The sequence below is a fragment of the Procambarus clarkii genome, chromosome 71, assembly GCF_040958095.1.
Source record: "Procambarus clarkii isolate CNS0578487 chromosome 71, FALCON_Pclarkii_2.0, whole genome shotgun sequence".
Lineage (NCBI taxonomy): Eukaryota > Metazoa > Arthropoda > Malacostraca > Decapoda > Cambaridae > Procambarus > Procambarus clarkii.
The window spans coordinates 30071845-30143933 of record NC_091220.1 but is presented as its reverse complement, the minus strand read 5'-3'; the positions used below and the strand labels follow the sequence as shown (position 1 = coordinate 30143933).

Sequence of the window (72089 nt, the reverse complement as noted above, 5' to 3'; positions counted from 1 at the left end):
CCTACTATTCAGGGCCCGATTTGCCTAATAAGCCAAGTTTTCCTGAATTAATATATTTACTATAATTTTTTTCTTATGAAATGATAAAGCAACCCTTTTCTCTATGTATGAGGTCAATTTTTTTTTATTGGAGTTAAAATTAACGTAGATATGTGACCGAACCTAACCAACCCTACCTAACCTAACCTAACCTATATTTATAGGTAAGGTTAGGTTAGGTAGCCAAAAAAAGCTAGGTTAGGTTAGGTTAGGTAGGTTAGGTAGACGAAAAAACATTATTTCATGAAAACTTGGCTTATTAGGCAAATCGGGCCTTGAATAGTAGGCTGAGAAGTGCGTTCTGGCTATTAGGTACGACATATATATATATATATATATATATATATATATATATATATATATATATATATATATATATATGTCGTACCTAGTAGCAAGAACGCACTTCTCAGCCTACTATGCAAGGCCCGATTTGCCTAATAAGCCAAGTTTTCCTGAATTAATATATTTTCTCTAATTTTTTTCTTATGAAATGATAAAACTGTTCATTTCATTATGTATGAGTTAAGTTCTTTTCATTTGAGTTAAAACTAATGTAGATATATAACCGAACCTAACCAACCCTAAAATGGTTAACATAAATTGATAGGAATATGTATGTAGACGCTCAGTTAGTGTTACTGTAATTTATATGGTTAACGTTTGAATGACATAGTTTCCCCTCATTGTCACATTTTTTGTTACTATTTCGCTGTTCATTCTCACTCTCTCTGAATCCCGTGGACTAATTGTGCTCACGAGTGTTTGTTTAAGGTACGGTAACCATAGGCTTTTCACACAATAATTTGCAACTATTTAAGAAGAAACATTTCTAAAGATTATCTAAGTTTCTAATAAATATTCTTTTTCCTAACATACAAGTCAATCACACAGTACCTAACTTCAGTCAGAAACACTTTTCTTACTATATACCGCAACGTCTTTTGCATATATATCCTATCTTAAAAAATAACAATTTTAATTCATAACTGGCAACCCCCCTCCCCTCCAGAGCTTTCAAGGCCACCAAACGTCATTCCTTTCCCTTAACTCCTCCCAAATTATCTTTTGCACCAATACACAAACTAGGGGGCTTTATTGCTGAGTGGACGTCGCTCCCGACTCGTAATCCTAGCTCATTCGATCCCCCGGTGATGGCACAAACGGAAATCAGCAGAGTTTCTATCATTCTGATGCTCTCTGTTACTTAGCAGTAAATATGTAAATGAGCGTTAGACAGCTGTTGCGGGCTGCTTCCTGGGTGTGTGTGTGTATGTCGAATTTTTTTTTATTAGTTATTAATAATTGATTGATTGGCAGTTGAGAGGCGGGCCGAAAGAGCAGAGCTCAACCCTCGCAAGCACAACTAGGTGAACACAACTAGATAAATACTAACAAACCACGATCTCGTACAATCCACTACACACACAACCCGACCTCCCCCCCAACTCCCTAAATCACTCTACTTAAGTCATTAAAAAATTAAAACAAATCAATTAATACACCAAAAATACTAACTATAAATAAAGGAACCAAATTTGAGACATACAGCGACTCCAGTGTGGTCTAGTCGGAAGAGAACGTGTTCTCATCTGGATAGATTGCGATCGAGCCTGTCGGAATGGGTGTGTAACTGCAGGGCACAAATATTTGTGTGTCCCCTCCTGTAGCTGCCTCTGTTTCGACAGGTTTCCTGGATAGCTAGAATTGACCTGGCCCTTGGAAAGTGGGGAAGGGGTGAAATCCGTTGGGCCCACGGATGGATACCTTGGATCCATGGACTTAGGGCAGGTCTAATCACCTGGGATTCGAACCCACGGTGGGAATAAGGGAGGAGATATGGGGAGGGGAAGGGGAAGGATGTTTCCTAGAACCAAACCTCACATAAACCCGGACACTCACACACACACACACACCCTCACCCGAACACTCACAGGGGCACTCACACTCACCCATAGACTGTGATAAGGGAGACCATCTGAGGGGACACAGATGGCCTCGTGGACCCACAGGCATAACCGGACACACACGCAACCGGACTCTCACACACTCACACGGACACTCACAGGGATAAACACACACACAGACACACATCCATAGACACAAACTGTGATAAGGGAGACCATCTGAGGGGACACAGATGGCCTCCTGAACCCACAGGTATATATCAATATTTAAATATACATACATATTTATAAATATAACATTTTTAAAAAATAAATAAATAAAATAAAAAAATATATATATATATATATATATATATATATATATATATATATATATATATATATATATATATATATGTCGTACCTAGTAGCCAGAACTCACTTCTCAGCCTACTATTCAAGGCCCGATTTGCCTAATAAGCCAAGTTTTCCTGAATTAATATATTTACTATAATTTTTTTCTTATGAAATGATAAAGCAACCCTTTTCTCTATGTATGAGGTCAATTTTTTTTTATTGGAGTTAAAATTAACGTAGATATGTGACCGAACCTAACCAACCCTACCTAACCTAACCTAACCTATATTTATAGGTAAGGTTAGGTTAGGTAGCCAAAAAAAGCTAGGTTAGGTTAGGTTAGGTAGGTTAGGTAGACGAAAAAACATTATTTCATGAAAACTTGGCTTATTAGGCAAATCGGGCCTTGAATAGTAGGCTGAGAAGTGCGTTCTGGCTATTAGGTACGACATATATATATATATATATATATATATATATATATATATATATATATATATATATATATATGTCGTACCTAGTAGCAAGAACGCACTTCTCAGCCTACTATGCAAGGCCCGATTTGCCTAATAAGCCAAGTTTTCCTGAATTAATATATTTTCTCTAATTTTTTTCTTATGAAATGATAAAACTGTTCATTTCATTATGTATGAGTTAAGTTCTTTTCATTTGAGTTAAAACTAATGTAGATATATAACCGAACCTAACCAACCCTAAAATGGTTAACATAAATTGATAGGAATATGTATGTAGACGCTCAGTTAGTGTTACTGTAATTTATATGGTTAACGTTTGAATGACATAGTTTCCCCTCATTGTCACATTTTTTGTTACTATTTTGCTGTTCATTCTCACTCTCTCTGAATCCCGTGGACTAATTGTGCTCACGAGTGTTTGTTTAAGGTACGGTAACCATAGGCTTTTCACACAATAATTTGCAACTATTTAAGAAGAAACATTTCTAAAGATTATCTAAGTTTCTAATAAATATTCTTTTTCCTAACATACAAGTCAATCACACAGTACCTAACTTCAGTCAGAAACACTTTTCTTACTATATACCGCAACGTCTTTTGCATATATATCCTATCTTAAAAAATAACAATTTTAATTCATAACTGGCAACCCCCCTCCCCTCCAGAGCTTTCAAGGCCACCAAACGTCATTCCTTTCCCTTAACTCCTCCCAAATTATCTTTTGCACCAATACACAAACTAGGGGGCTTTATTGCTGAGTGGACGTCGCTCCCGACTCGTAATCCTAGCTCATTCGATCCCCCGGAGATGGCACAAACGGAAATCAGCAGAGTTTCTATCATTCTGATGCCCTCTGTTACTTAGCAGTAAATATGTAAATGAGCGTTAGACAGCTGTTGCGGGCTGCTTCCTGGGTGTGTGTGTGTATGTCGAATTTTTTTTTATTAGTTATTAATAATTGATTGATTGGCAGTTGAGAGGCGGGCCGAAAGAGCAGAGCTCAACCCTCGCAAGCACAACTAGGTGAACACAACTAGATAAATACTAACAAACCACGATCTCGTACAATCCACTACACACACAACCCGACCTCCCCCCCAACTCCCTAAATCACTCTACTTAAGTCATTAAAAAATTAAAACAAATCAATTAATACACCAAAAATACTAACTATAAATAAAGGAACCAAATTTGAGACATACAGCGACTCCAGTGTGGTCTAGTCGGAAGAGAACGTGTTCTCATCTGGATAGATTGCGATCGAGCCTGTCGGAATGGGTGTGTAACTGCAGGGCACAAATATTTGTGTGTCCCCTCCTGTAGCTGCCTCTGTTTCGACAGGTTTCCTGGATAGCTAGAATTGACCTGGCCCTTGGAAAGTGGGGAAGGGGTGAAATCCGTTGGGCCCACGGATGGATACCTTGGATCCATGGACTTAGGGCAGGTCTAATCACCTGGGATTCGAACCCACGGTGGGAATAAGGGAGGAGATATGGGGAGGGGAAGGGGAAGGATGTTTCCTAGAACCAAACCTCACATAAACCCGGACACTCACACACACACACACACCCTCACCCGAACACTCACAGGGGCACTCACACTCACCCATAGACTGTGATAAGGGAGACCATCTGAGGGGACACAGATGGCCTCGTGGACCCACAGGCATAACCGGACACACACGCAACCGGACTCTCACACACTCACACGGACACTCACAGGGATAAACACACACACAGACACACATCCATAGACACAAACTGTGATAAGGGAGACCATCTGAGGGGACACAGATGGCCTCCTGAACCCACAGGTATATATCAATATTTAAATATACATACATATTTATAAATATAACATTTTTAAAAAATAAAAAAATAAAATAAAAAAATATATATATATATATATCGTACCTAGTAGCAAGAACGCACTTCTCAGCCTACTATGCAAGGCCCGATTTGCCTAATAAGCCAAGTTTTCCTGAATTAATATATTTTCTCTAATTTTTTTCTTATGAAATGATAAAATTGTTCATTTCATTATGTATGAGTTAAGTTCTTTTCATTTGAGTTAAAACTAATGTAGATATATAACCGAACCTAACCAACCCTAAAATGGTTAACATAAATTGATAGGAATATGTATGTAGACGCTCAGTTAGTGTTACTGTAATTTATATGGTTAACGTTTGAATGACATAGTTTCCCCTCATTGTCACATTTTTTGTTACTATTTCGCTGTTCATTCTCACTCTCTCTGAATCCCGTGGACTAATTGTGCTCACGAGTGTTTGTTTAAGGTACGGTAACCATAGGCTTTTCACACAATAATTTGCAACTACTTAAGAAGAAACATTTCTAAAGATTATCTAAGTTTCTAATAAATATTCTTTTTCCTAACATACAAGTCAATCACACAGTACCTAACTTCAGTCAGAAACACTTTTCTTACTATATACCGCAACGTCTTTTGCATATATATCCTATCTTAAAAAATAACAATTTTAATTCATAACTGGCAACCCCCCTCCCCTCCAGAGCTTTCAAGGCCACCAAACGTCATTCCTTTCCCTTAACTCCTCCCAAATTATCTTTTGCACCAATACACAAACTAGGGGGCTTTATTGCTGAGTGGACGTCGCTCCCGACTCGTAATCCTAGCTCATTCGATCCCCCGGTGATGGCACAAACGGAAATCAGCAGAGTTTCTATCATTCTGATGCCCTCTGTTACTTAGCAGTAAATATGTAAATGAGCGTTAGACAGCTGTTGCGGGCTGCTTCCTGGGTGTGTGTGTGTATGTCGAATTTTTTTTTATTAGTTATTAATAATTGATTGATTGGCAGTTGAGAGGCGGGCCGAAAGAGCAGAGCTCAACCCTCGCAAGCACAACTAGGTGAACACAACTAAATAAATACTAACAAACCACGATCTCGTACAATCCACTACACACACAACCCGACCTCCCCCCCAACTCCCTAAATCACTCTACCTAAGTCATTAAAAAATTAAAACAAATCAATTAATACACCAAAAATACTAACTATAAATAAAGGAACCAAATTTGAGACATACAGCGACTCCAGTGTGGTCTAGTCGGAAGAGAACGTGTTCTCATCTGGATAGATTGCGATCGAGCCTGTCGGAATGGGTGTGTAACTGCAGGGCACAAATATTTGTGTGTCCCCTCCTGTAGCTGCCTCTGTTTCGACAGGTTTCCTGGATAGCTAGAATTGACCTGGCCCTTGGAAAGTGGGGAAGGGGTGAAATCCGTTGGGCCCACGGATGGATACCTTGGATCCATGGACTTAGGGCAGGTCTAATCACCTGGGATTCGAACCCACGGTGGGAATAAGGGAGGAGATATGGGGAGGGGAAGGGGAAGGATGTTTCCTAGAACCAAACCTCACATAAACCCGGACACTCACACACACACACACACCCTCACCCGAACACTCACAGGGGCACTCACACTCACACACACCCATAGACTGTGATAAGGGAGACCATCTGAGGGGACACAGATGGCCTCGTGGACCCACAGGCATAACCGGACACACACGCAACCGGACTCTCACACACTCACACGGACACTCACAGGGATAAACACACACACAGATACACATCCATAGACACAAACTGTGATAAGGGAGACCATCTGAGGGGACACAGATGGCCTCCTGAACCCACAGGTATATATCAATATTTAAATATACATACATATTTATTAATATAACATTTTTAAAAAATAAATAAATAAAATAAAAATATATATATATATATATATATATATATATATATATATATATATATATATATATATATATATATATATATATATATATATATATATATATATATATATATGTCGTACCTAGTAGCAAGAACGCACTTCTCAGCCTACTATGCAAGGCCCGATTTGCCTAATAAGCCAAGTTTTCCTGAATTAATATATTTTCTCTAATTTTTTTCTTATGAAATGATAAAACTGTTCATTTCATTATGTATGAGTTAAGTTCTTTTCATTTGAGTTAAAACTAATGTAGATATATAACCGAACCTAACCAACCCTAAAATGGTTAACATAAATTGATAGGAATATGTATGTAGACGCTCAGTTAGTGTTACTGTAATTTATATGGTTAACGTTTGAATGACATAGTTTCCCCTCATTGTCACATTTTTTGTTACTATTTCGCTGTTCATTCTCACTCTCTCTGAATCCCGTGGACTAATTGTGCTCACTAGTGTTTGTTTAAGGTACGGTAACCATAGGCTTTTCACACAATAATTTGCAACTATTTAAGAAGAAACATTTCTAAAGATTATCTAAGTTTCTAATAAATATTCTTTTTCCTAACATACAAGTCAATCACACAGTACCTAACTTCAGTCAGAAACACTTTTCTTACTATATACCGCAACGTCTTTTGCATATATATCCTATCTTAAAAAATAACAATTTTAATTCATAACTGGCAACCCCCCTCCCCTCCAGAGCTTTCAAGGCCACCAAACGTCATTCCTTTCCCTTAACTCCTCCCAAATTATCTTTTGCACCAATACACAAACTAGGGGGCTTTATTGCTGAGTGGACGTCGCTCCCGACTCGTAATCCTAGCTCATTCGATCCCCCGGTGATGGCACAAACGGAAATCAGCAGAGTTTCTATCATTCTGATGCCCTCTGTTACTTAGCAGTAAATATGTAAATGAGCGTTAGACAGCTGTTGCGGGCTGCTTCCTGGGTGTGTGTGTGTATGTCGAATTTTTTTTTATTAGTTATTAATAATTGATTGATTGGCAGTTGAGAGGCGGGCCGAAAGAGCAGAGCTCAACCCTCGCAAGCACAACTAGGTGAACACAACTAAATAAATACTAACAAACCACGATCTCGTACAATCCACTACACACACAACCCGACCTCCCCCCCAACTCCCTAAATCACTCTACCTAAGTCATTAAAAAATTAAAACAAATCAATTAATACACCAAAAATACTAACTATAAATAAAGGAACCAAATTTGAGACATACAGCGACTCCAGTGTGGTCTAGTCGGAAGAGAACGTGTTCTCATCTGGATAGATTGCGATCGAGCCTGTCGGAATGGGTGTGTAACTGCAGGGCACAAATATTTGTGTGTCCCCTCCTGTAGCTGCCTCTGTTTCGACAGGTTTCCTGGATAGCTAGAATTGACCTGGCCCTTGGAAAGTGGGGAAGGGGTGAAATCCGTTGGGCCCACGGATGGATACCTTGGATCCATGGACTTAGGGCAGGTCTAATCACCGGGGATTCGAACCCACGGTGGGAATAAGGGAGGAGATATGGGGAGGGGAAGGGGAAGGATGTTTCCTAGAACCAAACCTCACATAAACCCGGACACTCACACACACACACACACCCTCACCCGAACACTCACAGGGGCACTCACACTCACACACACCCATAGACTGTGATAAGGGAGACCATCTGAGGGGACACAGATGGCCTCGTGGACCCACAGGCATAACCGGACACACACGCAACCGGACTCTCACACACTCACACGGACACTCACAGGGATAAACACACACACAGATACACATCCATAGACACAAACTGTGATAAGGGAGACCATCTGAGGGGACACAGATGGCCTCCTGAACCCACAGGTATATATCAATATTTAAATATACATACATATTTATTAATATAACATTTTTAAAAAATAAATAAATAAAATAAAAATATATATATATATATATATATATATATATATATATATATATATATATATATATATATATATATATATATATATATATATATATATATGTCGTACCTAGTAGCAAGAACGCACTTCTCAGCCTACTATGCAAGGCCCGATTTGCCTAATAAGCCAAGTTTTCCTGAATTAATATATTTTCTCTAAATTTTTTCTTATGAAATGATAAAACTGTTCATTTCATTATGTATGAGTTAAGTTCTTTTCATTTGAGTTAAAACTAATGTAGATATATAACCGAACCTAACCAACCCTAAAATGGTTAACATAAATTGATAGGAATATGTATGTAGACGCTCAGTTAGTGTTACTGTAATTTATATGGTTAACGTTTGAATGACATAGTTTCCCCTCATTGTCACATTTTTTGTTACTATTTCGCTGTTCATTCTCACTCTCTCTGAATCCCGTGGACTAATTGTGCTCACTAGTGTTTGTTTAAGGTACGGTAACCATAGGCTTTTCACACAATAATTTGCAACTATTTAAGAAGAAACATTTCTAAAGATTATCTAAGTTTCTAATAAATATTCTTTTTCCTAACATACAAGTCAATCACACAGTACCTAACTTCATTCAGAAACACTTTTCTTACTATATACCGCAACGTCTTTTGCATATATATCCTATCTTAAAAAATAACAATTTTAATTCATAACTGGCAACCCCCCTCCCCTCCAGAGCTTTCAAGGCCACCAAACGTCATTCCTTTCCCTTAACTCCTCCCAAATTATCTTTTGCACCAATACACAAACTAGGGGGCTTTATTGCTGAGTGGACGTCGCTCCCGACTCGTAATCCTAGCTCATTCGATTCCCCGGTGATGGCACAAACGGAAATCAGCAGAGTTTCTATCATTCTGATGCCCTCTGTTACTTAGCAGTAAATATGTAAATGAGCGTTAGACAGCTGTTGCGGGCTGCTTCCTGGGTGTGTGTGTGTATGTCGAATTTTTTTTTATTAGTTATTAATAATTGATTGATTGGCAGTTGAGAGGCGGGCCGAAAGAGCAGAGCTCAACCCTCGCAAGCACAACTAGGTGAACACAACTAGATAAATACTAACAAACCACGATCTCGTACAATCCACTACACACACAACCCGACCTCCCCCCCAACTCCCTAAATCACTCTACCTAAGTCATTAAAAAATTAAAACAAATCAATTAATACACCAAAAATACTAACTATAAATAAAGGAACCAAATTTGAGACATACAGCGACTCCAGTGTGGTCTAGTCGGAAGAGAACGTGTTCTCATCTGGATAGATTGCGATCGAGCCTGTCGGAACGGGTGTGTAACTGCAGGGCACAAATATTTGTGTGTCCCCTCCTGTAGCTGCCTCTGTTTCGACAGGTTTCCTGGATAGCTAGAATTGACCTGGCCCTTGGAAAGTGGGGAAGGGGTGAAATCCGTTGGGCCCACGGATGGATACCTTGGATCCATGGACTTAGGGCAGGTCTAATCACCTGGGATTCGAACCCACGGTGGGAATAAGGGAGGAGATATGGGGAGGGGAAGGGGAAGGATGTTTCCTAGAACCAAACCTCACATAAACCCGGACACTCACACACACACACACACCCTCACCCGAACACTCACAGGGGCACTCACACTCACACACACCCATAGACTGTGATAAGGGAGACCATCTGAGGGGACACAGATGGCCTCGTGGACCCACAGGCATAACCGGACACACACGCAACCGGACTCTCACACACTCACACGGACACTCACAGGGATAAACACACACACAGACACACATCCATAGACACAAACTGTGATAAGGGAGACCATCTGAGGGGACACAGATGGCCTCCTGAACCCACAGGTATATATCAATATTTAAATATACATACATATTTATAAATATAACATTTTTAAAAAATAAAAAAATAAAATAAAAATATATATATATATATATGTCGTACCTAGTAGCAAGAACGCACTTCTCAGCCTACTATGCAAGGCCCGATTTGCCTAATAAGCCAAGTTTTCCTGAATTAATATATTTTCTCTAATTTTTTTCTTATGAAATGATAAAACTGTTCATTTCATTATGTATGAGTTAAGTTCTTTTCATTTGAGTTAAAACTAATGTAGATATATAACCGAACCTAACCAACCCTAAAATGGTTAACATAAATTGATAGGAATATGTATGTAGACGCTCAGTTAGTGTTACTGTAATTTATATGGTTAACGTTTGAATGACATAGTTTCCCCTCATTGTCACATTTTTTGTTACTATTTCGCTGTTCATTCTCACTCTCTCTGAATCCCGTGGACTAATTGTGCTCACTAGTGTTTGTTTAAGGTACGGTAACCATAGGCTTTTCACACAATAATTTGCAACTATTTAAGAAGAAACATTTCTAAAGATTATCTAAGTTTCTAATAAATATTCTTTTTCCTAACATACAAGTCAATCACACAGTACCTAACTTCAGTCAGAAACACTTTTCTTACTATATACCGCAACGTCTTTTGCATATATATCCTATCTTAAAAAATAACAATTTTAATTCATAACTGGCAACCCCCCTCCCCTCCAGAGCTTTCAAGGCCACCAAACGTCATTCCTTTCCCTTAACTCCTCCCAAATTATCTTTTGCACCAATACACAAACTAGGGGGCTTTATTGCTGAGTGGACGTCGCTCCCGACTCGTAATCCTAGCTCATTCGATTCCCCGGTGATGGCACAAACGGAAATCAGCAGAGTTTCTATCATTCTGATGCCCTCTGTTACTTAGCAGTAAATATGTAAATGAGCGTTAGACAGCTGTTGCGGGCTGCTTCCTGGGTGTGTGTGTGTATGTCGAATTTTTTTTTATTAGTTATTAATAATTGATTGATTGGCAGTTGAGAGGCGGGCCGAAAGAGCAGAGCTCAACCCTCGCAAGCACAACTAGGTGAACACAACTAGATAAATACTAACAAACCACGATCTCGTACAATCCACTACACACACAACCCGACCTCCCCCCCAACTCCCTAAATCACTCTACCTAAGTCATTAAAAAATTAAAACAAATCAATTAATACACCAAAAATACTAACTATAAATAAAGGAACCAAATTTGAGACATACAGCGACTCCAGTGTGGTCTAGTCGGAAGAGAACGTGTTCTCATCTGGATAGATTGCGATCGAGCCTGTCGGAACGGGTGTGTAACTGCAGGGCACAAATATTTGTGTGTCCCCTCCTGTAGCTGCCTCTGTTTCGACAGGTTTCCTGGATAGCTAGAATTGACCTGGCCCTTGGAAAGTGGGGAAGGGGTGAAATCCGTTGGGCCCACGGATGGATACCTTGGATCCATGGACTTAGGGCAGGTCTAATCACCTGGGATTCGAACCCACGGTGGGAATAAGGGAGGAGATATGGGGAGGGGAAGGGGAAGGATGTTTCCTAGAACCAAACCTCACATAAACCCGGACACTCACACACACACACACACCCTCACCCGAACACTCACAGGGGCACTCACACTCACACACACCCATAGACTGTGATAAGGGAGACCATCTGAGGGGACACAGATGGCCTCGTGGACCCACAGGCATAACCGGACACACACGCAACCGGACTCTCACACACTCACACGGACACTCACAGGGATAAACACACACACAGACACACATCCATAGACACAAACTGTGATAAGGGAGACCATCTGAGGGGACACAGATGGCCTCCTGAACCCACAGGTATATATCAATATTTAAATATACATACATATTTATAAATATAACATTTTTAAAAAATAAAAAAATAAAATAAAAATATATATATATATATATGTCGTACCTAGTAGCAAGAACGCACTTCTCAGCCTACTATGCAAGGCCCGATTTGCCTAATAAGCCAAGTTTTCCTGAATTAATATATTTTCTCTAATTTTTTTCTTATGAAATGATAAAACTGTTCATTTCATTATGTATGAGTTAAGTTCTTTTCATTTGAGTTAAAACTAATGTAGATATATAACCGAACCTAACCAACCCTAAAATGGTTAACATAAATTGATAGGAATATGTATGTAGACGCTCAGTTAGTGTTACTGTAATTTATATGGTTAACGTTTGAATGACATAGTTTCCCCTCATTGTCACATTTTTTGTTACTATTTCGCTGTTCATTCTCACTCTCTCTGAATCCCGTGGACTAATTGTGCTCACTAGTGTTTGTTTAAGGTACGGTAACCATAGGCTTTTCACACAATAATTTGCAACTATTTAAGAAGAAACATTTCTAAAGATTATCTAAGTTTCTAATAAATATTCTTTTTCCTAACATACAAGTCAATCACACAGTACCTAACTTCAGTCAGAAACACTTTTCTTACTATATACCGCAACGTCTTTTGCATATATATCCTATCTTAAAAAATAACAATTTTAATTCATAACTGGCAACCCCCCTCCCCTCCAGAGCTTTCAAGGCCACCAAACGTCATTCCTTTCCCTTAACTCCTCCCAAATTATCTTTTGCACCAATACACAAACTAGGGGGCTTTATTGCTGAGTGGACGTCGCTCCCGACTCGTAATCCTAGCTCATTCGATTCCCCGGTGATGGCACAAACGGAAATCAGCAGAGTTTCTATCATTCTGATGCCCTCTGTTACTTAGCAGTAAATATGTAAATGAGCGTTAGACAGCTGTTGCGGGCTGCTTCCTGGGTGTGTGTGTGTATGTCGAATTTTTTTTTATTAGTTATTAATAATTGATTGATTGGCAGTTGAGAGGCGGGCCGAAAGAGCAGAGCTCAACCCTCGCAAGCACAACTAGGTGAACACAACTAGATAAATACTAACAAACCACGATCTCGTACAATCCACTACACACACAACCCGACCTCCCCCCCAACTCCCTAAATCACTCTACCTAAGTCATTAAAAAATTAAAACAAATCAATTAATACACCAAAAATACTAACTATAAATAAAGGAACCAAATTTGAGACATACAGCGACTCCAGTGTGGTCTAGTCGGAAGAGAACGTGTTCTCATCTGGATAGATTGCGATCGAGCCTGTCGGAACGGGTGTGTAACTGCAGGGCACAAATATTTGTGTGTCCCCTCCTGTAGCTGCCTCTGTTTCGACAGGTTTCCTGGATAGCTAGAATTGACCTGGCCCTTGGAAAGTGGGGAAGGGGTGAAATCCGTTGGGCCCACGGATGGATACCTTGGATCCATGGACTTAGGGCAGGTCTAATCACCTGGGATTCGAACCCACGGTGGGAATAAGGGAGGAGATATGGGGAGGGGAAGGGGAAGGATGTTTCCTAGAACCAAACCTCACATAAACCCGGACACTCACACACACACACACACCCTCACCCGAACACTCACAGGGGCACTCACACTCACACACACCCATAGACTGTGATAAGGGAGACCATCTGAGGGGACACAGATGGCCTCGTGGACCCACAGGCATAACCGGACACACACGCAACCGGACTCTCACACACTCACACGGACACTCACAGGGATAAACACACACACAGACACACATCCATAGACACAAACTGTGATAAGGGAGACCATCTGAGGGGACACAGATGGCCTCCTGAACCCACAGGTATATATCAATATTTAAATATACATACATATTTATAAATATAACATTTTTAAAAAATAAAAAAATAAAATAAAAATATATATATATATATATGTCGTACCTAGTAGCAAGAACGCACTTCTCAGCCTACTATGCAAGGCCCGATTTGCCTAATAAGCCAAGTTTTCCTGAATTAATATATTTTCTCTAATTTTTTTCTTATGAAATGATAAAACTGTTCATTTCATTATGTATGAGTTAAGTTCTTTTCATTTGAGTTAAAACTAATGTAGATATATAACCGAACCTAACCAACCCTAAAATGGTTAACATAAATTGATAGGAATATGTATGTAGACGCTCAGTTAGTGTTACTGTAATTTATATGGTTAACGTTTGAATGACATAGTTTCCCCTCATTGTCACATTTTTTGTTACTATTTCGCTGTTCATTCTCACTCTCTCTGAATCCCGTGGACTAATTGTGCTCACTAGTGTTTGTTTAAGGTACGGTAACCATAGGCTTTTCACACAATAATTTGCAACTATTTAAGAAGAAACATTTCTAAAGATTATCTAAGTTTCTAATAAATATTCTTTTTCCTAACATACAAGTCAATCACACAGTACCTAACTTCAGTCAGAAACACTTTTCTTACTATATACCGCAACGTCTTTTGCATATATATCCTATCTTAAAAAATAACAATTTTAATTCATAACTGGCAACCCCCCTCCCCTCCAGAGCTTTCAAGGCCACCAAACGTCATTCCTTTCCCTTAACTCCTCCCAAATTATCTTTTGCACCAATACACAAACTAGGGGGCTTTATTGCTGAGTGGACGTCGCTCCCGACTCGTAATCCTAGCTCATTCGATTCCCCGGTGATGGCACAAACGGAAATCAGCAGAGTTTCTATCATTCTGATGCCCTCTGTTACTTAGCAGTAAATATGTAAATGAGCGTTAGACAGCTGTTGCGGGCTGCTTCCTGGGTGTGTGTGTGTATGTCGAATTTTTTTTTATTAGTTATTAATAATTGATTGATTGGCAGTTGAGAGGCGGGCCGAAAGAGCAGAGCTCAACCCTCGCAAGCACAACTAGGTGAACACAACTAGATAAATACTAACAAACCACGATCTCGTACAATCCACTACACACACAACCCGACCTCCCCCCCAACTCCCTAAATCACTCTACCTAAGTCATTAAAAAATTAAAACAAATCAATTAATACACCAAAAATACTAACTATAAATAAAGGAACCAAATTTGAGACATACAGCGACTCCAGTGTGGTCTAGTCGGAAGAGAACGTGTTCTCATCTGGATAGATTGCGATCGAGCCTGTCGGAACGGGTGTGTAACTGCAGGGCACAAATATTTGTGTGTCCCCTCCTGTAGCTGCCTCTGTTTCGACAGGTTTCCTGGATAGCTAGAATTGACCTGGCCCTTGGAAAGTGGGGAAGGGGTGAAATCCGTTGGGCCCACGGATGGATACCTTGGATCCATGGACTTAGGGCAGGTCTAATCACCTGGGATTCGAACCCACGGTGGGAATAAGGGAGGAGATATGGGGAGGGGAAGGGGAAGGATGTTTCCTAGAACCAAACCTCACATAAACCCGGACACTCACACACACACACACACCCTCACCCGAACACTCACAGGGGCACTCACACTCACACACACCCATAGACTGTGATAAGGGAGACCATCTGAGGGGACACAGATGGCCTCGTGGACCCACAGGCATAACCGGACACACACGCAACCGGACTCTCACACACTCACACGGACACTCACAGGGATAAACACACACACAGACACACATCCATAGACACAAACTGTGATAAGGGAGACCATCTGAGGGGACACAGATGGCCTCCTGAACCCACAGGTATATATCAATATTTAAATATACATACATATTTATAAATATAACATTTTTAAAAAATAAATAAATAAAATAAAAATATATATATATATATATGTCGTACCTAGTAGCAAGAACGCACTTCTCAGCCTACTATGCAAGGCCCGATTTGCCTAATAAGCCAAGTTTTCCTGAATTAATATATTTTCTCTAATTTTTTTCTTATGAAATGATAAAACTGTTCATTTCATTATGTATGAGTTAAGTTCTTTTCATTTGAGTTAAAACTAATGTAGATATATAACCGAACCTAACCAACCCTAAAATGGTTAACATAAATTGATAGGAATATGTATGTAGACGCTCAGTTAGTGTTACTGTAATTTATATGGTTAACGTTTGAATGACATAGTTTCCCCTCATTGTCACATTTTTTGTTACTATTTCGCTGTTCATTCTCACTCTCTCTGAATCCCGTGGACTAATTGTGCTCACGAGTGTTTGTTTAAGGTACGGTAACCATAGGCTTTTCACACAATAATTTGCAACTATTTAAGAAGAAACATTTCTAAAGATTATCTAAGTTTCTAATAAATATTCTTTTTCCTAACATACAAGTCAATCACACAGTACCTAACTTCAGTCAGAAACACTTTTCTTACTATATACCGCAACGTCTTTTGCATATATATCCTATCTTAAAAAATAACAATTTTAATTCATAACTGGCAACCCCCCTCCCCTCCAGAGCTTTCAAGGCCACCAAACGTCATTCCTTTCCCATAACTCCTCCCAAATTATCTTTTGCACCAATACACAAGTAGTGAATAAGGAGACAGATTGAGGTAAAAAAATTTCAGACACGGTTGGGCACTTCCATGCCGACTTGACCCTGTTGGGCCAGAACGTCCATTCCTCTTGTTTAGGTGGTTAGGTTAGGGCACAGTCAGCGCGCTCCTGGCTGGCTGGCGGTGGTCGGGTGGTGGTCCCCCCTGGGGTCCCGGGGGGACCACCACCCATGGTGTACCTGAGGAACTGGTGCCCTATCCTAACCTGTTTTTTTGAACGATTCGTCTCGAGCTTTTAAGATGAGTCTAGGGCCTCAATGAGGGGGTTTCTACTTATGAGAGGTACCGAGGATGAATGTACAATAGTTGGAAACCAAAAAAATGCACTGGTGAAAGGCATATAAACGTTTTTTGGAGTATTTAATGGCGCTAGTATATGTGTGCGTGTTTTTTTTTTTATGTAAATACAATATATCTGGGTTTTTTAATTCCTGCTGAGAAGTGTATCTGAAATAAAGGGTTTTGTCTTTACATTTGGTAAGGTTTCAATAATCAGGTAAAAAATAAAAATGAGAAAGACTCGAGTTATATTTTTTCATTTACTCCAGATTATTGTCCCCATTTTCTCTATATTCCGTTTCACAGAAAACATCTTCACGGGCGGTCGAGTCCCGTTTTCGTCTATGGGGAAACTCAGATAATTGACAGAAAAAAATATATGCAAGTTCCATTTTTATTTCCAAACACTGGATAGTTTAATTATTAAGATCGGGAGTTTGCTTATTATTCAGATCTGGGAAACAACAACGTATTATTATTTCATGTTTTTTTTTCATCCAAACATATAGAAACAAGTATTTATGTTTTAATTTTAGAGGAAAGAATATTATCAAATATTTGTTTTGTTTTTGTTTTTTCATAGGAAAGAGCAAACATCAGAAAAGACATAATTCATTCATTCATTCAGTATTATAGATATTCCCCCCACCGGTAAATTAAAAACATTATTTATTTTCATCGTTAGTTCTTTTTTATTGAACAAATAAAAAACCTACAATACACATAACTACAATATATATATATATATATATACATGACACTGCAATACATTCATTTAATTAAGTTTTCGCATGACGCCCGAGGACAATAAAGCTGCTTCGTGCATGGTCGGCGTGAACAAGTCCATGGTCGGAGTGGGCTCTACATAGTCTGGCTCATAGAATTTTCTCTGGCCACACTCGAAGAGGTCCGAGACCTCTTCATCGAATCCCTCCACCGGCTCGAACTGTGAAGTGAACATGTCAATCGTAGCCAGGCCCAACTCTTCCATGGCTAACGATTGATTTTCACTAAACAGTTCGACCGCGGCGTTTAAGGTCTGCGAAGACAATATGTCCCCCGTGTTCAGCTCTTGTGTCTTAGGTGCCATAGGGGTTACGCGGCACACCGTCGCTAATTTCTGGGGGGTCTGTCGGGCTTCCTCGTCTTCACTCTCGCTAATGTGGGTAACTGCCTCCCGCTGGCGGGTCGCTGGGGGAGGCGGGTTAGGGCGTCTTGTTGGAGGTACATATCCCGAGGTGGATGGTTGGGGGGAAGCCTCGCGGTTGCTCGACTTCTTATCATATGGTGTCGTCGTCGTCGTCCTCTTGCGTTGGCCTCGCGTAGATAGCCTAGCCCGACAAGGCCCCGGTGCGGGCCCCTGTGCAGGCTGTTCCCAGGTTATTTGACAATCTTGTACAGGGCGACTTGTTGGCTTTGCAATGTCCTTCATCAAAGGCGCTGTCGAAGCTTTCGTTTTTAGAGCTATCTCTCCACTCTTCGCCGCCTTCTTAGCTTTGGACTCTGTTGTTGTTGTTGTTGTTGCCTTCGTTTTCAGAGCCATCTCTCCACTCTTCGCCTTCTTAGCTATGGGCTCTGTTGTTGTTGTTGTTGTTGTTGTTGGGAATGGTCCTGGCCCCGCCTGGGTCGGCACCCGTGAATCCATAGAGTCAACAACAAGGCGGGCCGCGGGGCGGGGCTCTGGCACCGGCCGCGTCTCAGGCGGGGGCATGGGCACCGTCGGCTTGGGGTGCATAGTGGCCACAACGACATCTGGCACTGGCCCTGGCATCTCCGTAGTCTCAGGCGAGGTCGTAGGCGAGGTCGTAGGCGAAGTTGATGAAGTTTTGGGGGCTTGACACATCGGCAGAACATTGGCACCACCACTACTCTTCAATATATCCGCTACATCATGGGGCGTCACCCCAGCTGGCAGGATGAGAGCAGTCCCAAAGTTGAAATTGATCCCACCAGTCACCTCAATTTTTGAGCAACCGTTCAACAATTCTGCAAAAAAAAAAAAAAAAAAAAAAAAAAAAACATTAATAAAAATTTTATATTCACAAACAAGAAACATAAAAAAACACACACACACACACACACACACACACACACACACACACACACACACACACACACACACACACGTTCTCACCTATATCAGAGTTATGTTAAAAAAAATAAATAAAAATAAAAATAATAAAAAAAAATAAAATAATAATAATAATAATAATAATAAAAAAAAACTCACCACGGGCAAATTCCATTTTCAAAAAACTTCGCTTGTGGGCTTCTAATGATGACCAGAACCAAGGGCGTTCGTCGGTGGACAAGTTAAGTCAATGGGCCTCAATGGGCTTATATATACCCCTAAAACCTCTACCCCCTCCCTCACCCCCCGCCACACCCCATCCCCTCAGGCAAGCTAGGTCACCTGCTCACACAGGTTATAGCACGCATCCTGGGAATCATCTCCCAGGCAAAATGTTGTTTGACAGAGTGGCATATTCAGGTTATCATACGTAAATTTCACAATCAAAGCATCATTTTTTGCTGTGTTGTTCATATTTAAAATCCTGCGCAAATTTCCGAAGCGCTTTTCCCACCCCTAGATGGGATAAATAGTAGGTGAAGTATAAGGCATAGTTCCCGCAGAAATAAGTTTCCAACTGCTGTATTCTGTCATTGAATATGTGCAAATCATATTTTTCAAAGCTATTCAATATAACCTTAAAATATTTCGAATACGTTTCAATTCTCGGGTTTCCAAAACTATCAAGAATGACAATTTCTGTCTTAGTCATTGCTTTGGCTATAAAAAATGTAACCCAATGACCCATTGTATCTGCAGATTCTGCATCTAGTGTATTAATTATAAATACCACAGGATGGTTATAGATCTTTTTCAAAATTTTTCTTGCATCATTGGCGAGATAACATCCCAGATATTGCACCTCCCGACCCAACACCCCATTCAGCGCTTCGTTAATTTCAAGACAATTCATAGCTTTTTTTACGCTCTCGTATCACAAACTATTCTACGTTCCGCATTAATTTTCAGGATGCCAGTGGTGCCGCCATAAAGCAAAATGACTTTATTTCCCACCACAGGCATTTTAAATTCTAGACTAATTCTCAGGTTACCAGACACTTCCAGGGGCATTGCGTCCTTTATAGTTTCGGGCTGTAAATTGAAAGCCAGTATAGTGCCACCGTTAACAAATGCGCCATAGGATAGCGTGTGGGCATTATCGAAACCTAAAGCTTGTAGCGTCGTATAATATAATTTTGCGCAGTTGTGTGGAAAAGCGCAAGCAATATTAAATAAAGTAGTGCTATTCAGAGTTATAAATACACTCGTGAGCTGACAATTCTCAAAATATAATGGGTTCTGGGTATAGCCTCCTGACATTGCCTCCATATCTACGATAATCATGTATAAACGCTCGGGAACTACAGTTCCCCAGGGCTGATCCATTGTAATTGTCCGCTGTCCTGTGCCCAGTATATGAGTCTTTAATAGGGTTTTGTTAAACGTATATGTTATCGGGGTGTTATTTTGTATCAATGCCTTATTAATGGCAGTTAAGCCGGCCGGGTATGGCATTATGCGATCTATCCACAACCTCGCCATCTTAATATGGTATTTAAAGTTTGCATTATCCCTTTCGCTATGAATAATCCATTTATCCGGGTTCAGTTCTAGGCGAATGCGCACATCCACATTATCCAGAACGTATTCGCTAATTGTAGTAACATCCGCCAATAATTTAAAGCATGTGTGCACACCCATAGTTTTCATCTCAGTCATTTGCTGCTCCTTTTCCTCAGTCATTGCAGCAAAATAGTCGTTGGAAAATCTGCTGGGGTCATTACCTTTAAAGAAATGCGCTAGTTTCCGATATCTCTCAGCTTCGCACCCCGAAATAGTAGTCAGCAGCTTTATATAACTCCAGTATGAGAATAGAGAGTTAGTTTCGACCACAGTCTCATTGAAATACACTACTATAGATTTGAATAAAGTCTGTGATAGACCATTACTAATTGTTACATTTTCTGTATCCCCTATCGCACTAGCTCCATCTTCGCCCGTTACTGCTAGCGATAGTTCCAAAGCCAATGACGACATATCTAGAAAGTGGCCATTCACGCCTTTAATGTTAAATTCAAGATACGCATCTCTAAATTTATTGCCCCCAGTATTTACTGGCAAAACATCAATAGTTTGACGCGAGGCTATAGTGGCCTCTACCATCCTAGCGGAGAACGGCTTGGGAAAGGCGTCAGTTATCGCAGCGGCATAATTCCCCAGTGGTACTTGTAGCCCCGCCATGCTATCTTGTCAATAGTTGTTTCGAGAGTGATTCAATTTTTAAGCAAACACGTCATTATATTTCCCTCCGTCGATTTTCCTGAACAAATTTCTTGTTTTGCTTTGTTTTTGTTTTTTGTTTTTTGTCTTAATCCTTCTGTTCCTTTTTTTTTTTTTCTTAACGACCCGCCCACCCGCAATTTGCTTCCCAACATGTTTTAATGTTTCTAGGCCTCTGTGTTTGAGCGACTGTTTCAATGTGCGTTCGCCACTGTTTATGTCTTGCACGACATCCTGGCCCATACTCAATGCAGCAGGGGCCAAGGTTCTCATCAAGAATGGTGCCGCTCGCTTCGCCAGTCCAGTTATGAAACTAAAAATCCCACCCCCTCGCACATGACGCCTAGTACTGTTAAAAATGCGGACGTCCCCTAAACCGCCCCCTCTCCCGGAAACGGGGGGCGTTAGGAGTATTAATAACTCCTCCACCGACGGCGGGGTAAAATCGACGCGCATTTTGCAACTAGATGCAAGGTAATGAAGATTATAGGCTTCAACGCTCAATTATATAACCCCCAAAGTCGGCCTTATATGCAAAACTGCAATCGTGCAGCCTCGCGCATCGAAATAAACAGGATTGCCTTCTTGATCGGTCATTGTAATGCTCACACTGTCGACAATTGAAGTGTTCAGAGGTTTATATAACTTCTTATTACCACCGTCACTCCCATTTAAAGAGACAACGTCCAGTATATTGACTAACTGATCACCATAACTCGTAGGCATAATTTTGTCGCAATAAATACACAAATTATCCATCATTCCTCTCGGCTGTGGTGGGTAGACACATAAATCAGTTTCCTTGCCTGTCTCATATTTTATACCCCTGATTAAATATATGACATAATCCTCACCTGTCTCGGTGCCTATTACCTTCCCGATCGCACGCCCGAACGATAGCGAAATTCGGCAAACCATATTATATATCTCTTCACCTGGTCTTTGGAACTGCGACATTATGGCGTCGCTGTATACGGCACTAAATTTATTGCGATTATGGCTTGAATCGTATTTTATATACGTTGTTCCATATTTTGGATACAGCTTTTTATAAGCTTTATCTATAAAACTCAATTCCTTGCTTGACAATATATTGGCTATTTCATTGTTAATTGCATTATTAATTTCCTTTATGCTTCCTGCCAAAATGTTGTTTTTCAGTAAAAACTTCGAATAGGTGTGTTTAAAGCCCGTCATTTGTACATTGGTGCATATTAAACCAACCCTCACATAACTCTCTAGATCGTCTTTCATAATCACGTAATGAGATGTGGGGAGCAATAATTTCTGTAAACACATTTCATAGGCGCGCTTGGGATTCAAATTTAATTCCTTATACAAGCGATTTGAAAAAGAGCTGGGAATGTTATCAGGATACAAATCTGCATTGGCAACGTTGGTCGCGTATATAATGTGAGTGTCCATTCTGGCATCAGTACCGGGTCACAGGTGGGCAATGAATAAATGCTCAAATCGCCGTAATTTGTTTTTAATAAGCCAACCACGAGGGGGCGACCCGATCCCCGCGACCACCGACCTTGATCCGCTTAGGAGGGAGGTCAGAGGTCGAAACAGCCATGCCCCGTCTCCTGTTAATTCCCTCATCGTTAACCTGTCTGCGAGCCGCAGTGTTTCTAAATAGATCCATAGGAATTGAAGCCACATTAAAAAATAATTTTGCAAGAGGTAGTTTAGTAGGGGCAAATAAAGCATTGTGGACCGTCATCCCATATATAATATCATTAATTATATGCAAGCCAGTCACAGGACTCATTATATTGCCATTAACGTCCCATTTAACAAGCCCGCTCTCGTCGAAATATTTTAAAAGTGCCCTTGCATATTCGTGATGTATCGCTTTTAATCTCAGATTTATCAGATGTGCTACAGTAGGATTAGATCTTTCGGGCTGGGCGTTCTCAGTTGTCTGTTGCGGGGGCGTTGGCATCGATATCTCTGGCACTGTCGGCAAAGTGGCCGGCACTCGCTCGTCCATTATTTTCCGCGGGACTAAATAATACTCTCTCATTTGGTAAATAAACGCGACAACAGATTAACGGCAATGGGAAGGAGAATAGATAGGATATTACCACCCCGTTTGCTAGTTAATATTTTTTTTTTAATTGCCGTGGAAGGTTTCTTGCAAGCTACAACACGAATTAATGAACTATATTTTTTCAGTTTTTTTAAAACCTCGCTAGGCACGGGCAATTTATTTCTTAAAAGATTTTTAAATATTTCCGATAGGCAATTTATGTGTGGCTTTTTGAATTTTTCAATTAATTTCTTTCTGCTGGAGTACTTAAGACCGGCTAATAGTCTTATCAGATCCCAGTATTTCTGAACTAAAGGCTCCTTCATAGTTTCAGTACGTCATCGGCGTCGACCCATTGGTCGAATGATTGATCATAACCCTCGTATCTGACTTTATATTGCAACTGACCGTCGACTTCTCTCTTGCTCAAAACCTTTTCAATATTGAAGGCGGCGGGCAAATGGGTGAGGGTTAGTTCCTGTCTATAAAACCCTCCGTCAATATTGCCACCGTTCAAATCTTTCAAATAGTATAAAGGGACCCTCTGGCTATTGTCCACTCGCGCGATTGTGAAGATTTCTCGCGTATTCTGCTGTTTGAAACCTTTTTTAAATTTCGAAACGCGATCAGATAAAGTAATGCGTACTGTTTCGCCAACCTTCAGCTGTGGAATGATGCCCCGCGATGTTTTGCCTGGGTTTTTATACATTAAGTTAAATAGATTAACAATCTCTCTTGGTTTTGTTAAAGCATGCGCCTCTCTGGGGGTTCTGCCCCCCAACCCTCGGTGTGGCGAGACATTATATGTTTTTACAACGTCAGGCAGCACCCCTATATATTTCAATGTGTTGTGCGAAGTCATATACTTGTAAAGCTTAGTTTTCAAAGTGCGTATGAATCTTTCGGCTATGGATGCTTTTGTTTCCTGTGAAAATACACTATACAGCACAATTTTCTTACAGGCCAACATCTTTTTCACACGCGCGTTGTAAAATTCGCCCCCTCGATCTGAATTAATTTTCCGCACCCCGCGCGAGTGAGGTGTCTCTAGTATAGATTTTAGTGCCCTACACACAATGTTCGCGTCTTTACTAGTTAGCGGCACTACTTGAGCAAACCTGGAGTATATGTCCACACAAACGAGCAGATATTTGATGCCATTATTCATCCCTGCCAACTTCCCCATTTCTGCTAGATCAACAGACACATAAACCCGTGGTTTAGGACTCAAAACTCGTCGACGCGCGAATTTTTTAGGTTGTAAATAATGCAGCGTATATGCGTCTGAGGATTTTAAGTAATCTTTCACATCGGCCAGTGTTATGTCAGAATTAAGTAATTTAGCTGCTTTATATAATCTCTGCACGCCTCCAAATCCCCCAGTGGAAGTAGGATCATTATAAACTCGATCGAGTATTTGCTGTTTCTTGCTCACCATTGATAAACTATTTCAAATGGTTTCTCTTCCACAATATTCCCGCGCAAAGTTATGCTGGCGGGTGTGCTTGACCCGAGATCTACAAATAAATAACCATAGGGTTTGGCTATGACCTTTTTATATATTTCTAGAAATTTCTTTGAATCCTGTTTCCCAAATATTTGACGTCCCAAAGTCTCAATTTGAGAAAGATCTCTTGATTTGACTAATAAGAAATGCGAGGCGTTTAGGCTTATGTTCCTAGAATATTTTCCAGGGAAAAATATATTTTGCGTGATCAATATGGCAGAGATGTTATGATGACGCCCCCTGATGAAAATATCAGAAACAATTTTTGAATTTGCGCTTTCAGTAAAGAGATCGTCGATTATTATCAGCATTGGGGAATTACCCATTTGCTCATCCAAAGGATCAATAATGCTCGAATGAGCAACAATTTTTCTATTAATTCGTGGATTGTTCATCAACTCGGGATATCCCCCACCACATATAATTATTCGAGCGAATGTTTCATGGTACTTGTGCACGAGTTTGTTGCATAAAAATGATTTCCCTGCATTTGAATAACCCGCTATTATCATCCGACATGGTTCCCTGAAGATGTTAAGATGGGCTTGAGATATTATCTCATCAGGTCTTTCCATGTTGGGGGCTGAGTCTCTACTGTTTAATATGCACACTGTGGAATGTTATATATATATATATATATATATATATATATATATATATATATATATATATATATATATATATATATATATATATATATATATATATATATATATATATATATATATATATATATATATGGGGGATATAAAAAAAAACATGCATTTCTTTCTTTTATAGAAACATAATATATATATATATATATATATATATATATATATATATATATATATATATATATATATATATATATATATATATATATATATATATATATTTATATAGATAGATAGATAGATATACAAGCTTAGGGCGTGACAAAGAAAACATTAAAAATACGTACTTTTTTTTGTTTGTTTATTGAAACAAAAACATAATATATACATATTTACAAGCTTAAATCTATAGGCATAATAATAATATTAATATTAATATTAATAACAATAACATCCCTTATAACATTATAAAATAATAACAACAATAAAAACAATAACACGCACTAATGTGAGAATGCAAACAGTTTTTTTTTTTTTTTTAAATGCAGAGGAGCGAGCATATTTCACAGCAAGTTTGGGAATAGGTTTTGGGCCAATGAATCTCTCTTGGCCCACATATTGAAAATTGGGTAATGACGCCGTCCTGCAGGGCGTATATTTTGTTCCACATTTTCCTGCGCGTCCACATCCATCTCTAAGTCACTAATGACTGCCTCCTCATCCTCTGGATCGTGTGGAATATCGGGGTGACCATAAGCGAGTGAAACAGTGGGGCTTATTACGTATCGCTTATCATCAAACGCGGATAAGCCTCTCTTGACAGTAACGCATGTGCACATTTGCCCGCCAACATTTCTAATAGTCCTAGTCACAAACCTCCGACTTGTGTTTGTTTCAAGGGCGTCTATGAAAGATGAGTGTTCTAGCCCAGCTTGCTGACGTCGTGTGATCCCCTTGCATCTGCAAATGTGCTGTTTATCCAGCGTCACTAGCGAGTACATTTTGGGCTTAAGGGCAACGAGCTGGGTTATAATTTTAGACCCTACTTCAGACTTTAAAAGACCCAGTTTGCCTTTTCGCGCGATTGAATATAGAGAATGATCTTCGGGGAAATTGCTAAAATCAATGTGGCGTATGAGCGGGGCCTTATTAAGCTCTTCAAAAGCATCTCTGCAAGTAAGCTGAATAATGTACGAGTCAGTGTCGGTGTAGAGCAGTTTTGCCTTGTCACCATATTTTGCTTTGACCGTGTCGTACCAAAAGGAATATAGCCGCCTTTTAGCTATTTGAAGAATTTGAAAGCCTAGATATGTGGGCGTATCAATAGTGAGCGAATCTTTGCGGGTTGTGCAAAGGACACGGTCCTCACTCAGCAAAGTCGCTCGTTTGAAAAACGGGCTGCGAGCGTGTTTGAGGAACTGTTTGCGAGTTGTGGTTAAATAGTATTTATTGGCATAACGCTCCAAATTCGTTAAAGATTTGCCATATATAGCGTTATTTACAAGTTTAAATGCCTTAGACTTAATTGCACAGGTCGAGTTTGTGCGCTCGCGAATATTACTATCTACGAAGGACTTGAGGTGTGCCCTCTGCTCAAATTCAAAGATAGTGTGCACGCGCGAAACTTCCACCCCTAGTCGCATTAAAAGCTGAAGGAAATCTAGACTAATTAAATAGTCGCGTTGTGCTTCGTGGGTGGCAATGAGTTTTCGATTATTGCGCGGCAGCTTGCGATTTTCTGCAACTAGGATCGACTTACTGTATTCTGACAGTTGTTCCGTCACGATGTCGGCGTGTGCTAAAATTAATGGCAGGTCGTCAGTGTATCTAGCTACGTCGGGGGAAACTTGTTTAGTGTCGCACAAAATCCAATAACCGCGCTCTTGATCGCAGTCAATATTTCTCAAACCCTGCAATAGCATTTCATCGCGTTCGGCGTCAGTTAGGCAACGGAAACCGCCAGTGGGGAGCTTTTCACTCATGCACGTAGCATAGAGTGAATTGAAGTCTAGATAGAGGATGTGGGTTCCATCCTCGCTAGACCCCGCCCCGGTGTAATGGTTCTCGGCGGTAGACAATTGCTTTACAACTGAGGTGAAGCCTCCTCTTAAATTCCTTCGAATGAGGTCATACATTCTAGGGTCTGATATTGGATCTAGCACCACCTTACTTTTGAACAGGAAGGCGTCCCACGCGAAACTAGATAAAGAGAGGTAATATGCAATATCTAATCTATAAAGATCTAACATAGTGCGTCGCCACACCGTGAAAATGTCTGCTAAAATGCCAGTATCAACTTTTAAATACAAGACGAGATATTCGCCAATATTGCGGCACTTGGCTAATTTAAATACCTCCAACGCTTGTTTGTATTCTTTTTCAGGGAGCTCTTCCTGCGTCAAGGTATTGAAAAATGCATCTCTGGGGGGGAGCTGCGGTTCATTTAATACATCCCAATTTGACACGTAATCATAACAAAAGGACTGTTTGCCAGTTAACAATAAATTATGGGCCTCAGCAGGGACCTTATCTAACATGGCGAGAGTGAACGTCGTAGGTTTGCCACTGTCGATGTGTTCCTTGGCTAATTTGGCCAACGACCCATTGAGCAAGGCTAAGCTGTCCATAAATCTAAGAAAGTCAATGTCAACTTTCATAAATTTATACCCGTCTTTGGACATAATGTCTACGTTGCGTTTGGGCACGTTTCCTAACTCGTTTAACAAAACCCCTAAATCATACGCCGCATTATGTGAAAATGCGTGCAAGTATTTGTAGCCATCTTTGCACTGGAGATTGCAGCGAGAGCATAGGGCGGCTAAGTAATTATGTTCGCTCAGTGAATGGTCGTGGTGTCTATTTTTGACGATTTTGGGCCCGAAAGGTTCGTCGCATATCTCGCACATGGTCTGACTCTTGTAACTTTCCATTTGCTCATTGGACATGTGCAGATGGTAATATGGCTGTTCTCGCGTTATTCTGGCCCACGAGGAGGATAGTTTATTAACAAAATGGGTTGCAGAATTAGGCCCGAGGTAGAAATCTTTTTCTACGATATTATAGCGACGGTCTATGATTATGTACGCATATGCAATGGCCCTGTGACGTGCTTCGATTATGCCCTGTGGCCTATCCTTTTGCAGGGCACACTCGAAATCATAGTAACAAGTGTGGCTTGGCCCGTACGCTCGCCCGAAATGTTTAAACTCTATTTTCTTTTCAGGGGGAGGAAAATGCAACGTTTGTTTGACCTCGCAAGTTGATTCATGCTCGAGCATTTGATGGGGTGGGAGGGCGATGAGGCAGCTGTGACAAAAGTCATAATCAGCTGGGATGTTTTCCGAATGAGACCTCATATTACGCACATATTTGGTAAAGTTCTTGATGAGGACCAAATGTTGGCCTTCCAGCATAAGTAAAGATATGACATCCTTAAAATTCCCACGGCCTTTTCTAGCCAAACTAATGTAATGACGACCATTATCTCCTTTTACCAGAACATAAATAAATATAGAAGACCTGTTTAAATCTTCGACTTTGGCGATGTCGTCAAAAGATACTGGGGTGCCTATATTATTACTCCATCTTACTTGTCGGCGACACCATCGCCCAGATTTGGCCCGAGTTTTGATGTCGTTATAAAGGAGCCCGCGGGCCAAACATTTGTGCACGGCGATGCACTGCATAAGGCAAATATTGGCTTCCCCTCGGGGGTTGAATACGTGGCCTTTGCCCCGTAACTTGGCCGGGTAATCTACGAATGAACCCAGTCGAATTGGGTGTTCGATAAGCAACCCGTTCTCACACAAGACAGTACATATATGACTAGTGCTTAAAGTCAATATGTGGAATGTGATTTAGTACATATGCGATATATTCCCAGTTAACTTTTTTACCAAGGCTCAAACTCTTCCTCACGTACCAATTTACGTCTCACAGTACTCGTCCATCAACGTAGATAGCTGAATAGTCGTGATTGGTTCAATTATAACGAAAATTGTAGTTTTCAGGTCCCACATGGGTTGTGAAATTCACCTACTATTGTCCATGCTCTTATAATATTACAGATCAGCTACATCCTATTGAAGGCTCGTAGTTTTGTTTTGAGAAATATTAGTTGTTCTTAGTAAATTATAATAAGCACAATAAATTATTACATAAAATAAGTGCTTCACCAATCAATATTATATACCATAGTTTGTGCTTTAGAAATCTTTAAAGAATGTTTTGTAGGAACGCTAACAGAAAACGATGTTATGTTGGAATGTATATAGGGTAAACTACTGCAAACAGGATGGTATGGTGTGGAATATTGGAAACTATAGGATTAGTATAGGGTCCACTACCACCTGTTAGGTGGGTAAGGGGTCCAATAACACCCGCAGGATGAGTATGGGGGTCACATCCACCCACAGGAATGGTATGGGGATCACTTCCACCCACAGGAAGGGTATGGGATCCAATACCATCCACTGGATGTGTATTGCGTCCACTACCACCGACAGGATGGGTATGGGCTCACAACCACCCACAGGATAGGTATGGGGTCCAATACCACCCACAGGATGAGTATGGGGTCCACTATAACCCACAGGATGGGTATGGGGCTCCAACCACCCACAGAATAAGTATGGGGTACAATAACACCCACTGGATATGTATGGCATCCATTGCCCCCACAGGATGACTATAGGGTACAGTATCGCCCACAGGATTAGTATATAGGGTTCACTGCCGCCCACAGAGTCGGTATGGGGTCCACCGCCACCCACAGGGTCGGTATGGGGTCCACTACCGCCCACAGGGTCGCTATGAAGTCAACTACCGTCCACAGGGTCGGTAGGGGTCCACTACCGCCCACAGGGTCGGCAGGGGGTCCACTGCCACCCACTGGGTCGGTAGGGGGTCCACTGCCGCCCACAGGATCGATAGGGGGTCCACTGCCGCCCACAGGGTCGATATGGGGGGGGTCCACTACCGCCCACAGGATCGATAGGGGGTCCACTGCCGCCCAGAGGGTCGGTAGGGGGTCCACTGCCGCCCACACGTTCGGTAGGGGTCCACTGCCGCCCACAGGGTCGGTAGGGGGTCCACTGCCGCCCACAGGATCGATAGGGGGTCCACTGCCGCCCACAGGGTCGATAGGGGGTCCCTTACCGCCCACAGGGTCTCTATGAAGTCAACTACCGCCCATAGTGTTTGTATAGTGTCCACTATCGCCCATAGTGTTATTATGGGGTCCACTACCCCTCATAGGGTCGGTATGGGGGTCCATTACTACCCACAGGGTGTGTCTGGGGTCTATTTTGGCAATACTGCTTTTCCAATCTCATTTGTTGTTCAATGTAAAATATTTGTTGCTCGACTTGCAACAATTTATATATATATATATATAGTATAGTGCCTTTGCAATAATGTACCAATGTGTGTATTTTCATAACTCGTTTTAAATTGTTGAAAAATAAATAACTACATTGTGAATGCAAGTCAATGTTTACATGCTAAATCAGAGTTGCCAGATTCCGCTTAAAATAGCAAATTGTGCTTATTTTCAAAGCTTGAGAATTTAGCTTTAAAGTAGTTAAAAAACTACGAATTTCGCAATTTGCTATGTACTTTAGCGTACTATTTTAAAATAAGGTTGGTTTTTAAGCTGCAAGTCATATGAATCTCAAAAAAAGTATATTATTAACAATCTTATCTCCATAGTTCACTAGTTTCTGTAAATCAGATCTGGTAACTGTAGGCCAAGTACTGGTAGACTCAAGACACAATGTGTGTTGAAGCTATTCTCTTTGAAGAAGTCATCTCGACAGGATCTTCCAGCTCCAGCTATAAAACTTCACCAAACATGGATCTACCCAGTACATCAAATGGTAAGGAATTACTAAACTGTACAAAGTTTTATGCTAGAACATTTGTTACAGAATTGTCCCTGTCAGGGACAATTCAGTCCCTATTCTATGTGTACTCCATCACATAGTGACGGAGTATGTGGGAATAATTTTGTTGACACTGTCCATTTTGTCAATTCTACAACAGCAGATAATATGAATTCCCAGAGATATTTGTAACTTGAGATACTTGGTTTGGTTTGGTTAAGTTAGGTTAGGTTAGCCTAACCCAGTAAATCCTCCCCGGCTAGAATATAAACCCCGGACAAAGTGCTCGTGAAATGCCAGGCATTTGCAAATATGAGGATGTGGTTGATTAGATTATATTCTTTTCTATATCATAGATGTTCAATATATGAAAAATATTTTAGACTTATAAATGGACCCCTGAGGTACTCAACTTAACACATTTCTTCATATTCATTCCCATTTAGTATGACCTTTTGCTCTCTTTGTTTTAACTATTGTTTTGTGCACTTTACAATTTTTTTCATGAACCTGTAATTTCCTTGCTAGTCTTCCATGTGGTACCTTATTAAAGTCTTTAGCATAATCCATGTATACTACATCCACCGGAAACCCTTTATCTGAGTACCATGTTACCATGTCCCAAAAGTGAGGAGGTTTATAAGGTAGCATCTGTTTTTAAGAAGACCATGGTGTGTCGATTGAATAAGATTTTTCACTGAAAGATGGTAAATGATTCCCTCCCTTAGGATTTTCGCCATGAGCTTGCAGATGTGTTATACCTAGCTGATCGGACATTAGTTTTGTGCTTAACTCTTTCTGCTTTTTTTTTAAATACTGTAAGGGTGAAATTTTCATATTTCAAATCTCGGGGGACTATCCCTTGGTTCAGATATTTTGTGGAAAGTATTTTCAGCAGTATTCATAGTTCTTCTGTCAGTTTATTTTCCTTTATAATTAAGGTTTGTTTTCTTTTGTACCATAGAAAGTACCACAGAAAGGTGTTATAATGTTGTGTTAGCTTTTCTGTACAATTTTTCTTTTTTGTTTGTATAAAAGGCTATGCAATGAATTCAAATATTTACGCTACCAATCAATTTTTCAGATAGATCATCGGATTTTGACAGTATGCTGTACATACCAGATGTTCCAAAAATAACTACAGACAACAATAATGGTACTGTGTTTACTATTTTTATACTTTATATATAGGAAGACAAGTTCAATCAATGAGCATTTTAATATATCATCAAAATTTTCATACATTTCTTTCACTTTGTTACACTTGTAAAAACTTATTCTTAGCTATATTTATATAAATGTTAATACCACTGTTAAATGAACATATTGATTTGTGTCCTTATTAGTTATAGCTTATTTATGTTGACCCAGCACCTTACTAAAGGGATTACCTTAACTTGTGTCACTATCTCTCTAGGGGGCTCCAGGTAGGCAGTATAGGTAATGCCACTAACATGCATATCATTATGGGAAAGTCCATAATTTAACACATAATTATAAGTAGGTAATTTGTAGCAAATTTTAAGATTATTAATAGGTACATTGTAGCATAATTTTGCATAAGCATAATTTTCTTGTTTTGTTCTTGTACTTTTCCTTCGAACACTATTATTTTCTCTTCAGAATTTCACCGGAGAATAGCAGTGATGACTAGAGAACATCTTGAACGTGAGTACCAGAAAGCACGTGCTGCAATGATACAAAGAAATGAGTACTTGAAGAGACTCTTAAACGTGGAGGAACCAAACTCAATAAAGGTGACAAACAAGAAACAGAAAAAAGATAACATACAGGATGTATCACACATTAATTCAAAACAAAGACCAGCTGCACCCCAATCTGATGGTAATCTTCTATTATTTTTTTAACAATATTTCTACAGCTGTTATTTGTGTACTTTCCAATAATATTTGTTGCCTATTTTTAAGTGTATGCTAGACAATTATGGAGATTAAATTACTATAACACTGAACAACTTGGTAGCATAAAGTTAGTTATAGTAATATCTTGAGATTTGTCTGAAAATATTAATACTTGTATACAATTTGCAATTATGTACTTGCAAAATTAAAGTTATTTCCAGATGCAGTCCTAAAATTTTTAACATTGCTCTCACTAGTGTTAATGTAGATTATTTCATAATTTAAATAATATATTTAATTACTGTAGTACATTTTAACAACAATTTAACTTATAATTTTTGCAGCATAGGTCATTTGAATATAAGTATTTTATTAGAAACTATTTCCTTCAGGTCTTCAGGGAAAATTCTTGAGGAGATGCACAAACTGCAAACAATGTGTGCATGTCCGAAGCAATGTTTGCAAGTTCTGCCAGTGTGACTTCCGAAACAGTAGAGAATTAATGAAGAAAGAAGAGGAAGCCCGTTTTCTACTTAAAGGCAAGAAGGCTTTAGAACGAAATACAGCAAGCCGGGTTCTACGAAGGATTGAAAATCAGGTATTGAAGTTTGTCTACATCTGTTGTATTCATTTGTATTCTTCTTATGCTGAACTTGCTTGATAAGGTATAGAATCAACATGAATAATGCTGTACAGTACTTACATACTATTTGTTTATTTATTTATATACAGGATAGCACACTGGGATTATGAGAGTACATAGAATTGATGTTTTTACATTCTTGTAAAGCCACTAGCACACATAGTGTTTTGGGCAGGTCCTTAATCTAACAGATAATTTTAAATAGGCAATTTAAAGCTTAAATGGAAAAAATTGGCTGGTACATTGTAAGAAAGTATCACAAAGATTACTATGTACATTAAAGTAAAATTTGAGGGTTATCAACATATAAATTGTAGCATAATTTGAGGAATATTTCAAGGTATAATATAGTAAGATATGCATTCAATATAACAATCATGATATAAGGTGATAGCAATGATTACAATGGAAAAGTTGTATGGTTTAGGCACATATATTCTGGCATTGGATTTCATAAGATACAGTGCGAGTTTAATACACTAGTTAGGAAACTATCAAGAAAAAATTTAGGTACTTTTTGGTTTTATTTTTTAAAATGGCAGAAGTTGGACAGTTTTTAAATTTGTTAGCAAGTTAGTTCCATAGACAAGGTCCCTTTATTTGCATAGAGTATTTACACAGAATAACTTTGACTCTGGGGATATCAAAGATATTTATTTCTGGTATTGTGATTCTATTATGGGTTCTATTGCACATGCCCAGCTATGCTTCAAACATTTATTTTGTTGCATTTTCCCAGATAGTGTTATTGTTTAAATATTATTTGCTTTTCAGCTAACATATCTGCGTGGCTGTGGGTATGAATCAATCGTTATCTATTACAAGAAAGGACCAGCACGGGTGACGCATGGTATCCTACCAAACAACGTAATACAAGAAGAGGACAAGAAGATCTTCACCACTAACTTCTTTTTGTGTAAGTAGTTCACATAATATATAAATATATCACCACCTATTATTTTCTCTCATATATATATATATATATACATATGTATATATATATATATATACATATGTATATATATATATATATATATATATATATATATATATATATATATATATATATATATATATATATATATATATATATATATATATATATATATATATATAATTTCAATTCAATCATCTCTGTCGTTGATGTATATGGCAAAAAGTGTGTGGCCCAATACAGCACTATGTCTTAACGTAATGGGTCCAAGGGCCCATAAGGTCTCGACAGCATTAAGGGCCCTTTAGCAAACCAGTGTGCTGGTGCCCCTATGACACCCATGACGTCTTTGTATCATTTCAAGTTTGTACATGTACTTCTTAAGATATGGGCACCATACAACTGCTGCATATTCTAGCTTTTGTCTAAAAAAATCATGAACAATTTATTTATTATTTATCCATGAATGCCAGAACTAAACCCTGTGGTACTCCACTCGTGACATTTCTCCAGTCCAATACATTGCCTCTGATTACTGCCCTCATTTTTCTATCAGTTTGAAATTTTTTAATCCATGTTAGAAGCTTACCTGTCACCCCTCCAATATGTTCCAGTTTCCAGAACAAACTCTTATGTGGAATTCTATTGAATGCCTCTTTTAGGTCCAGATAGATGCAGTCAACCCAACCATATCTTTCCTGTAAAATTTCTGCGGCTCGATCATAGTAACTGATTAAATTTGTTACACAGGATCTTCCATTTCAAAATTTTTTATTTTTTATTTTTATTTTTTTTTCCAGCACGCACAAGGAAGCTTGATGCAGATAAACTTACATTAGGATCAGAAGGTGATAGCGATAATGCCCTGGAAAAAAATCCTGACGAGCTACAAGTGCAGCAGGTGCATAAAGTCCAAAAAGTACCGCAGGTGCAAGAAATTCAACAATTACAAAAAGTTCCGCAGGTGGAACATTTACAAAAAGTTCCGCCGGTGCAACAAGGGCTACCATTAGCAATCCTTCAGAAACAGCAAGAAGTACAAGTAGTAAAATTTGAACCACAGGGAACTACACCAGGAAAACAGTGTAGTAACAACGGAATGGGAATTTTAAAATACCTGAGGAAACAGGTAAAAAAGGACAAACAATAGAAATGGTTCCTTACACATTATTTGGTAGTTTATAGGTATTTTACTTATAATACTTTATATTATGTCTACAGTTTATAATTTAGTTTACAGTTAATTTACTTTTCAACTTCCATATCTTACATGAAGGATTTTTACTGTTTTTCATTTTTAAAACCTTATTAGTATCATTTATAGTTTAGTGTCAATTCACTTATAATACAATATATGGAATAATTTACTAAATTCATTTAACTATAATAAATTTAAATAAACATTTTTACCCCAGGATGAGTTTCAGTCACCCTACCCAAAAAATTAATGTTTCTTTATTACTAATCTTGTGAGAGGTAGCTTATTGTGCAGCCCATACTCATTCTGTGAGTGTTAGTTTATTGTGCACCCCATAGTCATCATGTCACCCAAGCCTGCTGCAGCTGCACCTGAGGGGTGGTGTAGGGAACCATTAGTGTACTATTATGATTTGAGAGAGAGAATGCTCTGTGGACAGAGCATCAATATGGCTTAAGGCATTGAGCTTTGCCTCAAGATGAAGCTTGGGCTGATCTCTGATTTGCTTCTTGGGAGTCTTCATTTACGTGCACCCCATACTCAACCACTTTGTAGTAATTAATTGTGCAACCCATACTCATCCTGTTACCAGTAGTTTGTGCAACCCATACTTATCCTGTGATCCCTATCCCTCTACTTCAAGTCCCTCAAGGGGCGCACGAATTCAGTTTGGCATACTGCATCCTGCCTTCCCATCCCTAGCTACTGACCCATCACAATATTTTATTTTATTTTATTTATATATATACAAGTAGGTACATTGGGGTTGTGAGAATACATTGAATAGTACAGTATTTACAATCTTGTAAAGCCACTAGTATGCGCAGCGTTTCAGGCAGGTCCTTAATCTAACAGATAATTTTAAGTAGGTAATTTCTATCAGAATTGATAAATGATAATAAATACATTGTTTACATACATACATTACAAATACATACATATAAGCTCAAAAGCTTCATTGAAGGTTGTAACAGAACCCATGAGCACCACACCAGAAAAAAATACAGTTTTGATATTCCAAGAATACGACTTAATCAAACTAGAAATGCTCTACAAATCAAGGGACCCAGAATGTGGAATGATCTTCCCAACCATGTTAAAGACTGTACCTCTCTCAACCAGTTTAAGATAAAAACTAAACACTACCTAATAAATTCACTAACCTACCTTACCCCTCTATTGTCAACCCATGTCTGTTATTTTTTTTTTTTTTTTAATCAACACTGTTTGTCAACCTATTGTATTTGTGCTGCTTTTTCAGTCATGTTCCCTCTTTTTTTTATCTTTATTTGTATTTGTTCTCAACACATTTTATTCTTTATGCTCAATTAGTATTAAGTTCTAGATATTAATGTTTTTCCTGCCCGAAACGCGTTGCGTAATAGTGGCTTTAGGCATTGTATGTACTAGCTCTATCTATATATCGATCCATTAATGTAACATTACTTGTATGTATGTACCTTACCTGAATAAACATATTTATTTATTTATTTATTTATTTATACAAGTTTAACTCTGGGGATATCAAAGAGATATTTATTTCTGGTGTGGTGATAATGGGTCCTATTACATCTGTCCAGGAAGAGTTTCAGAGCAGGATTTGCATTTAAGAACAGGGTTTTGTAAATGTAGTTGACACAAGAGAATTTATGGAGTGAGATTATGTTTAGCATGTTTAGGGAGTTAAACAAGGGGGCTGTGTGTTGTCTGAAAGCAGAATTTGATATTATTCTGATAGCAGATTTTTGCTGGGTGATGATGGACTTGAGGTGGTTTGCAGTGGTTGAACCCCATGCACAGATACCATGCACAGGCAATTTTCTAATTATACAATCATATGTTGCCCTCAGCTCTCCTATTTCATACATACTTTTTTTCTTTTGCAAGGGAGTAATTACTACATCTACATTACAATCCTCCCATGGTGGTGTAAATTTTCTCTTGGGCACAGCAATACACTCTGAAATAACATCATACTTAATAACATTAGAACATAAGGTATTCATATATGCTCTTTTCTTCATCATACATTGTTCAGTACTTCCCACCTTTTGAACTGAGAGGACCAATTCATTAGCTCCCCCACCTCTCATTAATCTAATGGCAGAAGCTACATTTATCTCTGCAATTCTATCCCCAATACTCTGCAGATTCAACTCCATCCTGATTTTCTCAATCATAGCATTTCTTGGGCATCCTAAGATAATTCTCATGGCTTCATTTTGTACCTGTGGGAGGTTGGTGCTGGGGTTACTGTGGGAGGTGTACTGTGTGAGGTTGGTGTTGGGGTTACCTGTAGGAGGTGTACTGTGGGAGGTTGGTGCTGGGGTTACCTGTGGGAGGTGTACTGTGGGAGGTTGGTGTTGTGTACTGTGGGAGGTTGGTGTTGGGGTTACTGTGGGAGGTTGGTGCTGGGGTTACTGTGGGAGGTGTACTGTGTGAGGTTGGTGTTGGGGTTACCTGTAGGAGGTGTACTGTGGGAGGTTGGTGCTGGGGTTACCTGTGGGAGGTGTACTGTGGGAGGTTGGTGTTGTGTACTGTGGGAGGTTGGTGCTGGGGTTACTGTGGGAGGTGTACTGTGTGAGGTTGGTGTTGGGGTTACCTGTAGGAGGTGTACTGTGGGAGGTTGGTGCTGGGGTTACCTGTGGGAGGTGTACTGTGGGAGGTTGGTGTTGTGTACTGTGGGAGGTTGGTGCTGGGGTTACCTGTGGGATATGTTGCGTGTGTGTGTATACTCACCTAGTCTCACCTAGAATATCTTGTGTGTAAGTACTCAACTAGTACTCACCTAGTATACCTTGTATGTGTGTATTCACCTAGTATATCTTGTTTCTGGGTGTACTAACTTAGTATATGTTGCGTGTGTGTGTATACTCACCTAGTCTCACCTAGAATATCTTGTGTGTAAGTACTCAACTAGTACTCACCTAGTATACCTTGTATGTGTGTATTCACCTAGTATATCTTGTTTCTGGGTGTACTAACTTAGTATATGTTGCGTGTGTGTGTATACTCACCTAGTCTCACCTAGAATATCTTGTGTGTAAGTACTCAACTAGTACTCACCTAGTATACCTTGTATGTGTGTATTCACCTAGTATATCTTGTTTCTGGGTGTACTAACTTAGTATATGTTGCGTGTGTGTGTATACTCACCTAGTCTCACCTAGAATATCTTGTGTGTAAGTACTCAACTAGTACTCACCTAGTATACCTTGTATGTGTGTATTCACCTAGTATATCTTGTTTCTGGGTGTACTAACTTAGTATATGTTGCGTGTGTGTGTATACTCACCTAGTCTCACCTAGAATATCTTGTGTGTAAGTACTCAACTAGTACTCACCTAGTATACCTTGTATGTGTGTATTCACCTAGTATATCTTGTTTCTGGGTGTACTAACTTAGTATATGTTGCGTGTGTGTGTATACTCACCTAGTCTCACCTAGAATATCTTGTGTGTAAGTACTCAACTAGTACTCACCTAGTATACCTTGTATGTGTGTATTCACCTAGTATATCTTGTTTCTGGGTGTACTAACTTAGTATATGTTGCGTGTGTGTGTATACTCACCTAGTCTCACCTAGAATATCTTGTGTGTAAGTACTCAACTAGTACTCACCTAGTATACCTTGTATGTGTGTATTCACCTAGTATATCTTGTTTCTGGGTGTACTAACTTAGTATATGTTGCGTGTGTGTGTATACTCACCTAGTCTCACCTAGAATATCTTGTGTGTAAGTACTCAACTAGTACTCACCTAGTATACCTTGTATGTGTGTATTCACCTAGTATATCTTGTTTCTGGGTGTACTAGTTGGAGGGAGGGAGTTGGAGGGAGGGAAATGTAGTTGGTGGACCTGTGGTCAGGGTGGCTCCAGAGGTAGGGTGTCAAATTTCAGTGTTTATGGCAGGGTAAGGGAATGGTCGTCGTTGGTCTTGTGATTCAATATTTTCTTGTTGTCGCTAAGTTACACTTTTTCAGGTCTATATAGTACAATGGCCAGTCCTCATGTACCTAGTAATTATGTACCTTAAATTATGTACGTAAATTATGTAATTATGTTCATGTACCTAGTAGCTAGTAGTTATAGTGTCAGTTGGGGGTTAATGGGCCAGGCCGAGTGTGCCTGTGCCCCACAAATATCACCCTTATTGCTACACATTGCTTATTGCTGCTTATTGCTTATTGCTACGCTAAGTTATTGCTACACAACTATACAAGAGTCATTAACACGTGTAATGGCTGATCCCCCATCACGATAGCATAAAGACCAATTGCTTGACCCGCAGTCTGTCTTGCTCCTCAAATAATTTTCGGGTTAACATGAAAACGTCTCTCGAGTTTATCTTTCTAATGTTGTTTTCCCATCTTTCATTTTATCAGCTTAGTTCCTTTATTATGCCCCAATTACTCATCCCTTGAGCGGTAGTTAAACTGAACCCAAATTTAAAAAAAGTTCCTTGCTAAGCAAGCTACAGTCTTGATAAGTCAGATATATTGTTTGTTAACACATTTCTCAACAATGAACAGTCAGTTTTATCAAGCTAACATATCCTAACACAACGAGTGAGAGTATTAACTTGTATAATTATTTTATTAGACCAGTATATATTATTAGATTATACTGGTATAATTATATATATATATATATATATATATATATATATATATATATATATATATATATATATATATATATGTATATATATACATATATATATATATATATATATATATATATATATATATATATATATATATATATATATATATATATATATATATATATATATATATATGTATGTATGAGTGTGTGTGTACATGTGTATACAACATTAATAATTTTGTAACTAGCGTCAAACATTGTTATTTGCTTAGCTAAACGAACTAGAGGGTTCCGGTCCTGAACCGATTATGTGCCTCTGTAATCCTTTACACCACGGCCCACGGGATGGGTATGGGGTGCATAATAAAGAAAGCAATAGAAGAAATTGAAATTGCATAATACGGTTATTGACATTCAATAATAGTAAGATAAAGCAATGAGGACCAAATGGGAGACCAGTGATCAGTGTCTTGTATCCCCTGCAATACCTCAAATCCTACGTACCTCACTGACAGGCTCCAGTATGTTTCTGTGAATAATTCAATTTCTCCCACCCTACCCATCAACATTGGTGTTCCTCAGGGCAGCATACTTGGCATACTTGGGTATCCTTTGGAGGTGCTTATCCAGTTCTCACTTGAACACTGTGAGGGGATTGCCAGTTATGCCATGCAGTTATGCAATGTATGAATCTATCTATAAGTCCACCAATCTTTGTAAAAATTTCTTGTATGGATGTACCTTACCTAAATAAACATTTATTTATTTATTATTTATATTTAGGATTCATCAACTGCCAAAGATATTCACATGTCAGTATAATTCTGGCGAGAGAGAGGTTTGGGAAAAGCCGTTATACCAACTAGTCAGCAATAAGGGTGATATTTGTGGGGCACAGGCACACTCGGCCTGGCCCATTAACCCCCAACTGACACTATAACTACTAGCTACTAGGTACATGAACATAATTACATAATTTACGTACATAATTTAAGGTACATAATTACTAGGTACATGAGGACTGGCCATTGTACTATATAGACCTGAAAAAGTGTAACTTAGCGACAACAAGAAAATATTGAATCACAAGACCAACGACGACCATTCCCTTACCCTGCCATAAACACTGAAATTTGACACCCTACCTCTGGAGCCACCCTGACCACAGGTCCACCAACTACATTTCCCTCCCTCCAACTCCCTCCCTCCAACTAGTACACCCAGAAACAAGATATACTAGGTGAATACACACATACAAGGTATACTAGGTGAGTACTAGTTGAGTACTTACACACAAGATATTCTAGGTGAGACTAGGTGAGTATACACACACACGCAACATATACTAAGTTAGTACACCCAGAAACAAGATATACTAGGTGAATACACACATACAAGGTATACTAGGTGAGTACTAGTTGAGTACTTACACACAAGATATTCTAGGTGAGACTAGGTGAGTATACACACACACGCAACATATACTAAGTTAGTACACCCAGAAACAAGATATACTAGGTGAATACACACATACAAGGTATACTAGGTGAGTACTAGTTGAGTACTTACACACAAGATATTCTAGGTGAGACTAGGTGAGTATACACACACACGCAACATATACTAAGTTAGTACACCCAGAAACAAGATATACTAGGTGAATACACACATACAAGGTATACTAGGTGAGTACTAGTTGAGTACTTACACACAAGATATTCTAGGTGAGACTAGGTGAGTATACACACACACGCAACATATACTAAGTTAGTACACCCAGAAACAAGATATACTAGGTGAATACACACATACAAGGTATACTAGGTGAGTACTAGTTGAGTACTTACACACAAGATATTCTAGGTGAGACTAGGTGAGTATACACACACACGCAACATATACTAAGTTAGTACACCCAGAAACAAGATATACTAGGTGAATACACACATACAAGGTATACTAGGTGAGTACTAGTTGAGTACTTACACACAAGATATTCTAGGTGAGACTAGGTGAGTATACACACACACGCAACATATACTAAGTTAGTACACCCAGAAACAAGATATACTAGGTGAATACACACATACAAGGTATACTAGGTGAGTACTAGTTGAGTACTTACACACAAGATATTCTAGGTGAGACTAGGTGAGTATACACACACACGCAACATATACTAAGTTAGTACACCCAGAAACAAGATATACTAGGTGAATACACACATACAAGGTATACTAGGTGAGTACTAGTTGAGTACTTACACACAAGATATTCTAGGTGAGACTAGGTGAGTATACACACACACGCAACATATCCCACAGGTAACCCCAGCACCAACCTCCCACAGTACACAACACCAACCTCCCACAGTACACCTCCCACAGGTAACCCCAGCACCAACCTCCCACAGTACACCTCCTACAGGTAACCCCAACACCAACCTCACACAGTACACCTCCCACAGTAACCCCAGCACCAACCTCCCACAGTACACAACACCAACCTCCCACAGTACACCTCCCACAGGTAACCCCAGCACCAACCTCCCACAGTACACCTCCTACAGGTAACCCCAACACCAACCTCACACAGTACACCTCCCACAGTAACCCCAGCACCAACCTCCCACAGTAACCCCAACACCAACCTCCCACAGTACACAACACCAACCTCCCACAGTACACCTCCCACAGGTAACCCCAGCACCAACCTCCCACAGTACACCTCCTACAGGTAACCCCAACACCAACCTCACACAGTACACCTCCCACAGTAACCCCAGCACCAACCTCCCACAGGTACAAAATGAAGCCATGAGAATTATCTTAGGATGCCCAAGAAATGCTATGATTGAGAAAATCAGGATGGAGTTGAATCTGCAGAGTATTGGGGATAGAATTGCAGAGATAAATGTAGCTTCTGCCATTAGATTAATGAGAGGTGGGGGAGCTAATGAATTGGTCCTCTCAGTTCAAAAGGTGGGAAGTACTGAACAATGTATGATGAAGAAAAGAGCATATATGAATACCTTATGTTCTAATGTTATTAAGTATGATGTTATTTCAGAGTGTATTGCTGTGCCCAAGAGAAAATTTACACCACCATGGGAGGATTGTAATGTAGATGTAGTAATTACTCCCTTGCAAAAGAAAAAAAGTATGTATGAAATAGGAGAGCTGAGGGCAACATATGATTGTATAATTAGAAAATTGCCTGTGCATGGTATCTGTGCATGGGGTTCAACCACTGCAAACCACCTCAAGTCCATCATCACCCAGCAAAAATCTGCTATCAGAATAATATCAAATTCTGCTTTCAGACAACACACAGCCCCCTTGTTTAACTCCCTAAACATGCTAAACATAATCTCACTCCATAAATTCTCTTGTGTCAACTACATTTACAAAACCCTGTTCTTAAATGCAAATCCTGCTCTGAAACTCTTCCTGGACAGATGTAATAGGACCCATTATCACCACACCAGAAATAAATATCTCTTTGATATCCCCAGAGTTAAACTTGTATAAATAAATAAATAAATAAATAAATATGTTTATTCAGGTAAGGTACATACATACAAGTAATGTTACATTAATGGATCGATATATAGATAGAGCTAGTACATACAATGCCTAAAGCCACTATTACGCAACGCGTTTCGGGCAGGAAAAACATTAATATCTAGAACTTAATACTAATTGAGCATAAAGAATAAAATGTGTTGAGAACAAATACAAATAAAGATAAAAAAAAGAGGGAACATGACTGAAAAAGCAGCACAAATACAATAGGTTGACAAACAGTGTTGATTAAAAAAAAAAAAAAAATAACAGACATGGGTTGACAATAGAGGGGTAAGGTAGGTTAGTGAATTTATTAGGTAGTGTTTAGTTTTTATCTTAAACTGGTTGAGAGAGGTACAGTCTTTAACATGGTTGGGAAGATCATTCCACATTCTGGGTCCCTTGATTTGTAGAGCATTTCTAGTTTGATTAAGTCGTATTCTTGGAATATCAAAACTGTATTTTTTTCTGGTGTGGTGCTCATGGGTTCTGTTACAACCTTCAATGAAGCTTTTGAGCTTATATGTATGTATTTGTAATGTATGTATGTAAACAATGTATTTATTATCATTTATCAATTCTGATAGAAATTACCTACTTAAAATTATCTGTTAGATTAAGGACCTGCCTGAAACGCTGCGCATACTAGTGGCTTTACAAGATTGTAAATACTGTACTATTCAATGTATTCTCACAACCCCAATGTACCTACTTGTATATATATAAATAAAATAAAATAAAATATTGTGATGGGTCAGTAGCTAGGGATGGGAAGGCAGGATGCAGTATGCCAAACTGAATTCGTGCGCCCCTTGAGGGACTTGAAGTAGAGGGATAGGGATCACAGGATAAGTATGGGTTGCACAAACTACTGGTAACAGGATGAGTATGGGTTGCACAATTAATTACTACAAAGTGGTTGAGTATGGGGTGCACGTAAATGAAGACTCCCAAGAAGCAAATCAGAGATCAGCCCAAGCTTCATCTTGAGGCAAAGCTCAATGCCTTAAGCCATATTGATGCTCTGTCCACAGAGCATTCTCTCTCTCAAATCATAATAGTACACTAATGGTTCCCTACACCACCCCTCAGGTGCAGCTGCAGCAGGCTTGGGTGACATGATGACTATGGGGTGCACAATAAACTAACACTCACAGAATGAGTATGGGCTGCACAATAAGCTACCTCTCACAAGATTAGTAATAAAGAAACATTAATTTTTTGGGTAGGGTGACTGAAACTCATCCTGGGGTAAAAATGTTTATTTAAATTTATTATAGTTAAATGAATTTAGTAAATTATTCCATATATTGTATTATAAGTGAATTGACACTAAACTATAAATGATACTAATAAGGTTTTAAAAATGAAAAACAGTAAAAATCCTTCATGTAAGATATGGAAGTTGAAAAGTAAATTAACTGTAAACTAAATTATAAACTGTAGACATAATATAAAGTATTATAAGTAAAATACCTATAAACTACCAAATAATGTGTAAGGAACCATTTCTATTGTTTGTCCTTTTTTACCTGTTTCCTCAGGTATTTTAAAATTCCCATTCCGTTGTTACTACACTGTTTTCCTGGTGTAGTTCCCTGTGGTTCAAATTTTACTACTTGTACTTCTTGCTGTTTCTGAAGGATTGCTAATGGTAGCCCTTGTTGCACCGGCGGAACTTTTTGTAAATGTTCCACCTGCGGAACTTTTTGTAATTGTTGAATTTCTTGCACCTGCGGTACTTTTTGGACTTTATGCACCTGCTGCACTTGTAGCTCGTCAGGATTTTTTTCCAGGGCATTATCGCTATCACCTTCTGATCCTAATGTAAGTTTATCTGCATCAAGCTTCCTTGTGCGTGCTGGAAAAAAAAATAAAAATAAAAAATAAAAAATTTTGAAATGGAAGATCCTGTGTAACAAATTTAATCAGTTACTATGATCGAGCCGCAGAAATTTTACAGGAAAGATATGGTTGGGTTGACTGCATCTATCTGGACCTAAAAGAGGCATTCAATAGAATTCCACATAAGAGTTTGTTCTGGAAACTGGAACATATTGGAGGGGTGACAGGTAAGCTTCTAACATGGATTAAAAAATTTCAAACTGATAGAAAAATGAGGGCAGTAATCAGAGGCAATGTATTGGACTGGAGAAATGTCACGAGTGGAGTACCACAGGGTTTAGTTCTGGCATTCATGGATAAATAATAAATAAATTGTTCATGATTTTTTTAGACAAAAGCTAGAATATGCAGCAGTTGTATGGTGCCCATATCTTAAGAAGTACATGTACAAACTTGAAATGATACAAAGACGTCATGGGTGTCATAGGGGCACCAGCACACTGGTTTGCTAAAGGGCCCTTAATGCTGTCGAGACCTTATGGGCCCTTGGACCCATTACGTTAAGACATAGTGCTGTATTGGGCCACACACTTTTTGCCATATACATCAACGACAGAGATGATTGAATTGAAATTATATATATATATATATATATATATATATATATATATATATATATATATATATATATATATATATATATATATATATATATATATATATACATATATATATATATATATATATATATATATATATATATATATATATATATATATATATATATATATATATATACACATATGTATATATATATATATATACATATGTATATATATATATATATATGAGAGAAAATAATAGGTGGTGATATATTTATATATTATGTGAACTACTTACACAAAAAGAAGTTAGTGGTGAAGATCTTCTTGTCCTCTTCTTGTATTACGTTGTTTGGTAGGATACCATGCGTCACCCGTGCTGGTCCTTTCTTGTAATAGATAACGATTGATTCATACCCACAGCCACGCAGATATGTTAGCTGAAAAGCAAATAATATTTAAACAATAACACTATCTGGGAAAATGCAACAAAATAAATGTTTGAAGCATAGCTGGGCATGTGCAATAGAACCCATAATAGAATCACAATACCAGAAATAAATATCTTTGATATCCCCAGAGTCAAAGTTATTCTGTGTAAATACTCTATGCAAATAAAGGGACCTTGTCTATGGAACTAACTTGCTAACAAATTTAAAAACTGTCCAACTTCTGCCATTTTAAAAAATAAAACCAAAAAGTACCTAAATTTTTTCTTGATAGTTTCCTAACTAGTGTATTAAACTCGCACTGTATCTTATGAAATCCAATGCCAGAATATATGTGCCTAAACCATACAACTTTTCCATTGTAATCATTGCTATCACCTTATATCATGATTGTTATATTGAATGCATATCTTACTATATTATACCTTGAAATATTCCTCAAATTATGCTACAATTTATATGTTGATAACCCTCAAATTTTACTTTAATGTACATAGTAATCTTTGTGATACTTTCTTACAATGTACCAGCCAATTTTTTCCATTTAAGCTTTAAATTGCCTATTTAAAATTATCTGTTAGATTAAGGACCTGCCCAAAACACTATGTGTGCTAGTGGCTTTACAAGAATGTAAAAACATCAATTCTATGTACTCTCATAATCCCAGTGTGCTATCTTGTATATAAATAAATAAACAAATAGTATGTAAGTACTGTACAGCATTATTCATGTTGATTCTATACCTTATCAAGCAAGTTCAGCATAAGAAGAATACAAATGAATACAACAGATGTAGACAAACTTCAATACCTGATTTTCAATCCTTCGTAGAACCCGGCTTGCTGTATTTCGTTCTAAAGCCTTCTTGCCTTTAAGTAGAAAACGGGCTTCCTCTTCTTTCTTCATTAATTCTCTACTGTTTCGGAAGTCACACTGGCAGAACTTGCAAACATTGCTTCGGACATGCACACATTGTTTGCAGTTTGTGCATCTCCTCAAGAATTTTCCCTGAAGACCTGAAGGAAATAGTTTCTAATAAAATACTTATATTCAAATGACCTATGCTGCAAAAATTATAAGTTAAATTGTTGTTAAAATGTACTACAGTAATTAAATATATTATTTAAATTATGAAATAATCTACATTAACACTAGTGAGAGCAATGTTAAAAATTTTAGGACTGCATCTGGAAATAACTTTAATTTTGCAAGTACATAATTGCAAATTGTATACAAGTATTAATATTTTCAGACAAATCTCAAGATATTACTATAACTAACTTTATGCTACCAAGTTGTTCAGTGTTATAGTAATTTAATCTCCATAATTGTCTAGCATACACTTAAAAATAGGCAACAAATATTATTGGAAAGTACACAAATAACAGCTGTAGAAATATTGTTAAAAAAATAATAGAAGATTACCATCAGATTGGGGTGCAGCTGGTCTTTGTTTTGAATTAATGTGTGATACATCCTGTATGTTATCTTTTTTCTGTTTCTTGTTTGTCACCTTTATTGAGTTTGGTTCCTCCACGTTTAAGAGTCTCTTCAAGTACTCATTTCTTTGTATCATTGCAGCACGTGCTTTCTGGTACTCACGTTCAAGATGTTCTCTAGTCATCACTGCTATTCTCCGGTGAAATTCTGAAGAGAAAATAATAGTGTTCGAAGGAAAAGTACAAGAACAAAACAAGAAAATTATGCTTATGCAAAATTATGCTACAATGTACCTATTAATAATCTTAAAATTTGCTACAAATTACCTACTTATAATTATGTGTTAAATTATGGACTTTCCCATAATGATATGCATGTTAGTGGCATTACCTATACTGCCTACCTGGAGCCCCCTAGAGAGATAGTGACACAAGTTAAGGTAATCCCTTTAGTAAGGTGCTGGGTCAACATAAATAAGCTATAACTAATAAGGACACAAATCAATATGTTCATTTAACAGTGGTATTAACATTTATATAAATATAGCTAAGAATAAGTTTTTACAAGTGTAACAAAGTGAAAGAAATGTATGAAAATTTTGATGATATATTAAAATGCTCATTGATTGAACTTGTCTTCCTATATATAAAGTATAAAAATAGTAAACACAGTACCATTATTGTTGTCTGTAGTTATTTTTGGAACATCTGGTATGTACAGCATACTGTCAAAATCCGATGATCTATCTGAAAAATTGATTGGTAGCGTAAATATTTGAATTCATTGCATAGCCTTTTATACAAACAAAAAAGAAAAATTGTACAGAAAAGCTAACACAACATTATAACACCTTTCTGTGGTACTTTCTATGGTACAAAAGAAAACAAACCTTAATTATAAAGGAAAATAAACTGACAGAAGAACTATGAATACTGCTGAAAATACTTTCCACAAAATATCTGAACCAAGGGATAGTCCCCCGAGATTTGAAATATGAAAATTTCACCCTTACAGTATTTAAAAAAAAAGCAGAAAGAGTTAAGCACAAAACTAATGTCCGATCAGCTAGGTATAACACATCTGCAAGCTCATGGCGAAAATCCTAAGGGAGGGAATCATTTACCATCTTTCAGTGAAAAATCTTATTCAATCGACACACCATGGTCTTCTTAAAAACAGATGCTACCTTATAAACCTCCTCACTTTTGGGACATGGTAACATGGTACTCAGATAAAGGGTTTCCGGTGGATGTAGTATACATGGATTATGCTAAAGACTTTAATAAGGTACCACATGGAAGACTAGCAAGGAAATTACAGGTTCATGAAAAAAATTGTAAAGTGCACAAAACAATAGTTAAAACAAAGAGAGCAAAAGGTCATACTAAATGGGAATGAATATGAAGAAATGTGTTAAGTTGAGTACCTCAGGGGTCCATTTATAAGTCTAAAATATTTTTCATATATTGAACATCTATGATATAGAAAAGAATATAATCTAATCAACCACATCCTCATATTTGCAAATGCCTGGCATTTCACGAGCACTTTGTCCGGGGTTTATATTCTAGCCGGGGAGGATTTACTGGGTTAGGCTAACCTAACCTAACTTAACCAAACCAAACCAAGTATCTCAAGTTACAAATATCTCTGGGAATTCATATTATCTGCTGTTGTAGAATTGACAAAATGGACAGTGTCAACAAAATTATTCCCACATACTCCGTCACTATGTGATGGAGTACACATAGAATAGGGACTGAATTGTCCCTGACAGGGACAATTCTGTAACAAATGTTCTAGCATAAAACTTTGTACAGTTTAGTAATTCCTTACCATTTGATGTACTGGGTAGATCCATGTTTGGTGAAGTTTTATAGCTGGAGCTGGAAGATCCTGTCGAGATGACTTCTTCAAAGAGAATAGCTTCAACACACATTGTGTCTTGAGTCTACCAGTACTTGGCCTACAGTTACCAGATCTGATTTACAGAAACTAGTGAACTATGGAGATAAGATTGTTAATAATATACTTTTTTTGAGATTCATATGACTTGCAGCTTAAAAACCAACCTTATTTTAAAATAGTACACTAAAGTACATAGCAAATTGCGAAATTCGTAGTTTTTTAACTACTTTAAAGCTAAATTCTCAAGCTTTGAAAATAAGCACAATTTGCTATTTTAAGCGGAATCTGGCAACTCTGATTTAGCATGTAAACATTGACTTGCATTCACAATGTAGTTATTTATTTTTCAACAATTTAAAACGAGTTATGAAAATACACACATTGGTACATTATTGCAAAGGCACTATACTATATATATATATATATAAATTGTTGCAAGTCGAGCAACAAATATTTTACATTGAACAACAAATGAGATTGGAAAAGCAGTATTGCCAAAATAGACCCCAGACACACCCTGTGGGTAGTAATGGACCCCCATACCGACCCTATGAGGGGTAGTGGACCCCATAATAACACTATGGGCGATAGTGGACACTATACAAACACTATGGGCGGTAGTTGACTTCATAGAGACCCTGTGGGCGGTAAGGGACCCCCTATCGACCCTGTGGGCGGCAGTGGACCCCCTATCGATCCTGTGGGCGGCAGTGGACCCCCTACCGACCCTGTGGGCGGCAGTGGACCCCTACCGAACGTGTGGGCGGCAGTGGACCCCCTACCGACCCTCTGGGCGGCAGTGGACCCCCTATCGATCCTGTGGGCGGTAGTGGACCCCCCCCATATCGACCCTGTGGGCGGCAGTGGACCCCCTATCGATCCTGTGGGCGGCAGTGGACCCCCTACCGACCCAGTGGGTGGCAGTGGACCCCCTGCCGACCCTGTGGGCGGTAGTGGACCCCTACCGACCCTGTGGACGGTAGTTGACTTCATAGCGACCCTGTGGGCGGTAGTGGACCCCATACCGACCCTGTGGGTGGCGGTGGACCCCATACCGACTCTGTGGGCGGCAGTGAACCCTATATACTAATCCTGTGGGCGATACTGTACCCTATAGTCATCCTGTGGGGGCAATGGATGCCATACATATCCAGTGGGTGTTATTGTACCCCATACTTATTCTGTGGGTGGTTGGAGCCCCATACCCATCCTGTGGGTTATAGTGGACCCCATACTCATCCTGTGGGTGGTATTGGACCCCATACCTATCCTGTGGGTGGTTGTGAGCCCATACCCATCCTGTCGGTGGTAGTGGACGCAATACACATCCAGTGGATGGTATTGGATCCCATACCCTTCCTGTGGGTGGAAGTGATCCCCATACCATTCCTGTGGGTGGATGTGACCCCCATACTCATCCTGCGGGTGTTATTGGACCCCTTACCCACCTAACAGGTGGTAGTGGACCCTATACTAATCCTATAGTTTCCAATATTCCACACCATACCATCCTGTTTGCAGTAGTTTACCCTATATACATTCCAACATAACATCGTTTTCTGTTAGCGTTCCTACAAAACATTCTTTAAAGATTTCTAAAGCACAAACTATGGTATATAATATTGATTGGTGAAGCACTTATTTTATGTAATAATTTATTGTGCTTATTATAATTTACTAAGAACAACTAATATTTCTCAAAACAAAACTACGAGCCTTCAATAGGATGTAGCTGATCTGTAATATTATAAGAGCATGGACAATAGTAGGTGAATTTCACAACCCATGTGGGACCTGAAAACTACAATTTTCGTTATAATTGAACCAATCACGACTATTCAGCTATCTACGTTGATGGACGAGTACTGTGAGACGTAAATTGGTACGTGAGGAAGAGTTTGAGCCTTGGTAAAAAAGTTAACTGGGAATATATCGCATATGTACTAAATCACATTCCACATATTGACTTTAAGCACTAGTCATATATGTACTGTCTTGTGTGAGAACGGGTTGTCGATAAGGGCCACATTTATGTAAAACCCCAAAATCGACTCTATCCCGACACTCGACCCTTCCTGTTCCCCTAGCAACTCCTCTAGTTTATTGTCGATCTCTTCGACCCACAAATTAACAAGCTGTTCTACTTCCTCTTGAGTTATGGCACGCATTTCCCCGCGCATGTGCATTACTGGATCAAAATCATCGTCGGGCTCTACGTTGAGCCTCCGCACCCCAAACGTGAAATCAGGGAAGACGCGTATATGTGGATGTTCTAAAGTAAACAATCCACTGACGAAATTAATGAAAAATGCGCGATATGTTCGTAAATAAGCCCCTGGATCACCCCGCACGTGCTCTGGCACGCTAAATGAATATCGTGTGTAAGCCCCATTGAAATTGCGAATGATGTTCACAATTTCAATATCCCGAGGAGGGGGAGGGGACGGGGAAGGTGGTGGTGGTGGTGGTGAGTCGACCGACTCTGGTGATGAGGCTGCTGGGTTTGATGATGATGATGAGTCACTGTCAGCGTCTGCAAAAAAAAAAAAAGAGGTATTAATAACTGTGTGTGAGTGTGTTGATTGTTGATTGAGATGTCTTAAAAAAAAAAAAAAAAATTAGCATTAATATTGGCATGCCCTCGTCTGTTTTTTTTTTTTTTTTTTTTTTTTTTTGAGCGAGTGGTGCGATCGAGATCACATAACAACACCAAAAAACAAAAACAAAAAAAAATGTGAAATACTCACGTTCCCTATGCTGCCCCCCACGCCGAAGCGATGATGTTGACTGGTCGCTGCTATAACTTTCGAACAAATCGGGGGATCTGACGCGCATATGGACCGAGGAGCTGGGCGAGGCGTGTGCGTGTTGTTGTTGTTGTTCCTCGCATTGTTGTTGTTGTTGAATTAGAGTGCGATATGGTAGCCCTGGAAGGAATAGCCTTTTAAGAGGTGTCTATATGATTCTCTCTCTCTCTCTCTCTCTCTCTAGCACTCGCAATAATAATAATAATAATAATAATAATAATAATAATAATAATAATAATAATTAAAAAAAAAAAAAATAACTTACGTTTGTAGCGGCGGGTTCTTGGTGGTGGCGGGTCGGGGTCGGAATCGTCATCGTCCGCCAAGTATGGGGGTGTTTTAGGTGAGAAATCCTGTTCAAAATCTGGCGTGGGGCTGAACATGTCGGGAGACCTGACTCGTGTGTTGATTGGTGAGCTGGGTGATGTTGGCTGGGCATCCTGCTGCTGCTGCTGCTGTTGCCGCTGTCGTTGTATTAGCAGTCGATATGGTTGCCCTGGTGGGAGACAAAAAAAAATGTTTTTTTTTTTCTTTTCTTTTAAGAGGCGTGAATATATATATATATATATATATATATATATATATATATATATATATATATATATATATATATATATATATATATATATATATATATATATATATTCTCTCTCTCTCTCTCTCTCTCTCTCTCTATCTCTTTTTCAATAACGGCGTTGATAATGTGAATAAATAAATAAATAAATAAATAAATAATAGTAATAACTCACGTTTATAGCGGCGTGTTCTTGACGGTCGAGGGTCGAAATCGGGGGGCATGCCTGAGCAATGTGGAGTATGTGGCGAGGGCGACGATTCTGGGTCATCACAATCGCTGAATAAGTCGGGAGACCAAACTCGCGGGTTTGGCGATGGGTCCGAATCACTGCTCCAGAGTTCGTTGGTGGGTAATGCACAGCCTGGGCTTGTGGCATGGTGAATGGCTATGTGTGAAAAAAAAATAATAAATAAGTAAATAATAAATAAATAAATAAATAAATAAATATATATATATATATATATATATATATATATATATATATATATATATATATATATATAATATTATATATATATATATATATATATATATATATAATATTGTGGCAAATTACCAATGTTGTGGCTTACCAATGTTGTGGCAAATTTGTCCGCATTGGACGCATTTGATTAGGTTGCGAACCATCTGGCCGTGTGTTGGTGGCGAGGCAGTGTGAGACTGTGGATACCTGGGGTTCTGATGTGGAGCACAACCACTCCCCCTCCCCCGAGGATAACTACTTAAAATTGACCCCAGAGGGCAGCTCGTCACTGGCAACTACCTGTACTGGTAATTATCTTTGAAAGGTCCCTGGGAGATCGCCAGTTTGGGGCACGTGCGCATTAAAAAGCAATTTGCCACCTGCGACTGCCTCCATTGACCATTAAAACCAACCTTGGGTGTTGCCTGAAAAAAAATTAGCTTAACATTAATGCAGTTGTGTGTGTGTGTGTGTGTGTGTGTGTGTGTGTGTGTGTGTGTGCGTGCGTGCGTGTGCGTGTGTGTGTGTGTGTGTGCGTGCGTGTGTGTGTGTGTGCGTATATATATATATTGTAGTTATGTGTATTGTAGGTTTTATTTGTTCAATAAAAAAGAACTAACGATGAAAATAAATAATGTTTTTAATTTACCGGTGGGGGGAATATCTATAATACTGAATGAATGAATGAATTATGTCTTTTCTGATGTTTGCTCTTTCCTATGAAAAAACAAAAACAAAACAAATATTTGATAATATTCTTTCCTCTAAAATTAAAACATAAATACTTGTTTCTATATGTTTGGATGAAAAAAAAACATGAAATAATAATACGTTGTTGTTTCCCAGATCTGAATAATAAGCAAACTCCCGATCTTAATAATTAAACTATCCAGTGTTTGGAAATAAAAATGGAACTTGCATATATTTTTTTCTGTCAATTATCTGAGTTTCCCCATAGACGAAAACGGGACTCGACCGCCCGTGAAGATGTTTTCTGTGAAACGGAATATAGAGAAAATGGGGACAATAATCTGGAGTAAATGAAAAAATATAACTCGAGTCTTTCTCATTTTTATTTTTTACCTGATTATTGAAACCTTACCAAATGTAAAGACAAAACCCTTTATTTCAGATACACTTCTCAGCAGGAATTAAAAAACCCAGATATATTGTATTTACATAAAAAAAAAAACACGCACACATATACTAGCGCCATTAAATACTCCAAAAAACGTTTATATGCCTTTCACCAGTGCATTTTTTTGGTTTCCAACTATTGTACATTCATCCTCGGTACCTCTCATAAGTAGAAACCCCCTCATTGAGGCCCTAGACTCATCTTAAAAGCTCGAGACGAATCGTTCAAAAAAACAGGTTAGGATAGGGCACCAGTTCCTCAGGTACACCATGGGTGGTGGTCCCCCCGGGACCCCAGGGGGGACCACCACCCGACCACCGCCAGCCAGCCAGGAGCGCGCTGACTGTGCCCTAACCTAACCACCTAAACAAGAGGAATGGACGTTCTGGCCCAACAGGGTCAAGTCGGCATGGAAGTGCCCAACCGTGTCTGAAATTTTTTTACCTCAATCTGTCTCCTTATTCACTACTTACACAAACTAGGGGGGCTTTATTGCTGAGTGGACGTCGCTCCCGACTCGTAATCCTAGCTCATTCGATCCCCCGGTGATGGCACAAACGGAAATCAGCAGAGTTTCTATCATTCTGATGCCCTCTGTTACTTAGCAGTAAATATGTAAATGAGCGTTAGACAGCTGTTGCGGGCTGCTTCCTGGGTGTGTGTGTGTATGTCGAATTTTTTTTTATTAGTTATTAATAATTGATTGATTGGCAGTTGAGAGGCGGGCCGAAAGAGCAGAGCTCAACCCTCGCAAGCACAACTAGGTGAACACAACTAGATAAATACTAACAAACCACGATCTCGTACAATCCACTACACACACAACCCGACCTCCCCCCCAACTCCCTAAATCACTCTACTTAAGTCATTAAAAAATTAAAACAAATCAATTAATACACCAAAAATACTAACTATAAATAAAGGAACCAAATTTGAGACATACAGCGACTCCAGTGTGGTCTAGTCGGAAGAGAACATGTTCTCATCTGGATAGATTGCGATCGAGCCTGTCGGAATGGGTGTGTAACTGCAGGGCACAAATATTTGTGTGTCCCCTCCTGTAGCTGCCTCTGTTTCGACAGGTTTCCTGGATAGCTAGAATTGACCTGGCCCTTGGAAAGTGGGGAAGGGGTGAAATCCGTTGGGCCCACGGATGGATACCTTGGATCCATGGACTTAGGGCAGGTCTAATCACCTGGGATTCGAACCCACGGTGGGAATAAGGGAGGAGATATGGGGAGGGGAAGGGGAAGGATGTTTCCTAGAACCAAACCTCACATAAACCCGGACACTCACACACACACACACACCCTCACCCGAACACTCACAGGGGCACTCACACTCACACACACCCATAGACTGTGATAAGGGAGACCATCTGAGGGGACACAGATGGCCTCGTGGACCCACAGGCATAACCGGACACACACGCAACCGGACTCTCACACACTCACACGGACACTCACAGGGACTCTCACACACACAGACACACATCCATAGACACAAACTGTGATAAGGGAGACCATCTGAGGGGACACAGATGGCCTCCTGAACCCACAGGTATATATCAATATTTAAATATACATACATATTTATAAATATAACATTTTTAAAAAATAAATAAATAAAATAAAAATATATATATATATATATATGTCGTACCTAGTAGCAAGAACGCACTTCTCAGCCTACTATGCAAGGCCCGATTTGCCTAATAAGCCAAGTTTTCCCGAATTAATATATTTTCTCTAATTTTTTTCTTATGAAATGATAAAACTGTTCATTTCATTATGTATGAGTTAAGTTCTTTTCATTTGAGTTAAAACTAATGTAGATATATAACCGAACCTAACCAACCCTAAAATGGTTAACATAAATTGATAGGAATATGTATGTAGACGCTCAGTTAGTGTTACTGTAATTTATATGGTTAACGTTTGAATGACATAGTTTCCCCTCATTGTCACATTTTTTGTTACTATTTCGCTGTTCATTCTCACTCTCTCTGAATCCCGTGGACTAATTGTGCTCACGAGTGTTTGTTTAAGGTACGGTAACCATAGGCTTTTCACACAATAATTTGCAACTATTTAAGAAGAAACATTTCTAAAGATTATCTAAGTTTCTAATAAATATTCTTTTCCTAACATACAAGTCAATCACACAGTACCTAACTTCAGTCAGAAACACTTTTCTTACTATATACCGCAACGTCTTTTGCATATATATCCTATCTTAAAAAATAACAATTTTAATTCATAACTGGCAACCCCCCTCCCCTCCAGAGCTTTCAAGGCCACCAAACGTCATTCCTTTCCCTTAACTCCTCCCAAATTATCTTTTGCACCAATACACAAACTAGGGGGCTTTATTGCTGAGTGGACGTCGCTCCCGACTCGTAATCCTAGCTCATTCGATCCCCCGGTGATGGCACAAACGGAAATCAGCAGAGTTTCTATCATTCTGATGCCCTCTGTTACTTAGCAGTAAATATGTAAATGAGCGTTAGACAGCTGTTGCGGGCTGCTTCCTGGGTGTGTGTGTGTATGTCGATTTTTTTTTATTAGTTATTAATAATTGATTGATTGGCAGTTGAGAGGCGGGCCGAAAGAGCAGAGCTCAACCCTCGCAAGCACAACTAGGTGAACACAACTAGATAAATACTAACAAACCACGATCTCGTACAATCCACTACACACACAACCCGACCTCCCCCCCAACTCCCTAAATTACTCTACCTAAGTCATTAAAAAATTAAAACAAATCAATTAATACACCAAAAATACTAACTATAAATAAAGGAACCAAATTTGAGACATACAGCGACTCCAGTGTGGTCTAGTCGGAAGAGAACGTGTTCTCATCTGGATAGATTGCGATCGAGCCTGTCGGAATGGGTGTGTAACTGCAGGGCACAAATATTTGTGTGTCCCCTCCTGTAGCTGCCTCTGTTTCGACAGGTTTCCTGGATAGCTAGAATTGACCTGGCCCTTGGAAAGTGGGGAAGGGGTGAAATCCGTTGGGCCCACGGATGGATACCTTGGATCCATGGACTTAGGGCAGGTCTAATCACCTGGGATTCGAACCCACGGTGGGAATAAGGGAGGAGATATGGGGAGGGGAAGGGGAAGGATGTTTCCTAGAACCAAACCTCACATAAACCCGGACACTCACACACACACACACACCCTCACCCGAACACTCACAGGGGCACTCACACTCACACACACCCATAGACTGTGATAAGGGAGACCATCTGAGGGGACACAGATGGCCTCGTGGACCCACAGGCATAACCGGACACACACGCAACCGGACTCTCACACACTCACACGGACACTCACAGGGATAAACACACACACAGACACACATCCATAGACACAAACTGTGATAAGGGAGACCATCTGAGGGGACACAGATGGCCTCCTGAACCCACAGGTATATATCAATATTTAAATATACATACATATTTATTAATATAACATTTTTAAAAAATAAATAAATAAAATAAAAATATATATATATATATATATATATATATATATATATATATATATATATATATATATATATATATATATATATGTCGTACCTAGTAGCAAGAACGCACTTCTCAGCCTACTATGCAAGACCCGATTTGCCTAATAAGCCAAGTTTTCCTGAATTAATATATTTTCTCTAATTTTTTTCTTATGAAATGATAAAACTGTTCATTTCATTATGTATGAGTTAAGTTCTTTTCATTTGAGTTAAAACTAATGTAGATATATAACCGAACCTAACCAACCCTAAAATGGTTAACATAAATTGATAGGAATATGTATGTAGACGCTCAGTTAGTGTTACTGTAATTTATATGGTTAACGTTTGAATGACATAGTTTCCCCTCATTGTCACATTTTTTGTTACTATTTCGCTGTTCATTCTCACTCTCTCTGAATCCCGTGGACTAATTGTGCTCACTAGTGTTTGTTTAAGGTACGGTAACCATAGGCTTTTCACACAATAATTTGCAACTATTTAAGCAGAAACATTTCTAAAGATTATCTAAGTTTCTAATAAATATTATTTTTCCTAACATACAAGTCAATCACACAGTACCTAACTTCAGTCAGAAACACTTTTCTTACTATATACCGCAACGTCTTTTGCATATATATCCTATCTTAAAAAATAACAATTTTAATTCATAACTGGCAACCCCCCTCCCCTCCAGAGCTTTCAAGGCCACCAAACGTCATTCCTTTCCCTTAACTCCTCCCAAATTATCTTTTGCACCAATACACAAACTAGGGGGCTTTATTGCTGAGTGGACGTCGCTCCCGACTCGTAATCCTAGCTCATTCGATCCCCCGGTGATGGCACAAACGGAAATCAGCAGAGTTTCTATCATTCTGATGCCCTCTGTTACTTAGCAGTAAATATGTAAATGAGCGTTAGACAGCTGTTGCGGGCTGCTTCCTGGGTGTGTGTGTGTATGTCGATTTTTTTTTTATTAGTTATTAATAATTGATTGATTGGCAGTTGAGAGGCGGGCCGAAAGAGCAGAGCTCAACCCTCGCAAGCACAACTAGGTGAACACAACTAGATAAATACTAACAAACCACGATCTCGTACAATCCACTACACACACAACCCGACCTCCCCCCCAACTCCCTAAATCACTCTACCTAAGTCATTAAAAAATTAAAACAAATCAATTAATACACCAAAAATACTAACTATAAATAAAGGAACCAAATTTGAGACATACAGCGACTCCAGTGTGGTCTAGTCGGAAGAGAACGTGTTCTCATCTGGATAGATTGCGATCGAGCCTGTCGGAACGGGTGTGTAACTGCAGGGCACAAATATTTGTGTGTCCCCTCCTGTAGCTGCCTCTGTTTCGACAGGTTTCCTGGATAGCTAGAATTGACCTGGCCCTTGGAAAGTGGGGAAGGGGTGAAATCCGTTGGGCCCACGGATGGATACCTTGGATCCATGGACTTAGGGCAGGTCTAATCACCTGGGATTCGAACCCACGGTGGGAATAAGGGAGGAGATATGGGGAGGGGAAGGGGAAGGATGTTTCCTAGAACCAAACCTCACATAAACCCGGACACTCACACACACACACACACCCTCACCCGAACACTCACAGGGGCACTCACACTCACACACACCCATAGACTGTGATAAGGGAGACCATCTGAGGGGACACAGATGGCCTCGTGGACCCACAGGCATAACCGGACACACACGCAACCGGACTCTCACACACTCACACGGACACTCACAGGGATAAACACACACACAGACACACATCCATAGACACAAACTGTGATAAGGGAGACCATCTGAGGGGACACAGATGGCCTCCTGAACCCACAGGTATATATCAATATTTAAATATACATACATATTTATAAATATAACATTTTTAAAAAATAAATAAATAAAATAAAAAAATATATATATATATATGTCGTACCTAGTAGCAAGAACGCACTTCTCAGCCTACTATGCAAGGCCCGATTTGCCTAATAAGCCAAGTTTTCCCGAATTAATATATTTTCTCTAATTTTTTTCTTATGAAATGATAAAACTGTTCATTTCATTATGTATGAGTTAAGTTCTTTTCATTTGAGTTAAAACTAATGTAGATATATAACCGAACCTAACCAACCCTAAAATGGTTAACATAAATTGATAGGAATATGTATGTAGACGCTCAGTTAGTGTTACTGTAATTTATATGGTTAACGTTTGAATGACATAGTTTCCCCTCATTGTCACATTTTTTGTTACTATTTCGCTGTTCATTCTCACTCTCTCTGAATCCCGTGGACTAATTGTGCTCACGAGTGTTTGTTTAAGGTACGGTAACCATAGGCTTTTCACACAATAATTTGCAACTATTTAAGAAGAAACATTTCTAAAGATTATCTAAGTTTCTAATAAATATTCTTTTTCCTAACATACAAGTCAATCACACAGTACCTAACTTCAGTCAGAAACACTTTTCTTACTATATACCGCAACGTCTTTTGCATATATATCCTATCTTAAAAAATAACAATTTTAATTCATAACTGGCAACCCCCCTCCCCTCCAGAGCTTTCAAGGCCACCAAACGTCATTCCTTTCCCTTAACTCCTCCCAAATTATCTTTTGCACCAATACACAAACTAGGGGGCTTTATTGCTGAGTGGACGTCGCTCCCGACTCGTAATCCTAGCTCATTCGATCCCCCGGTGATGGCACAAACGGAAATCAGCAGAGTTTCTATCATTCTGATGCCCTCTGTTACTTAGCAGTAAATATGTAAATGAGCGTTAGACAGCTGTTGCGGGCTGCTTCCTGGGTGTGTGTGTGTATGTCGATTTTTTTTTTATTAGTTATTAATAATTGATTGATTGGCAGTTGAGAGGCGGGCCGAAAGAGCAGAGCTCAACCCTCGCAAGCACAACTAGGTGAACACAACTAGATAAATACTAACAAACCACGATCTCGTACAATCCACTACACACACAACCCGACCTCCCCCCCAACTCCCTAAATTACTCTACCTAAGTCATTAAAAAATTAAAACAAATCAATTAATACACCAAAAATACTAACTATAAATAAAGGAACCAAATTTGAGACATACAGCGACTCCAGTGTGGTCTAGTCGGAAGAGAACGTGTTCTCATCTGGATAGATTGCGATCGAGCCTGTCGGAATGGGTGTGTAACTGCAGGGCACAAATATTTGTGTGTCCCCTCCTGTAGCTGCCTCTGTTTCGACAGGTTTCCTGGATAGCTAGAATTGACCTGGCCCTTGGAAAGTGGGGAAGGGGTGAAATCCGTTGGGCCCACGGATGGATACCTTGGATCCATGGACTTAGGACAGGTCTAATCACCTGGGATTCGAACCCACGGTGGGAATAAGGGAGGAGATATGGGGAGGGGAAGGGGAAGGATGTTTCCTAGAACCAAACCTCACATAAACCCGGACACTCACACACACACACACACCCTCACCCGAACACTCACAGGGGCACTCACACTCACACACACCCATAGACTGTGATAAGGGAGACCATCTGAGGGGACACAGATGGCCTCGTGGACCCACAGGCATAACCGGACACACACGCAACCGGACTCTCACACACTCACACGGACACTCACAGGGATAAACACACACACAGACACACATCCATAGACACAAACTGTGATAAGGGAGACCATCTGAGGGGACACAGATGGCCTCCTGAACCCACAGGTATATATCAATATTTAAATATACATACATATTTATTAATATAACATTTTTAAAAAAAAAATAAATAAAATAAAAAAAAAAAAAAAAATATATATATATATATATATATATATATATATATATATATATATATATATATATATATATATATATATATATATATATATATATATATATATATATATATGTCGTACCTAGTAGCAAGAACGCACTTCTCAGCCTACTATGCAAGGCCCGATTTGCCTAATAAGCCAAGTTTTCCTGAATTAATATATTTTCTCTAATTTTTTTCTTATGAAATGATAAAACTGTTCATTTCATTATGTATGAGTTAAGTTCTTTTCATTTGAGTTAAAACTAATGTAGATATATAACCGAACCTAACCAACCCTAAAATGGTTAACATAAATTGATAGGAATATGTATGTAGACGCTCAGTTAGTGTTACTGTAATTTATATGGTTAACGTTTGAATGACATAGTTTCCCCTCATTGTCACATTTTTTGTTACTATTTCGCTGTTCATTCTCACTCTCTCTGAATCCCGTGGACTAATTGTGCTCACTAGTGTTTGTTTAAGGTACGGTAACCATAGGCTTTTCACACAATAATTTGCAACTATTTAAGAAGAAACATTTCTAAAGATTATCTAAGTTTCTAATAAATATTCTTTTTCCTAACATACAAGTCAATCACACAGTACCTAACTTCAGTCAGAAACACTTTTCTTACTATATACCGCAACGTCTTTTGCATATATATCCTATCTTAAAAAATAACAATTTTAATTCATAACTGGCAACCCCCCTCCCCTCCAGAGCTTTCAAGGCCACCAAACGTCATTCCTTTCCCTTAACTCCTCCCAAATTATCTTTTGCACCAATACACAAACTAGGGGGCTTTATTGCTGAGTGGACGTCGCTCCCGACTCGTAATCCTAGCTCATTCGATCCCCCGGTGATGGCACAAACGGAAATCAGCAGAGTTTCTATCATTCTGATGCCCTCTGTTACTTAGCAGTAAATATGTAAATGAGCGTTAGACAGCTGTTGCGGGCTGCTTCCTGGGTGTGTGTGTGTATGTCGAATTTTTTTTTATTAGTTATTAATAATTGATTGATTGGCAGTTGAGAGGCGGGCCGAAAGAGCAGAGCTCAACCCTCGCAAGCACAACTAGGTGAACACAACTAGATAAATACTAACAAACCACGATCTCGTACAATCCACTACACACACAACCCGACCTCCCCCCCAACTCCCTAAATCACTCTACCTAAGTCATTAAAAAATTAAAACAAATCAATTAATACACCAAAAATACTAACTATAAATAAAGGAACCAAATTTGAGACATACAGCGACTCCAGTGTGGTCTAGTCGGAAGAGAACGTGTTCTCATCTGGATAGATTGCGATCGAGCCTGTCGGAACGGGTGTGTAACTGCAGGGCACAAATATTTGTGTGTCCCCTCCTGTAGCTGCCTCTGTTTCGACAGGTTTCCTGGATAGCTAGAATTGACCTGGCCCTTGGAAAGTGGGGAAGGGGTGAAATCCGTTGGGCCCACGGATGGATACCTTGGATCCATGGACTTAGGGCAGGTCTAATCACCTGGGATTCGAACCCACGGTGGGAATAAGGGAGGAGATATGGGGAGGGGAAGGGGAAGGATGTTTCCTAGAACCAAACCTCACATAAACCCGGACACTCACACACACACACACACCCTCACCCGAACACTCACAGGGGCACTCACACTCACACACACCCATAGACTGTGATAAGGGAGACCATCTGAGGGGACACAGATGGCCTCGTGGACCCACAGGCATAACCGGACACACACGCAACCGGACTCTCACACACTCACACGGACACTCACAGGGATAAACACACACACAGACACACATCCATAGACACAAACTGTGATAAGGGAGACCATCTGAGGGGACACAGATGGCCTCCTGAACCCACAGGTATATATCAATATTTAAATATACATACATATTTATAAATATAACATTTTTAAAAAATAAATAAATAAAATAAAATATATATATATATATGTCGTACCTAGTAGCAAGAACGCACTTCTCAGCCTACTATGCAAGGCCCGATTTGCCTAATAAGCCAAGTTTTCCTGAATTAATATATTTTCTCTAATTTTTTTCTTATGAAATGATAAAACTGTTCATTTCATTATGTATGAGTTAAGTTCTTTTCATTTGAGTTAAAACTAATGTAGATATATAACCGAACCTAACCAACCCTAAAATGGTTAACATAAATTGATAGGAATATGTATGTAGACGCTCAGTTAGTGTTACTGTAATTTATATGGTTAACGTTTGAATGACATAGTTTCCCCTCATTGTCACATTTTTTGTTACTATTTCGCTGTTCATTCTCACTCTCTCTGAATCCCGTGGACTAATTGTGCTCACGAGTGTTTGTTTAAGGTACGGTAACCATAGGCTTTTCACACAATAATTTGCAACTACTTAAGAAGAAACATTTCTAAAGATTATCTAAGTTTCTAATAAATATTCTTTTTCCTAACATACAAGTCAATCACACAGTACCTAACTTCAGTCAGAAACACTTTTCTTACTATATACCGCAACGTCTTTTGCATATATATCCTATCTTAAAAAATAACAATTTTAATTCATAACTGGCAACCCCCCTCCCCTCCAGAGCTTTCAAGGCCACCAAACGTCATTCCTTTCCCTTAACTCCTCCCAAATTATCTTTTGCACCAATACACAAACTAGGGGGCTTTATTGCTGAGTGGACGTCGCTCCCGACTCGTAATCCTAGCTCATTCGATCCCGCGGTGATGGCACAAACGGAAATCAGCAGAGTTTCTATCATTCTGATGCCCTCTGTTACTTAGCAGTAAATATGTAAATGAGCGTTAGACAGCTGTTGCGGGCTGCTTCCTGGGTGTGTGTGTGTATGTCGAATTTTTTTTTATTAGTTATTAATAATTGATTGATTGGCAGTTGAGAGGCGGGCCGAAAGAGCAGAGCTCAACCCTCGCAAGCACAACTAGGTGAACACAACTAAATAAATACTAACAAACCACGATCTCGTACAATCCACTACACACACAACCCGACCTCCCCCCCAACTCCCTAAATCACTCTACCTAAGTCATTAAAAAATTAAAACAAATCAATTAATACACCAAAAATACTAACTATAAATAAAGGAACCAAATTTGAGACATACAGCGACTCCAGTGTGGTCTAGTCGGAAGAGAACGTGTTCTCATCTGGATAGATTGCGATCGAGCCTGTCGGAATGGGTGTGTAACTGCAGGGCACAAATATTTGTGTGTCCCCTCCTGTAGCTGCCTCTGTTTCGACAGGTTTCCTGGATAGCTAGAATTGACCTGGCCCTTGGAAAGTGGGGAAGGGGTGAAATCCGTTGGGCCCACGGATGGATACCTTGGATCCATGGACTTAGGGCAGGTCTAATCACCTGGGATTCGAACCCACGGTGGGAATAAGGGAGGAGATATGGGGAGGGGAAGGGGAAGGATGTTTCCTAGAACCAAACCTCACATAAACCCGGACACTCACACACACACACACACCCTCACCCGAACACTCACAGGGGCACTCACACTCACACACACCCATAGACTGTGATAAGGGAGACCATCTGAGGGGACACAGATGGCCTCGTGTACCCACAGGCATAACCGGACACACACGCAACCGGACTCTCACACACTCACACGGACACTCACAGGGATAAACACACACACAGATACACATCCATAGACACAAACTGTGATAAGGGAGACCATCTGAGGGGACACAGATGGCCTCCTGAACCCACAGGTATATATCAATATTTAAATATACATACATATTTATTAATATAACATTTTTAAAAAATAAATAAATAAAATAAAAATATATATATATATATATATATATATATATATATATATATATATATATATATATATATATATATATGTCGTACCTAGTAGCAAGAACGCACTTCTCAGCCTACTATGCAAGGCCCGATTTGCCTAATAAGCCAAGTTTTCCTGAATTAATATATTTTCTCTAATTTTTTTCTTATGAAATGATAAAACTGTTCATTTCATTATGTATGAGTTAAGTTCTTTTCATTTGAGTTAAAACTAATGTAGATATATAACCGAACCTAACCAACCCTAAAATGGTTAACATAAATTGATAGGAATATGTATGTAGACGCTCAGTTAGTGTTACTGTAATTTATATGGTTAACGTTTGAATGACATAGTTTCCCCTCATTGTCACATTTTTTGTTACTATTTCGCTGTTCATTCTCACTCTCTCTGAATCCCGTGGACTAATTGTGCTCACTAGTGTTTGTTTAAGGTACGGTAACCATAGGCTTTTCACACAATAATTTGCAACTATTTAAGAAGAAACATTTCTAAAGATTATCTAAGTTTCTAATAAATATTCTTTTTCCTAACATACAAGTCAATCACACAGTACCTAACTTCAGTCAGAAACACTTTTCTTACTATATACCGCAACGTCTTTTGCATATATATCCTATCTTAAAAAATAACAATTTTAATTCATAACTGGCAACCCCCCCTCCCCTCCAGAGCTTTCAAGGCCACCAAACGTCATTCCTTTCCCTTAACTCCTCCCAAATTATCTTTTGCACCAATACACAAACTAGGGGGCTTTATTGCTGAGTGGACGTCGCTCCCGACTCGTAATCCTAGCTCATTCGATCCCCCGGTGATGGCACAAACGGAAATCAGCAGAGTTTCTATCATTCTGATGCCCTCTGTTACTTAGCAGTAAATATGTAAATGAGCGTTAGACAGCTGTTGCGGGCTGCTTCCTGGGTGTGTGTGTGTATGTCGAATTTTTTTTTATTAGTTATTAATAATTGATTGATTGGCAGTTGAGAGGCGGGCCGAAAGAGCAGAGCTCAACCCTCGCAAGCACAACTAGGTGAACACAACTAGATAAATACTAACAAACCACGATCTCGTACAATCCACTACACACACAACCCTACCTCCCCCCCAACTCCCTAAATCACTCTACCTAAGTCATTAAAAAATTAAAACAAATCAATTAATACACCAAAAATACTAACTATAAATAAAGGAACCAAATTTGAGACATACAGCGACTCCAGTGTGGTCTAGTCGGAAGAGAACGTGTTCTCATCTGGATAGATTGCGATCGAGCCTGTCGGAATGGGTGTGTAACTGCAGGGCACAAATATTTGTGTGTCCCCTCCTGTAGCTGCCTCTGTTTCGACAGGTTTCCTGGATAGCTAGAATTGACCTGGCCCTTGGAAAGTGGGGAAGGGGTGAAATCCGTTGGGCCCACGGATGGATACCTTGGATCCATGGACTTAGGGCAGGTCTAATCACCTGGGATTCGAACCCACGGTGGGAATAAGGGAGGAGATATGGGGAGGGGAAGGGGAAGGATGTTTCCTAGAACCAAACCTCACATAAACCCGGACACTCACACACACACACACACCCTCACCCGAACACTCACAGGGGCACTCACACTCACACACACCCATAGACTGTGATAAGGGAGACCATCTGAGGGTACACAGATGGCCTCGTGGACCCACAGGCATAACCGGACACACACGCAACCGGACTCTCACACACTCACACGGACACTCACAGGGATAAACACACACACAGACACACATCCATAGACACAAACTGTGATAAGGGAGACCATCTGAGGGGACACAGATGGCCTCCTGAACCCACAGGTATATATCAATATTTAAATATACATACATATTTATAAATATAACATTTTTAAAAAATAAATAAATAAAATAAAAATATATATATATATATATATATATATATATATATATATATATATATATATGTCGTACCTAGTAGCAAGAACGCACTTCTCAGCCTACTATGCAAGGCCCGATTTGCCTAATAAGCCAAGTTTTCCTGAATTAATATATTTTCTCTAATTTTTTCTTATGAAATGATAAAACTGTTCATTTCATTATGTATGAGTTAAGTTCTTTTCATTTGAGTTAAAACTAATGTAGATATATAACCGAACCTAACCAACCCTAAAATGGTTAACATAAATTGATAGGAATATGTATGTAGACGCTCAGTTAGTGTTACTGTAATTTATATGGTTAACGTTTGAATGACATAGTTTCCCCTCATTGTCACATTTTTTGTTACTATTTCGCTGTTCATTCTCACTCTCTCTGAATCCCGTGGACTAATTGTGCTCACGAGTGTTTGTTTAAGGTACGGTAACCATAGGCTTTTCACACAATAATTTGCAACTATTTAAGAAGAAACATTTCTAAAGATTATCTAAGTTTCTAATAAATATTCTTTTTCCTAACATACAAGTCAATCACACAGTACCTAACTTCAGTCAGAAACACTTTTCTTACTATATACCGCAACGTCTTTTGCATATATATCCTATCTTAAAAAATAACAATTTTAATTCATAACTGGCAACCCCCCTCCCCTCCAGAGCTTTCAAGGCTACCAAACGTCATTCCTTTCCCTTAACTCCTCCCAAATTATCTTTTGCACCAATACACAAACTAGGGGGCTTTATTGCTGAGTGGACGTCGCTCCCGACTCGTAATCCTAGCTCATTCGATCCCCCGGTGATGGCACAAACGGAAATCAGCAGAGTTTCTATCATTCTGATGCCCTCTGTTACTTAGCAGTAAATATGTAAATGAGCGTTAGACAGCTGTTGCGGGCTGCTTCCTGGGTGTGTGTGTGTATGTCGAATTTTTTTTTATTAGTTATTAATAATTGATTGATTGGCAGTTGAGAGGCGGGCCGAAAGAGCAGAGCTCAACCCTCGCAAGCACAACTAGGTGAACACAACTAGATAAATACTAACAAACCACGATCTCGTACAATCCACTACACACACAACCCTACCTCCCCCCCAACTCCCTAAATCACTCTACCTAAGTCATTAAAAAATTAAAACAAATCAATTAATACACCAAAAATACTAACTATAAATAAAGGAACCAAATTTGAGACATACAGCGACTCCAGTGTGGTCTAGTCGGAAGAGAACGTGTTCTCATCTGGATAGATTGCGATCGAGCCTGTCGGAATGGGTGTGTAACTGCAGGGCACAAATATTTGTGTGTCCCCTCCTGTAGCTGCCTCTGTTTCGACAGGTTTCCTGGATAGCTAGAATTGACCTGGCCCTTGGAAAGTGGGGAAGGGGTGAAATCCGTTGGGCCCACGGATGGATACCTTGGATCCATGGACTTAGGGCAGGTCTAATCACCTGGGATTCGAACCCACGGTGGGAATAAGGGAGGAGATATGGGGAGGGGAAGGGGAAGGATGTTTCCTAGAACCAAACCTCACATAAACCCGGACACTCACACACACACACACACCCTCACCCGAACACTCACAGGGGCACTCACACTCACACACACCCATAGACTGTGATAAGGGAGACCATCTGAGGGTACACAGATGGCCTCGTGGACCCACAGGCATAACCGGACACACACGCAACCGGACTCTCACACACTCACACGGACACTCACAAGGATAAACACACACACAGACACACATCCATAGACACAAACTGTGATAAGGGAGACCATCTGAGGGGACACAGATGGCCTCCTGAACCCACAGGTATATATCAATATTTAAATATACATACATATTTAATAATATAACATTTTTAAAAAATAAATAAATAAAATAAAAATAAAATAAAAATATATATATATATATATATATATATATATATATATATATATATATATATATATATATATATATATATATATATATATATATATATATGTCGTACCTAATAGCCAGAACGCACTTCTCAGCCTACTATTCAAGGCCCGATTTGCCTAATAAGCCAAGTTTTCATGAATTAATGTTTTTTTCGTCTACCTAACCTACCTAACCTAACCTAACCTAGCTTTTTTTGGCTACCTAACCTAACCTTACCTATAAATATAGGTTAGGTTAGGTTAGGTAGGGTTGGTTAGGTTCGGTCATATATCTACGTTAATTTTAACTCCAATAAAAAAAAATTGACCTCATACATAGAGAAAAGGGTTGCTTTATCATTTCATAAGAAAAAAATTATAGTAAATATATTATTTCATGAAAACTTGGCTTATTAGGCAAATCGGGCCTTGAATTGTAGGCTGAGAAGTGAGTTCTGGCTATTAGGTACGACATATATATATATATATATATATATGTCGTACCTAGTAGCAAGAACGCACTTCTCAGCCTACTATGCAAGGCCCGATTTGCCTAATAAGCCAAGTTTTCCTGAATTAATATATTTTCTCTAATTTTTTTCTTATGAAATGATAAAACTGTTCATTTCATTATGTATGAGTTAAGTTCTTTTCATTTGAGTTAAAACTAATGTAGATATATAACCGAACCTAACCAACCCTAAAATGGTTAACATAAATTGATAGGAATATGTATGTAGACGCTCAGTTAGTGTTACTGTAATTTATATGGTTAACGTTTGAATGACATAGTTTCCCCTCATTGTCACATTTTTTGTTACTATTTCGCTGTTCATTCTCACTCTCTCTGAATCCCGTGGACTAATTGTGCTCACGAGTGTTTGTTTAAGGTACGGTAACCATAGGCTTTTCACACAATAATTTGCAACTATTTAAGAAGAAACATTTCTAAAGATTATCTAAGTTTCTAATAAATATTCTTTTTCCTAACATACAAGTCAATCACACAGTACCTAACTTCAGTCAGAAACACTTTTCTTACTATATACCGCAACGTCTTTTGCATATATATCCTATCTTAAAAAATAACAATTTTAATTCATAACTGGCAACCCCCCTCCCCTCCAGAGCTTTCAAGGCCACCAAACGTCATTCCTTTCCCTTAACTCCTCCCAAATTATCTTTTGCACCAATACACAAACTAGGGGGCTTTATTGCTGAGTGGACGTCGCTCCCGACTCGTAATCCTAGCTCATTCGATCCCCCGGTGATGGCACAAACGGAAATCAGCAGAGTTTCTATCATTCTGATGCCCTCTGTTACTTAGCAGTAAATATGTAAATGAGCGTTAGACAGCTGTTGCGTTCTGCTTCCTGGGTGTGTGTGTGTATGTCGATTTTTTTTTATTAGTTATTAATAATTGATTGATTGGCAGTTGAGAGGCGGGCCGAAAGAGCAGAGCTCAACCCTCGCAAGCACAACTAGGTGAACACAACTAGATAAATACTAACAAACCACGATCTCGTACAATCCACTACACACACAACCCGACCTCCCC

General features: G+C 39.1%; 4 protein-coding genes across 4 annotated transcripts; 1 reads left to right on the top strand and 3 right to left on the bottom strand.

Annotated features, from left to right (window-relative positions):
* Positions 1 to 23802: 23802 nt before the first annotated feature.
* LOC123762486 (uncharacterized) lies at positions 23803 to 24918 on the bottom strand. The gene has a single exon (XM_069312287.1). The coding sequence runs from the start codon at positions 24916 to 24918 to the stop codon at positions 23803 to 23805; it is 1116 nt and encodes a 371-aa protein (XP_069168388.1).
* Positions 24919 to 26146: 1228 nt separating this feature from the next.
* Positions 26147 to 28939, bottom strand: LOC138356311 (uncharacterized). Its single transcript, XM_069312286.1, has one exon. The coding sequence runs from the start codon at positions 28937 to 28939 to the stop codon at positions 26147 to 26149; it is 2793 nt and encodes a 930-aa protein (XP_069168387.1).
* A 2391-nt stretch (positions 28940 to 31330) lies between these two features.
* On the top strand, positions 31331 to 36318 carry LOC138356336 (uncharacterized). Its single transcript, XM_069312304.1, has 4 exons — positions 31331 to 31459; positions 33720 to 33925; positions 34745 to 34886; positions 35705 to 36318. The coding sequence occupies exons 1-4, from the start codon at positions 31357 to 31359 to the stop codon at positions 36052 to 36054; spliced, it is 801 nt and encodes a 266-aa protein (XP_069168405.1). The 5' UTR covers positions 31331 to 31356; the 3' UTR covers positions 36055 to 36318.
* A 9439-nt stretch (positions 36319 to 45757) lies between these two features.
* On the bottom strand, positions 45758 to 50596 carry LOC138356335 (uncharacterized). Its single transcript, XM_069312303.1, has 4 exons — positions 50452 to 50596; positions 47986 to 48191; positions 47025 to 47166; positions 45758 to 46140 (listed from the first exon to the last, which is right to left on the bottom strand). Exons 1-4 carry the CDS (start codon positions 50552 to 50554, stop codon positions 45791 to 45793), a joined length of 801 nt encoding a protein of 266 aa, XP_069168404.1. The 5' UTR covers positions 50555 to 50596; the 3' UTR covers positions 45758 to 45790.
* Between the last annotated feature and the right edge of the window lie 21493 nt (positions 50597 to 72089).

Bases quoted from the DNA above. Each gene is read 5' to 3' on its own strand.
- LOC123762486 (XM_069312287.1), bottom strand. From the start codon at position 24,918: ATGGTGAGCAAGAAACAGCAAATACTCGATCGAGTTTATAATGATCCT.
- LOC138356311 (XM_069312286.1), bottom strand. From the start codon at position 28,939: ATGAGGTCTCATTCGGAAAACATCCCAGCTGATTATGACTTTTGTCAC.
- LOC138356336 (XM_069312304.1), top strand. From the start codon at position 31,357: ATGTGTGTTGAAGCTATTCTCTTTGAAGAAGTCATCTCGACAGGATCT. The intron at 31,460-33,719 runs GTAAGGAATTAC...TATTTCCTTCAG, and splicing joins TCTACCCAGTACATCAAATG to GTCTTCAGGGAAAATTCTTG. The intron at 34,887-35,704 runs GTAAGTAGTTCA...TTTTTTTTCCAG, and splicing joins CACCACTAACTTCTTTTTGT to CACGCACAAGGAAGCTTGAT.
- LOC138356335 (XM_069312303.1), bottom strand. From the start codon at position 50,554: ATGTGTGTTGAAGCTATTCTCTTTGAAGAAGTCATCTCGACAGGATCT. The intron at 48,192-50,451 runs GTAAGGAATTAC...TATTTCCTTCAG, and splicing joins TCTACCCAGTACATCAAATG to GTCTTCAGGGAAAATTCTTG. The intron at 46,141-47,024 runs GTAAGTAGTTCA...TTTTTTTTCCAG, and splicing joins CACCACTAACTTCTTTTTGT to CACGCACAAGGAAGCTTGAT.